The sequence below is a fragment of the Ruditapes philippinarum genome, unplaced genomic scaffold (assembly GCF_026571515.1).
Source record: "Ruditapes philippinarum isolate M1 unplaced genomic scaffold, ASM2657151v2 ctg1234_1_1_1_1, whole genome shotgun sequence".
NCBI lineage: Eukaryota > Metazoa > Mollusca > Bivalvia > Venerida > Veneridae > Ruditapes > Ruditapes philippinarum.
The window spans coordinates 50,625-122,713 of record NW_026866730.1 but is presented as its reverse complement, the minus strand read 5'-3'; the positions used below and the strand labels follow the sequence as shown (position 1 = coordinate 122,713).

Here is a 72,089-nt window from a genome sequence, read left to right as displayed (position 1 = left end):
CAAGAACATGTGTTTAAGCATAACTGACATAAAATTAAACCTCTTGTCAGATGTTTTATCACAAATGTATAGAAAAAAGTATCACAAAATATTTTTTTTCATTATCATTCTGATGTACTCCTGTACAACTCATACATGTACATTCATCATATACAGTATTTAGTTCTACCAAGGATATATAATGTATACTATAACTGTATATAATTAACACCCTGGTTCTACATGCAATGCATACAGAATTCTGTACAAGAGTACCTCATGCAGTGTTTAACTTCAAGGCTTGTCTGTTAAGGGAAACAACTCTTATATGAAAGAACTGTAAATAACTTTTTTTTTGTGACTATCCTTAAGTAAAAACATCCTAACTCTTTAAAATGATGCTTTCAGTATAATGCCAATTTTCTTATAACTGTGCCTTGCTATAATTTTCAAGTATTCAAAGTTTCATTTTGATAGCTTTGATAATTTTAAAATCATCCTACTTAAATAGCAATTTTGCAAAAAAAAATTTAGTTTAAAATGTACATAATTCCAAAAATATAACTCTCTGTATAATTCTTCTTGTCTTACAAGTGTGCCATGTCCTGATTAGCAAGTATTCCAAGTTTAATGTTGATAACCTTTTAAATGTTTGAATAATGGCCTATATGGAAGTTTTTACATGGCAATGACAATGCAGATATCATAATAGCTAAACTTTTTCTTTTATTCAGACGAGCTAAAATGCTGATATATGCCTATAAAAATAACAAAAAATCATAATACAATACAATATATAATGTAAAAAAAAAAATACATGACCATAACATGACATGTCAAAATTGAATTCCAATGATAAAATATACAAAAAATTCAACAACACCTGAATAAATGAATATTTTGATAGTCGTTGGACAGTCAATTCAGTGTAACAATTTTTACATAAAACAAACCAGTTTCAGTTACGTCCCTTGTTCTGTCTTGTATCAAAATAGCCTTTAACCCATAACCTGCTGAATTTATGTAGTGGATTTGTCCTGCTTTGTATGGATGAAGCTAAACTATGTTGTTTGACCTTTATTTTGAATATTCGTATCAACCTGTGCATTATAAATCCAAGGTGTATAAGGAATATTTTTAATTTGTGATATTAAACAGTGTGCTTTGCTGTAAGCCATTTTATAGGGAAGACCACACTGACACTAAAACCATGCATCTTCTATTTAGAAGTGGTGTGTCCATCATTAGCAACCATTAATCATGCAGAAAGCATAGTGATAGTTTAAAAGTATTTATATTTGAAAAAGTCTCTTTCATAATAAAGGGATTTCATTATAAAAATACAAATATTGAGTCATCAACAGTATTGAGCTAGGTCAGACTAAATGAATGTACAGACTAGCCTAGCTCTTTACTTGTGACAAAGGTTAATCACTTTTAGTTCCAGCAGGATAATGGTTAAGACTTTTGTAATAAGCAATATATAGAGACTGAACAAAATCATTCATCACTGTTAAGGAAATTTTTAAAATATGCACAAAAATATGCAAAATATGCACAGACTAAAAAGCAAAACAATAAGAATAAGATCATGGTCTGTACTGATTGCATGGGTACTATAAGTTACAGCCAGCAGGCTAATGGTTAAATGTTTTAACATTTAAAAATTAAAATTGAGCAACTATCAGTACATAGCCAGGTTTGTTGGAAGCTTCAGAGATTATAGTATCAAAATTATCCTGATATAATAAAGTCCTCTCAGAATGTTAAGACATGTAGACCTGGGTGGCACCATACGGGTAGTAAGTTGACAAAAGTTCCTATTATCATCGTTAGCTCTCAATGAATTACACACATCTGGTTGCCAAAATATTGCGTCTCTTCATAATGATTTTGTTAACTAATAATGTTAATCACATCTCTACAAATTATGTTACTAATACTGATAATCACATATTATGACAGTGTCGGTATATGATCTTTATCCGTCCAAACAGTCACATGATCAGTTGATGCTCCAGGAAGTTTTAAAGTATCTTCAATTCTACCATCATACAGTCCATATACACCACCTATAAACCAAAAGTTGAAGAACATGAGAGAAAAGAAACATTTTAATATACAAATATAACAATATAAATAAGTAAATTAATAAACTTTACTTGGATACTAGATTGCAGTAAAAAAGCCAAGGTTCACATTAACATATTATTTCAGGCTCAAGCAGATTATCTTCAGTCAGCTAGCTGAATACTTAAAACAAATAAAAACCCTTAACTTCAAGGCAAACAAGATTCAAATCTGCCACCTCCTCACATAAGCTTTTCAGCAAATAACTAATAATTATAATATTTTATCAAACTGTCCTCTCCAACAACATTGATAATAACCAAAAGCACCTGGGTACAATGTTAACCTGGCTGAAATCAGACAGACAGGTTCATTACCTTAAACAATCATTTATCTGCTTTGTTAGTTGTTAATCACTTTATCACCGTAATCTACAGTATGAAGATTTTCCTAGGGTATAACTGCACAAACTCAATTAGTCAGAAATCAAAGTCAGCTTTCCTCTGCTACTTGAAACCCAATATTTCAAATATGGTGCACTATGTAATAATAATTATTAAGTGTAAGTTTGGTAATAAAAGTTTGGTAAGATTACCCGTGTGAAGAAATAGGATACGTTGTCCTTTGAACATGTCTGGATTTTGGTGTAGTTCTTCTACAAGACCTTTTACAGCTTTACCTGTGTATACAGGATCCAACATTATTCCTGTTGATGAACTTATCTTTACAATAAAATCTGAAATAAAAATGGAACATGTCAAATACAAAATTTGGTAAAGAGACAACAGACAATGCAAATAATTTTAGATTAAAGGTCAGTGTGTTTATTGGATTATTGACTACACAATTAGTCTTTAAGGTTTATATAGAAAATATAACATCAACAACTGCAAGAAAAAGAAACATAAATACTCAAATCTGCTATCATCTACAACAAAAATGTCATCATTATAATTTTAAGTTTCATCGTCATCATCATTTATACTATCATAAGTATCAACAAAAACTTCAGCAAAAGTGAAAACAAAACATGAAATAATAATTATCATCATTATCAAACTTTTTAAATTATTTTCTACCAATGTCATCACCACACATATTGTCATAAAGCAATCTTTGTATACAAAGCTTCTTAAGCTGGGGTGGCCGAGTGGTCATTGACTTCAAACCATTTGCCCCTCACCGCTGTGGGTTCGAATCCTGACAGGGACTTTGGATTGTTTCATGTGAGGAAGCTATCCAGCTAGTTTACGGAACGTCGTTGGTTCTCCTCAGGTGCCTGTTGGAGCCTAAAATAATGAATGGAGGGCCACCTGAGGTCTTCCTCCACTAGTAAAGTTAGAACATCGCCATATGACCTATACTGTGTCGGTGTGACGTAAAACCCAATCAAACAAACAAACAAGCTTCTTAAGCTTATAAACTAGTTGCATATTTATGACAAGCTATCACATACAATGTCAATAAAAATTTCAACTTTAAATAACAATTTTTTAAAACAAAGTAATACCAAGTTCTTCTTGTGTAGATATACCATAACCTTGACCTTTATGACCTTCAATGATGTCAAGGATATCTTCTGACCTTGCTGACAACCCTACTGTTTGGATCATCTCGTTACAATGGTGGTGGAAGTATCGTGCATCGTCACTCACTGCAACACCATGGATTCTGTGTTATCAACATAATGTTGAAGATGAATTTCATTTAAAAAAGCATCATCATACTTCTTTGACATTAAAGCAGCAGGTTCTTTGAAAAATGTTAAATTTTACGAAAATTGTTTAAATTGTAAAAATGCTATCTCAAATCAAATTATTTAAACCTAGTCTCTGGCAATTACTTCCACAGTAGTTATCTTTAAACTGTCAAAATAAAGATTATGCAAGACTATAGTCCATAGCTTTTTCCCATTAAGTAACAGGGAAAAAATATGGTGAAAAAAAAAAATTAAATTCTATGACATTTCACATTAAACATTCAAACTGTTACACAGAATATTATATTGGTGTAGCTTTTTTACTAAATTTATTGAACTTGTTGAATAAAATATTATTATGCTCGCCAGAGGTTCCATAAATTGAAAATGGAACATTTACTCATTCAATGTACTCTACATTCTGTAGAATTCAAAGTCACTTTGACAATGACTAGTTGGGTTTTAATGATAGAAGATCATTAGAGTAATTCATTTGGCATGAGGAGTTTGACCCATTGTACAGATATTTTTTACTACTGCCAAACAGTAAAAGACATAGCTCATCAAAAATATCCTGATATCTCTTTGACAAATCAAAGTTATTGGACTAGAAGATCATGATGGTTTAACTTATAACTGATTTTTAACCAGCTTTATAGTTAATAAATTGATACAAAAACAATTTAAGGTAGCAAGATTAACAGTTTAATACTACCTTTAATAAAGAATAGTCTTAGTTTTCAAAGAATATAGCTGTGACATACCTTACTTTAGAACCTGTGAGAAAGTTTGCTATAGCAAGACCACCAGCAGTACCACCACTTCCACAGGCAAATACTATATCGTCAAACTTCTCATGTAGGCCTTGAGACAATAATTCTTCAAATACAGATATATATCCAAACAGACCTACAGAGTTCGAGCCACCCACTGGTATCTGATAACACTGCTCTCCAGTTGTCTTCCTTAAAAGGGATAAAAAAACATTACCTAAAACAAACATAGGTATGTACATGTGTATTTACAAATGGGTATGAAAAAAACAATACTTGTCCTGTCCCACTAATTGATAAGAAAAGTTATGGATGAAGTCTACTCAAAAAACATTTTCAAAGTCATAAAAGTTAAAGGTTTTAATTGCAGCTTTTTAAATTACTTAATATGAATTACAACATATATTGTATAAGTTCACTGATTGAAAAAATATTTGCATGCAGTTTTGTTTTACTTATGTATATACAGTTAGAATCAGAATTTTATATACATCTTACTCAATATGTTCTGCTAGTTTATCCATTCTTGGTTTAAGTTCAGTAAGGTAAGGTGATTTTCTTGGGGTAAGATAAAGTTTCGCTGCACACAATCTGTCTAGTAACAAGTTTCCCTGGCAACCAACATCTTTAGAATCCTATATGTAACACTAAACATAGTAAATGACACTTTATTAGAAAATTCTTTTTCAGGAAAAAACTTAATAATATACTGCCATTATATCTATGGTTCTTTTTTAGATTTAGTTTCATCAAATAAATATATTTCTATTACTTAATGCCTTTGCGCTAATATTTATTATTATTATTATTATTATCATCATTATCACTTCTGGCTCTATACTGTTGGCAATGGCTAATCACTTCTGTTTTTCCAGGGGTTTATAAAATGCATTCAAATCATTCAATGTTCATGAAAATATATGCACAAATTGCAATGTCTTGTTTTAGGTACCAGTAAAGTCTTGTAATGTAAATAATAACTAAGCCACTCTAAAATTTACAATTTACCTGAATATCTGTTCGTAGCAGTAAATGAGGAGTCATTCCTAGCTGGCGGGCACTCACGGCAACAGCACGGCAATGGTTAGATTGTAATCCTCCACAAGTGATTACATGCTTGCAGTTCTTAGATATCGCCTCCGCCATCAAAAATTCCAATTTCCTGACCTACCAATGGTAGAATTTCTAATATATGGATACTTTAGAATGACAGGTTTTAGTGGTCTAATATACACATACACACAAAATCTATTCTTATTTGTCAAAACAGGAAAAATATATTCTTATGAAAATTTAAAACTCAAAGCAGTCCCTACAGGCTTAGAGATAGTTATTTATCCTGCTACTGTCTATTTTATTAACTGGATAAAGCCTTGCCAGATAAACTTATCTATCTCCAGTCATTACATCACATGATGACATCACATTGGTTAGCAGCAAAACAAAATTATTAACAGATGCTGTTTTATCAGGTAAAAGTAAGAATGAAACCATTTAAATAATCTTAAAACATAATCAAAGTATACAAAAGCAGAATAAATCAAATACATGGTAGATGTCGGTTTGGAGAAGGTTTATCCGGTTCGCTGCAAAAGTGAATCATGGCTCGCTAAAGCTTGCCAAGATACTCTTTCATGCTCACTCGATCCCGACATCAACCATGTATTCTCTATGTAATGCTTTAAAAGAAACCTTTTTTGTAAGAAACTTAACGTTAGTTACAATATTATTGGATGATACCTTATTTCCTGACAGAGTGCTACCTGTCATGTCATCCCTTTTGATTGACAAAGTAAATTGTTCTGGTAATCCAGGAATGTCCCATTGGTGTATTGGTGTGTTCCCATTGGCAAGCTGTAATACAGTGAAAATAATCATACACGTTTTCATACTTTTATAAATTAAAGTAAAAAAAGCATTAAAGGATGCAATAAATGTATTTTTATAAGCATTTTCACAGCATGTTGGTGTCACCTCTATCATAGTAAGATTATTCAAGTAGAACAGTGCAACTTTTCTTTTTTATGGGAAGGAAGCAGGCCCGAGGGCCCCATACCCCTAGAGAGGGAAAACCTGTGACATGGAGAGAAAAAAAGGAAAATTCAGAAAAGCATATCCCACTTTAAATTGAACTGAAGTTTAAACCTGATCTAAAAAAAACAAACAAAAAACATTTTTTTTCTGCTGCACGGGGAATTTTTTTTTATAAAAAGGGGAAAACAAAAACTTTTTACAGAGAGGAATGGGGCTGAACTATGCTCCAAACTGGGCCTTAAATAGCACTGCAAAATTAATACTTTCTTATATTTCTTCATCAAATATAGGGGAGCCATGGCCGAGTGATTAAGGTCATTGACTTTAAACCACTTGCCCCTCAACGCTGTTGGTTCAAATCCAGGGACTTTGGATTCTTTCATATGAGGAAGCTATCCTGCTAGGTTATGGAATGTTGTTGATTCTACTCAGGTGCCCATTAGAGTTTGAATAATTATATGCTTGGAGGTGCACCTGAGGTCTTCCTCCACCAGTAAAGCTGGAAAGTTTCCGTATGACCTCTACTGTGTTGGTGAGACATGAAACTTAACAACTTTTTCATAGACCAGAGATGAAAGTTAAAAGTTATCAATTCATTTCTCTCTCATTTCTCACAGTTTAAATCATTTCCTTGCAAAAATAATATATATTCTGACAAACTAATTGGTCTTAACTGTCCAAGCTTTAGAGAGAGCAAAACATATCAAGAAGAATTGTTTAAATTAAAATACTTTAATATACAGTAAATTACAGAACAAATGAATAAAAAGACAATTCAACAGGACAACATCAAAATTCAAATATTTTAAAGAAAACCCAAGACAATTTTAATGACAGTTCTATTTCAGTTAAGAATAATCTATTCCCCAACATTTACAATATAAAATTGAAGAAAATAATCTAAAAAAAAGACAAATTTATAAAATACTGATTCTTATGTGCCATTCAGCCTCACCTGAATTTTTTCTTCAGGTATACTTTTTAAAGTCTTTGCCCATTCAGGAGGATGGTATTTACGAAGCATTTTAAACAATATTGAATTGTTTGTCTGTTGATGGCAATAATGCAAAACTGTGCTAAAAGGGTGATTCTTTGCAAGTTTTGAAAGTAACCTGGACTTTGACATTTGTTAATTTGTTTTCCAGTCCAATCTCTTTATCTTGGTCCTGCATACTCCTATGCAAAGAACAAAAGTATTCCAACTTTCTAGATAGTTTAAAAACCTGTACCGAATTACGGTAAAGGCATGAGCCCACTAAATCTCAATAATCTCCACGCAGTGATCTCCCCTTAATTCTTCGGCGCAATTCTGCCAAGGGAGGATTGAGGAGTTGGTCTCAAACCGGTCCGAACCCGTTGTAGAAAGTAGTTCTTTAAAATTTTGAAGTGGCCCAATATAAGTCATCTCTAGTTAGATTGGTCATAATTAAAGTGTATTTATTCGGTATAGATGGATACCGAAAATAAGTTATTTTCGCGAAAATAAGATCGCGGCTACGAAAATAAGATTTATTTTTTAGATAGTGCATTTATCTGTTGAAATAATTATATAAAATATATATTAATGCATTCATTGAATGATTTTACTACTACATGTACGAAAATAAGATCCAATTGATGATCTATACGAAAATAAGATCTGCAAACAATTAAAATCCGTATATATGAATTGATATTTGTACGAAAATTAGATCCAATTGAAAATATGATCTATGCCAAAATAAGATATATATAATCTGTATGGAAATTATGTTTTCGACTAAGATTTTTACAAATATTTTTATAAGATCTGTGAATATGAAATTTGCATGAAAATAAAATCCTTACAAAAATAAGATCTATACGAAAATAATACAAATGTATTAGTATGAACATAATATCTGTTTCAGAATGATACGAAAAAGAAATCAAAATCTGTAAACAATAAGATATTTATATGAAAATAAGATATCAATATGGAAATGTTTTTTACCAAATTATAAAACATAATTGAAAATACGTGTAGATTCTAATATGAAAATAATATCTATATTAAGTAAAAGAAAAGTATATAACTTTATTGCTTTAAGTGCTTTAATTAGATAATGCATAAACAAGATATTTCTATTTGAGGGAAGGAAAAAAATGACACAACGTATGACACGTGCACATGACTGTCGGCAGCAATCAATGCGCTAATACGATGATTGGATTATTGAATTTTCGCACTTATCGTAATTGACACACACTTATTAAAGCCCATCATTAAAGGTGTTTATTTGCGATTTATCATAGTCACCAATCATATCAAATTTTCATATAGATATCTTATATTTTTACAGATTTTTTTACAGATTTTGTTATCAAAAAAATATACTGTATATATATTTTTACACAGATCTTATTTTCGTTAAAGATCTTATTTTATAAATACATTATTTTCATATACAGATCTTTTTTCTTTCTATTTTTCGTAAAAATCTTAGTAGAAAACAGACATTATTTCATACAGATCTTATTTTCATATAAATCTTATATTTGTGCGTATTATTTTCTTACAGATCTTATTTTTTTCGTATGGATCGCATTTTTATAGGACCTTATTTTCATATATATAGTATTTTCATACAGCTAATATTTTTTTACATATATTATTTTCAAATGTATCTTATTCTCGTAAGGATATTATTTTCATGCAACTTTCATTTTCACAGATCTTACATTTGTAAAAAATCTAGTCGAATACAGACAATATTTTCATACAGATCTTATTTTTGCGTTTAAACGGTTGGCTGTAGAATATGGATGCTTTTACTATATTTCTTAGAGTTTTATTACTTAGACAAATAATTGCCAGTCCAAAAAGCGACAATTTTATGCGGGCCTCTTGCTAGCAGTTTCCTTGCAGTAGCTAATTCTTGAGCCTTCTATTACTGTGAAAAAGACCCTTTAGACCATCACCATCTCTTGATCATTCCACTTTTTTTCGTATATTTTGAATTGGATCTTTTTTTTTTTGTACATATAGTATTTCCATACAGATCATATTCTCAATTACTATTATTTTTGTACAAATATCAATTCATACAGGTTTTGACTTTTAATTTTTTACAGATCTTATTTTCGTACAGTCATGTAGTACTTTCATAAATATATAATATTTTCATACATGTATTAACTATTTACAGAAAGATCTTTAATTTTGGTACGTATGAACATTTTTTCATACAGCTTTTATTTCCTTACATATTTTATTTTCGTAGAGTACTGTTGTGATTTTATTTTCGTACGGTACATATTCTTATATAGATCTAGATTTTATTTTCGTAGTCGTTATTTCAGGTTATTTTTGCAATAGTTCTTTTTTATTTGGATACTTTTCACCACAAACATTTTTTGTCTTATAAGAGAACATTTCATTCTTAAAACTTATTTGGAAAAATCAGTGAAGTAAATACTATTTTAATATAAGTTATGAACCATGTAAATCATATATATATATTTTCGTAGATGCCCTCTTGTTCATGCGTTCTTACAATACCAAATTTGGAATATTTACCATATTTGCCGCACAAACGTCTAATATTTCATTACAAAACATTTTATTCTTTATTATTTCATTCAAACAAATTATTTAATAACAGCAAAAATAGTTTCTGATACATTATATTCAAAAATAAATCTTATTTTCGTAGACCCGATCGTATTTTCGATTTACACGGCAATTCAAGCTATTTTCATACGATAGTATTTTCGGTTCAAACTTCACTTTTTTAAATATATTTTTAGTTCTGAAATTTATTATTTCATTCATGCAAATCAATTATTTAGAAACAAAAAATACGTTTTTAATACATTATATCAAAAAGAAATCTTATTGTCGTAGACCCAATCTTATTTTCGCTTTACGCGGCAATTTGAGTTATTTTCGTTCGATATATAGTATTTTCGGCTCAAACTTCACTTTTTTAAATATTTCTTTTTATTCTGAAATTTTAATTTGCTGTAAAATCATTCAATGAATGCATTAATATATATTTTACATAATTATTTCAACAGATAAATGCACTATTTAAAAAATAAATCTTATTTTCGTAGCCGCGATCTTATTTTCGCTAAAATAGCTTATTTTCGGTATCCATCTATACCCGTATTTATTGCATGTGTGTAGTTTTTGTGTGTTATATGATGACTTTAAAAGTTGTTTTTTGTGTATTCTCCAGGAACTCATTTGTTGGCGGAAGGATTAAAGATGTACTACCCACCAGCTGTCTGGAGTTTTTAAAGTGGTGAATTTAAACAGTGTTACAACAGAATGAAGATTTCTGAAAAAAGTAGATGGCTTACCTGTTATATTTTGGGCCTCATTGGACTGAGATAGTGTTAATGTTAAATTTGAATTAAGACAGTACATAATTCATCAAGAACAGTGGAATGCAGAATTAAGCCTCAAATGTGACTGATTTACTATGGAACAAATACTACGAAAATTCACCGGGCCGAGTCCTATAGAGAAAGGTCGTTATTTTGGTATTGAAAAAATAGAACATGCTCACTTTGTAACCAGCAAGAAATAGGTGATTAATTTTACTATATTTTTAAATATAGTTATTTTACTCATGAAAGACACAAGTATATCAGTAATTATTACTCAAAGTTTCCTAGTATTTTAAATTTTCAGGCTCTAATTAATGTGTAGCGACAACAGAAATACTTTATGTAATCTAGCCATTTTTGTTAAAGCAATAATGCTGAAATTTCACCAATTCATCTTCCTTATTTACTTATTTACTTCTATGCCATGTTTGTATTATTATTTTTTGTATTGTTTGATTGTTCACTCTTATGCCCTTAAGGGCCATGAGTTTTTGTTTATAAATAAAATAAAATACAGATAAATATATTTTCTGTTTGATTTTTTTTTCATATTGTTGCATAAAAGAGTTAATCAATATTTAAAGCTACAATATAAACTAATAAAATAAAGGATGCATGAAAGACATTTTGCATGCCAACTACATCTGTAAGGCAAGCAATAGGCCAGAATCCATAATAAGGCTAAGTTTGAAACCAAATATGTGACTCCCTGAATTGTTGAGACGGGGGACTCAGCAATATGTAAAATACTGTAAATGTTTAAATTTCAACATAATTGCGTGACAATAAAACACATACTGGTCATTGCACATGTACCCCCAGATTCTGTATGGTCATTCAAACATTTTTATTTGTTACTTTAATTAGTCAGGAAACTATATGATTAGAGTCAGAAAACCCCAGAAAATGCATATACACAATGTATATATTTTCTTTCAGTTGTTATTTAACATTATTAATATAGTAGTTTAAGTGTTGCCTTTGAATGCTGATATAGCAATATTATATCCATAATTATGGTAACACTACGGTCACTAACAGACATGCCACAGTCTATGCATTCTGTTGGTCTGATTGAGATAACATACTGTTTTCTGTTCAGTTAATGTTGGTAAATCTCTTATACATGTATAATACTGCTGTTTAATTCAAATTTTGACATTCCCAATTCATAAATTCAGCAAGGAAAGATTAAGAAATATGGGTATAAATGTGAGCCTCCAACAAACCTAAGGCTGTCAGCAGACGTTAATTCAGAAATTGTCTCATGTTTGTTTTCTGGACTTACAGGTGCTGGGGTCATGCGTGGAAACTCAGGTTTGATCTCTGCAAGTTACATTACCACTTGACACTTATATTGGCATTTGACTTTGAATTTTTCAGATATTCGTGTATTGTTCCTTTTCTGCTTTAAGTCCTTAGTCACTACATAATGTGATACACCTAAGATTTTTGTTGTTTAGTTTTACATCATACTAACACTGTCAAGGTAATATGACAAATTTTAATCTTTTAATGGTGAGAGAGGATCACAGGCACCTAATTGTTTATTATTTCAGTCACAAGTGGATATCACAGTAGAACCATCAACATTCTGTTAGCTACCTCGATAGCTTCTCCACATGAAAGAATTTCCAATGCCTGAGGTGTGATTTGATGGTGAAGAGCTGAAGATTCAAAGTGAACAATGTTCCACAGAGATGCCACAAAATTTAATGTGCTATCAAGCAAAACTGTAAGTGACCAGATGCACAGGTTTGAACCAACCTCACCAGTCCTCTGAGTCCTTGTACACGTCACAGATAGATAGTTTTTGCATATTAAGTTGAAGAATTTTCACAACTTTATCAAATAAAAACAACTGGGGTTGATAGATACTCTCTTTTATTTCTACATAACCCTGTTTTTTACAGAAAAAACAGGAAAAGACGAATTTAAACATGAAATTTCTACAATATGAGATATAAAAGTCATACATACAAAACAAAAATATCAAAGAGTATTAAAACTCTTGATGTAGCTCCAAGCAAACATGCTGTCCTAGTGAAAAGTTACAGTACGTAAATAAACCACCTTAAGTAACTAAAACTAATTAAAAATGCTTTGAAAACATCTAGAGATTTTACTGATTATAAGAATAGGGATTTCTTAAAAAAATAATTTTGTATTCGTACACAAACTTTATTTTCACAAAGTTTCCTAATTCTAATATTTTTAATTTTTAATATTCATGATTCACTAGGTGATAGGACTGCAGCTTAACTCATGAATTAAATAACTTTTATGTTAATTTTTTTTCATTTTCTATTTGTTCATCTTCATATCAAAAACACATTCATGTTTACAATAGCAGTTATTTCATCTTCTTTTAGATTAAAACAAAATGATTTTTTTTCTTTTTTAAAAAACAAAAAATGGCACAGGTATAAATTAAATGTTAAATGTTAATTAACAGTTGCTCATTTGCTGCCAGGTGTATATATGGTGGTCAGTCAATTTAGAAATTACGGCAGTGCAAGAATTATCAGCTACAGATGAAGATGATGAAAACAAAAAAAAAAAAACGTATAAAAATATAAGCACTAAAATGACAATATCATTTAGAATTCCTGAAAGCAATTTTAATAAACTACAAGTTTAATGTATTTACACATGAGTTAATTCTGTGAGAGCAAATGAACAAGAAAAAAAAACAAGAAATTTCTTTTTCATTAATATAACCTTAACACTCTGCAGTATTAAAACCTCCCAATTAATTTATATGCTGAAATATAAAAAAAGATCTTAAAAAACGTATTATCTTGTAGCAATGAAATTAAAGAATATATAAAAGATCTTAAAAAAACGTATTATCCTATAGCAATGAATTTTTTATTAAAGATTATAACAAAACTGTTCTTACTTATAAAGTCTTGATCCTTAACAAAAATTAGTGACATATATCAAAATAATAGAAAGTGTTGGTAATAAATTGTGTGAATCTTTCTAAATTTATGATTAAAAAAAAAAATAGTCCATACTTATCAATGACTCATATGTAATACACTACGAAAGACCGAAAATGGACATACTATGAGAATTAATTCTTTTTTAAAAAGGGTTACCTTTCAAAATTACTGAAAATATTTTGCTTAAATAATCATCAATGCTAAAACAGTGCATTGGTTCCAGGATTTCATTCCAACCTGTTTGAATGGTAAAATTCCAAGTATCATGGTAATTAGTCGTCACCTGTCTATTTTTGGTTAATTCTTTTACTGGCTGACAGTTCTGACTGGACTTTTCTACATCAATCTACTAAGCTTCTTTCAAATGAAATGAAACCCGAGTGAGTGATCTTAAATGACAATAGGATAGGCTTTCCTGAACTTCACAGAAGTTTTTCCATGTATTGGTGGCATGATTCTACCCACCATTGTTTCAAAATAATTTATTTCAACTCAAAAATCTATCAATTTCATAAGATTTATACTAAAAATCTAGTGGATGTATCCCTTTTTAAATAAAAAAAAATAACAATGGACTATGTATGTTTATGATCATCAACAAGATATTAAAAGAGAGAGGGAGATTAAAGCTATAATATCTGTAACATATAAGGCGCTTCAACATTTGACAATAACAAGTGTGATTCTACAAAGCATTATATCACAGTCTGGGCTTTAACACAAGACACAAATTTGTGTACATGTAAATACAGCAGCACATTTAATAAAATCAACATAATTATAACGTATCACAATAAAAAATAAATGATGTAAAATTAACATCTGTATAAATAAAAAATTCTTCCACAAAATACAAAACAGACGGATATTCTATAAAAGACTGGAATAAAAACCTAAATCTACCTAGTATAGAATAAAATAAATATGAAATTAACAGCAGTGTAGAATAAAAATGTTTCGTTTAAAAAAATCATGGTTTTATATAGAAAATACAATAAAAATATTGGATTTTATTGATCTATTTACATTCATAAAATGTTTAATCATAATGTATATCTTAACTCCATTTTAAACAAAAATCTTTAAAAAATGTCCACAATTCATGTACACATATAAAACTTTATCTTAACATCTTCAAAATAAATATCTTTAACTTTAGCAAAAATTATTTGTAAAATCAGTTTGCTGTGCAATGATCCATAATAAAGAACACTAATTGACCGTTGTGGATTTCAGATTTAGATAAAATTTAAACTCATTATTCTTAAAAATAGCATGATAACAGTTACAATAAATTAACCAATCAGAGAGATGATATCTGATACTGGACATTTAGTCTAAAGAATCTCTAATCAGCAGTTCATCTTGCAGTATCATATTCATTTAATATCTTCATCTTTTTTTTCTTACTTCTAATTCATAAGAAATCATCAATTAAAGCCATTTGCTAAATAATAGCACAAAAACTTTTTCTTTTAATACTTCAGACTTGTATATTTATATAAAATTACTACTTTTGGCTATCATTGTAATACATTCGGGGAGCAGAGTCAAAATACTGGTTTTTATCACAGATAAATCCCGCTCAAAAATAAAAACTCTAATACCTTGTCAATTAATTTTGTTATAATGTTCATTATGACCTTAACCTTTGTAATACTATGTTTAAATTTCCTCATATTTGATAATTAATTTGGTAATTAATTAATCAATAAATTTGCAAACATGATATACAGTCATGAATTTCAAACTTGGCATTCAAAAAGTGCCTCAATTTACCCATGGTGATTACCAGTAAAAAAGTCATGAAAATAGGTCAAAGGTCAAAATAACCTTATACCATTTTGCTCTATAAACCAAAATATTATATCGACAACAACTTTGATGATAATTGCATAATAACAATATGAAACACTATTGAAAAATGATGAAGAATTGATATCGTTTCAACCCTCCAAGATCAAAGCAAATAAATCACCATCATTATCATTGTGAAATAAAATACTATTATTATAACAGCAGTGGATTTTTTGTTAAAGCAGTGTAACATAAAATGAGAAAAAAATATATTAAAATGATACTTAAGTCTCTTCCAACATATATATACATATATTCTCTTTCCAAACAATATACAATCATCTTTTAAACAATGAAGGGGAATAATCATATTAAATTGTGTTCCTACAAAATTTTTCTTGTGTTGATTTCTTCTTATTTATTAAATTTCCATCATTTGGCACTAAATATATCGGCAGGAATACCTCTAAGTCTATAAAATTGAGACTGGGAAACAGTAAAATGATAATGCCTTGCCATTGGCTAGTTTGAAGTTCTATGAACAGAAACAGCCAATCAGAAACCTTAACCTCTCTCTGGTTCCCGACCTCACTTTTATAACTCAAGACAAAGAATGATTTTTGAATTCTTTTAAGATTTAGTCATTCATAATAAAAGCTTTACAATTAATGTAATCAGTTTTGAACCAGTCTTTGAATTACAATTTAAATTATGCAACAGACATTCCAAGTCTTTGCTGGGATTGCATAGGGCTAGGGGCTTGTAGACGTTGTATGCTGGTGTGCACAGGTTCATATGTTTTATGCCCCCTGCTATCTAGCCCAGCAAATCTGTAGGTGGATGCAGGCTGGTCAATAATTGCAGCTGGACAAGGTTGTATTTCCTTCGGTACGTAATCTTGTCTGTACATGGTTCGATCCTCAAAGTGACCACCCTGGACTGCTTGGTATTCTGGACGGAAGGATTTGGTAGCCTGCACTGGGTGAGAGTGATAATGGCTACCGTATGTTGAAGCACCTACAAAAAATCAAATTAGAATTGTTAATAAATGAAACTATTTAATACACTGGTTTAACTGTTATGTAAAAGATAAAGTATTAGATTGTTGATATAAATTGGCATAACATCAAACATCATTTTCCATTTTCCAAAATGATATAAATGCTTGAAATTATGAAGAGGTTAGATTTCCTCAATTTTCTAAAGTAATTTTATAACATTTAGGAAATTATAATCAAAAATATTGTCAAGATTACATCTCTGTCAAAACATGCTACAATACAATCTCAATTTTCAAAAAACAATATTAACAGGTTCAAGCAGTCCTTAACATTTATACAACAGTTTCAATGTCGGTCAGTCAAGTTATGTCACCTGTGTTTAAATTTGTACCCATATTGAAATGATAGAAAGTCTTACATCAGTTTTTAGCTTTAGAAAACACATTAATTATAAGCAAAAGCAGTGCACGTTATTTTCAATTTCAAATAAAGTTGAAAAGCATTTTTTTGTTTCCAGAAAGAGGTCAGATATCGTGATAAAAAGTAAAAAATTTGGACTGATTGTGAATGGTCATGTTGATCTTTGTTAACTTAACCTTTAAATAACTGAATCTACTAATGCAAACAGTGCAGACCAAAATCAGCTGGCACATCAATGCTATCTGATCATGGTCTGCACTGTTCATCATTCATTCAGTATGAATTTTGCATTTTTTTCCTAAAAATGATGAATGGTGTTGTTAAAATTGAAAGATGGACAAGAATATTTCAAATATTTAGTGCAGTAAGGATTAACAAATCCAAATGTATGAAAATCATTGTGTAGTGAACATAGCATACATATTGTTTTATAAGCATAATTATATATATACATATATACATATATATAAAATTTCACATAATAATGTGGTAACAACCTCAGTTAAACATACAGGATCTTTAAGGAACTGTCTAAACGTTTCTTTTCATTTTTCTTGTAATTCGAAAAGTATGCATCTGAAATAACCTACAAAACATACATTTGAGATTCACCTAAAAATACTGCAAGAACGAATGGAAGTTGACATATGTTGAATAACCTTAAAGATAGAGACAACTCATAATACCACAGTAATTAGCACATCACACTTACCTTCAAATCTAGCATTATTTTGTACATATTCTGGCTGCTTGAGTGGTTGTGCTCTCTCCCCTATCTTCTTTGCATAGTCGGTCTTATACATTGTTGAACCATCAAATGGAGCACTTGCTTTTTGCGACTCTACTGGCCTCATTGCTGGAACTTTCGACAGAGGCATTGGTACATATGTTGCATTGTGGGTGGTCTTACCAGCGAACTCGCCTTCTGGTTTAACATACTGTTCCTGAGCATGTACATATGGTCTCTCCATTGGCCATTTCTTGTAACTGTCTCTCTGAGTGGTATGATCATCTAAAGGACTGTTGGACTGGAAAGCCTGTCCTGCCGGTTTAAAACTGTGTGTTGGCTCTCCTGGTTGACCGCGATAGTCTGCTTTAAATGTTGTAGAGCCATCAAACTGGACTCCAGGAGGTTTGTACTGTTCTCTCTCTTTTACGTACCTAGGTGGTATGGCATGTTGCTTGTAGTTTGCACGATGAATAGTATTATCATCAAACGGTGCATCAGACATGTGAGGACCGTTGTCCGGTTTAAAGCTGACACGAGGACCAATCTCTTTCCTGCGGAAATCATCTTGGAATGTTGTTGAACCTTGAAACCTGTCCTTAGGTGGTTCCCATGCAGCAGTCATACCATATGGCTGTTGTCTTCCAGCAGCATCCCATTTTCTATAGTCAGCTAAAAAATGAAATAGATAAGTTACAATGAAGCACATAAGTTAAAATAAATCAATTCAGAAATCGTTCATTAAAAATTATCAACAGTTACCATGTACCTAGGTATTTTATCCAGTTGTCAGACAAGTAATATTTGCATAAGCAACAGAAAAAGTCAGTCATTTTTATTACCTCAAGCTTTAACATTCAAAATTTTTCAGTAGAGATACTGCTAATTTTCAACACTTCTAAACCTAAATCATTCATTTTCTTAACAAGAGCATGAAGATATTAGGAAATATCAAATCCTTTCTCTATAATAACAAGTTTCTTATGACTTAAATGAATATACTTTTGAAATAAGATAAGGACACTGCCCTTTTTTTCTATTGCCATGATTTGACCAGTAATGTAATTTGTACATTAAAATGGACAACAATTAAATTACGATTTGTATTAATTTTTTTTGAGGCAATACCTACAAACTGAAAGGTAGAATGAAAACATTGAGTGATACTGACACCGAGGCCAAGGTGAGTAGGATAGCTCTCCCTATTATATAAAACAAGAATGATTAGTACATTTGTACTTACATTTGTATGTGGGTTCTCCTTCAAATCTTCCAGGGACTAATCTCTGACCATCATTTCTAATTGCCTTAGCAGGAACTCCTCGTTTCTCTGTAAGAAAATAATGAAGATTGAAGTAATTTTATTCAAATGTTTAATGAAAGAATGGCACTGAACTGTTGTTCTTTCAGAAGCTGCCTAATGAACCAATTCATCATTCAAAGGGTTTGCTATTTTTCAAAAGGGAAGCGCTAGTAAGAACTATAAAAATGTGCTTTAAAATATGTTTATTAAAAATACAATTTAATTATTAAAATCATTATTCATTATTATGATGTAAAAAATATATATTTTTTAATGATTTTACATTACAGGAGTTTCATTTAAATAAAAAGTATTTGATTTTTTTTCCCTCTACAAAATAGGTGTGGGGGTGGCGCTTATAAGAAGGGGGTGGGGGCATTAATTGGAAACAATACGGTACTTCCTTGCTTTCTGTAAATGATATAAAAATTTAGAAGGAGGTAATTTGACAGGATTTTTCTTTGACAAACTAATCATTTTGATACAATTTTTATGTAATATAGGCACAGAAAGTGGGAAAAACTGGCAAATTTTCCTGAGGTTATAACAGACACACATGTTTATTATTAAAATTTAAATGACATTAGGATTGAACCCTCAGTGCTTAAAGAACATTTTATATCTAATCACCGGTATTTTATTTCATATAATATCATTACATGCATTGTTTTTCTTCAAAAATATATTTAGTATTTTACCAAAAGCAACATGTGTTTTTCTTTTACCTACATTCCTTATGATTTTATTTATGTTTTTTTTTTTTTTTTTTTTTTTTTTTTTTTTTTGTTTGGGGGGGTAGGGGGGGGGTTGGTTAATGTTAAACCTACATGATTAACACCTCTTCAGGAGAACTTAAGGTTTTACTGACAAAATTTAATAAGCTATGATTCTATGACATAGCTCATGAGATCCATAGAGGAATAATTGACTTTTTAACAAACTTGACTAATTCTAAATTTCTCGAAGAAAACTCAGTCTTAGAAGTAAATACAAAGTTATTTAATATAAGTAAAGAATTTTGATTTTAAATGAAAAAAAACTTAAATGTTAAAATAATTCATGCAAGTGTTAATTAATCAAAAGAAAATTAATGCTTCCCCTGCATAACAACCGTTAAATTTTTCATTTCCCATCAATATTGATTGACAATCTATAGAATTTCAATGCTATAAATCGATTACTTTCCCCTTGTATAATTAAATATGAAATCAAATACACCCGTGAACCTGCAGCCTTAGAAACGGTAAATAGAAACCAATAAATATGTACGCACAATAGTCTATCAATGTAAACAATTTTTTCTCCCGGCTTTCATTTCCATATTGGTTAAACTTAAGAGACTCAATCTTTTATGTAAACTCTGGTCTTTTAATGCAGGCAGGTACAATAAACTAAATTCGTACAAAATCGTCTTCCACTTTATAATCATAGCAATCTATTGTGAGATATGCGATTAAGGTTACAAAATATTGTGTAAAATTAAATAGACGTAGATTTTTGTACCGCTTTATGAGATAAGAAAAAAATATGACACAATAAGTTTGGACAAATCTTTAATTTTATATTTTTGGGGTCTATCTGTCAAACTGACATTTAACAAAGCCCTGTAGATATGAAAATACTTATCTATCTACATTATCATCATTTTGTATTAAAAAAAGTAAAAATGATTTTGCATGAATGCTCTTCTATGTGCATATTTTTTCAATTTATCTAAGTTATGATAAAGTATACAAAAATAATTTTTTTCCAGCAGTAGGGGAACTCTGGCAAATGTTTTTTTGGAGCTAATGTTCTACAACTGGGGAAAAAATATAAAAACATTAAAGCAGTATATCTTTGATAATTATTTAGGTTTCTGATGAACTTGAGTAAAAAAAGCAATATAATTTTGTTCTTTAAGCATTAAGAACTACTGATGTTTCAGTTTGAATTCAATTTATTTCATTAATGTATTTGAAAGGGAGCTTCTGTCAGTCATGTCAGATCATAGTCTGCACTGTTTACTATTCCGTCAGTACATATCTTAAAATTTTACCTAAAAATGATGAATGGTTTAGTCCAGATTAAAAAATAAGACAATCCATTTCAGATATTTAGGGTGGTAAGGATTAAATTCAAACATAATTGACTAAAACATATATTCAATATCAATATTTTCAGGAAAACTTGGCCAATATAACCGTGGCTAATACAACATTGTGAATGTGGTGTTCATTTCAATCTTGACAAGGTTAAAGGCACAAATCTATTGATTTCACATTGTTAAATCGATTCTTTTGAAAGGAATACTGGGCTTTGAAATCTCAGATCATTTTTAATGTAAACCTGAATGCCCTTTTCATATTAAGAAACTCCTAAATGCAAAGACTGAAAGAATACGTGTTTTAATAGTTGAAGAGCTCACAGGATCACTTAACATTTTTTTTTTGCTTGTTATATTGGCAGCACATGGGCTTCTTTTCCTAAATGCCAAAATTGTTCAAAATTAAATCTAGAAATATCTCATATTATGATTTTTCGCAACCAGTTGGTTACTTTGAGGCTTTTGCAAATTATTAAGCATATATAGCTTTCAACAACAACTGCCCTTTAAGAATAGTGTTTTACTCTTTTAGAAATGGTTCCTTGTGAATTAAACTTAGACATTAATTATATTATTTAGGAACACCAAGTGAAAACAAAACATTGGCAAACAGAGGAACATGACATCATTTAAAGGCAAAAACAAGTATGAATTGGAATGTTACTAGAACTATTTAAAGAAAAATGAAGAAATCTTAAAAATTTATGAAATCTTAAGGTTGCCGTAAGTCCTGTTTATAGGGATTTGACCTGACATGATGTATGCAAAGATTTAAAATCTTACAAAAAATTTGATATTATCATGTATTTAATCTTTGCATTACATAAAACTGATATAAGATAGCATTTTAAAGAGGAATCAAAGTAAGATTTAACACTTATAAAAAGTATCTGGTTGGTAATGTTACATTATGAAACACAAGGATTATAGGAATTTTGGTAATACATTTATAGTATGAAATATATGCTTAAAACTAGTTTAAGTTTTTCATTTAATACATTACCTAGAAGGCTTAGCATCAAATATTATTTAGTAAATCAAGACCCACTAGAATGCAGCCCTGTTAACCTACCACCTGTTCTGATAAATGCTAGGTTTCAGCATAACTCTAACCCCTTATCCCAATGTATATCTTACATGGACAAGTCTAGCTTTCAGTTCATTACATGTCCATTACTGGTATCATGATTCAAGATATCAAGATCATATAAATCAGCAAGCAGTATAAAATACAAAAAACAAGATCAACAAGGAAGGGAAGCATTCAATGAACTCATCCCCCAAAACCGGACAACCAATAAGGATTCTAGCAGTACACCAAACAGGACAGGGCACACCGACAAAAAATGGATGGCACGTCATTATAAAACATTATAAACACTTGAAAGACAGACAGCATGTATTAATGTTCAATGACTCTTTACAGATTACCACCACTGTCTTCCAAAGATTAAACTAACTGATATACAGGACTGGTTTCAGCATGAAAAGAAGTGAAATATTCTCTGTATAAACTTAATAAAACTTCAATGACCAAAACATGCGACTATTTACCAGGCTGTTGTTCCATTTTTTTCCACTAAATTAGGCCTACCTTAAGACTATCAGACAAATTTCATTTACAGTAAATTAATTCACCCCATTGAAAGAAACAACCACAATTTAATTACACAGTATTTTGAAAGATTGGAAAAACTGCTTCCTTTTTGAATTATTATAGAAGTTTTTCTTGAAGAGCATTAATTCTGTATACTACAGAATGCTAAGCGTTAAATCTGAATTGGCTTAATTTTATTAAGCTATGCTTTAAAAATTGACAATTTTTGACACAAGTTGTGACAATAATTTTTCCATAATTTATTGGCCTATATAATCATCATTTAGATTCAAGAATATTTAACTAAGTCATCATAAAAGATTTTTTCTCTCTCATACTTACCAACAAATTCTGTATTGTAGGAAGTCCTGTCTGCAAATTCTCCCTGTGGCTTCACATACTGTTCATGCTGATGTTGAAATGGTCGCTCCAATGGATGGGGGTGGTAATCAACTCTGTAATTAGTTAAAGCCATATCATTCCACCCATTTTCAATTGGTGGCAGCGGATCATATTTGTTAAAACTCATAATGCTTTTTTCCTTCTTTAAAACAAAACCTTTATATTCAAATTCCAGTAATTTCTGATATTTCCGTGTGCAGTATTTCTAGCAAAATCTTGGACACTTAACTTTAAATCCAATATACAATACAAATTCTCTATCCTCAAATTTCCAAGAAACAACCTCAAATTTCCAAGAAACAATCTATTTATAACTAAATTGAGATATTAAAACAGTGCATTTTCTCCAAAAAAAAATTCGAATTTCACCACTGTATTTTCCCAATTTTTATGTCTGAATAAAACAAATCAAAACTAAAACATTTACACCCGGACTTATTCGAGCTGGTATCTAAGCAAACACAATAAACATCCCCTTGAAGACACTTTAAACCTATATATATCACAAAAACTTTGCAATAAATTTTTAATAGTAAAGTGTGTCAGTTGTAAAATATCTTATCAATCACAACTGATATAGCTGACTCTATCACTGCACGTTACAAATCAGAGACTTTAATGAAAAGGTATATACAAATTTTTATTGCGGCTTTTCATACATGTCATTGTTACAAAAGGACAAATTCTGAAAAGCCCACTAATCCTATTACTATCAAAAGGCAAAAAAAAAAAAATCAATCAAATCAATAAATAGGTAATCTTCTTAATCTATAATTAATACCATAAAATAGGCAATATTGGGTCAATTTGTTTTGGTTAAATATACTCTATTTTCTTGTCATTCTTTCACTTTTGATTAAATATAAGAGGACGATGACTGTTTCCCAGTGATCCATTGCTTAGAAAGGTCATGTAATTCTTCAATGCAGAAGTAATTAAGTCATTTAGTCACATTGGAGCTAGACAATCGGTCCATTTTTTACCCATGGACCATGTATTATATAATTTTTGTATATACCAAGTACCTAAGCTCTAGGCCAAGACCTATGTAAAATACGTGACCCCCAGGATTAGCCAATTTTGACCCTTGGACAATAATTCATTTAACTTTTGTACAGGGCAACAAGGTTTATTACGCTACATACAAGTTTCTTAGCTCTGAGCACTGTAGTTTCTGACAAGAAGATATTTAAATGTCTTTTTCCTAGGCAATGATGACTCATTTTACCCAAATGGCATAACATGTAAATTTTGTTGAAATCCGCATGGTTGTGTTTTTTCCAAAATATCTTATGTTCTAGAACATGACTATTGTAGTTTCTGTGAAAAAGATTTAAATCCATTTATTATATAAAATAGAGAAAAACAGAATCCCTAAAGAAAGCCCAACACGGCAAAATTGTAAAATGTTGCAGGCTCGGTTTGATTGAGCCTGTTCATGGACGGTACTGGAAAGTGCAAGTTACCGTCCACGCCCCCTAGCACCGGCTTAAGCAGAATTCAACATTTAAACACAAAAATGGTGAAATTTTGAATTTAGAAACATCCGCAGATGTGTTGATACGGCGGTTAGCATGGAACCTTTAATGTGACACAGTAGCGTCATTCCATGAAAAGCGGCGTATGGTCCCCAAGTAAAAGAATGTGTGTGCCCTAAACAAGAAAACAATGGGCGGAACTAAATACAAGAGCGATCAGTGATCACATGTGCCGCCTCATGATGGCCAATTTCATGTTGGGACAAGTTTTGTGACAGACGGAGAAGTGATCGGAGTAGTGGCGACATAAATTCCTGTAAAGTTAGGATGAAATTGCCCCAGTAGTTTAAGAGGAGTAGTGGGGACAAGTTTTGTGACAGACGGACAGACAGACAAACAGTGCACAACTTGACTCGGTACTGATCATTCCTGTAAAGTTTGGATAAAATTGCACGAGTAGTTTATGAGGAGTAGTCCGGACAAGCTTTTGTGTATCTGGCAACACACAGAAAAAAACACCTTTTTATCAAAGGGCCATAACTCGGCCAAAAATCATTCAACCGGAAAACCCGTGCAATATGCGCAAGGACTTGAGCTACAGATCAATCCTGTAAAGTTTCATTGAAATTGCATAAGTGGTATAAGAGAAGTAGTCCGGACAAACTTTAAAAATAAAAATTATTAAAGGGCCATAACTCTTACAAAAATCATTGAACCGGAAAATCCTGACAATATGCACAACTAGACTTGGTACTGATCATTCATGTAAAGTTTGGATGAAAGACAAGTTTTGTGATGGACGGACAGACAGACGGACGACGGAGAAGTGATCCCTATATGTCGCCACTACTCTGTAGAGGCGACACAAAAATGGAATTCTGAAAGGGGATCTGAGGTTAAATGTCTACCTAAACTAAACAATCCATGTAAGTATGCATGTATGTATGTATTCTAGGCTTAACAGCAGAAGGTCAATCTGCCCTTTCAGTCACTGAGAGTACAAACAGTCTAAATTATTCAGTAATAGCCACCATTATTCTGTAACAGTCGCCATTATTCTGTAACAGTCACAATTATTCTGTTACAGTCACAAATTCTGTAACAGTCGCCATTATTCTGTAACAGTCACAATTATTCTGTTACAGTCACAAATTCTGTAACAGTCAAAATTATTCTGTAACAGTCACAATTATTCTGCAACAGTCATAATTTTCTTGCAACAGTGACACAAATTCTATGACAGTCACAATTATTATGTGACAGTCAAAATCATTCTATAACAATACATAAATCAGTTCCAGTACTGCAAACTGGTATCATAATTGAGTCATCAGAGGATCAGAAAATACAAGTTATGCTATTTCTTACCAACTGAATGACCTTCAATTAAGAATAAACAAATGTAATCAAAAGATGATGTAGTCACCAACAAAATTTTGAAGTAATTTCTCCAAAACATGGTTAATTATACAGTCCTTGTCAGCAGTTATAATTGCTGCAACCCTTTTACCTTGACTTAATTCTATACTTCAAAGTCACAAAAAAGATGGTTTATTTAGGGATCATGTAAAATTTTACTACTAAGGTACCATATATCACACATGCAAAACTACCAGTTTAAAAATCAACAAATAAAAGATAATAAACATTAGTTAAATAATGTTATAGTATAAAACTTATAATAAATATACAGGTAGGTTGCTATGATCTCCAGTCCTAAAAGGAACAAGAGCCATGTCAACATGGCCATCCCTCGCCGAATGTGTTTGTTCATTGGAAGAATATATATGTAGTAGAGCAGAATAATTCAATTTTAAGAGGTCTTTTGGTAATGAAAACTGATGGCTGAAGTGATTACAGATTTGAAACCTAGCTATGTGAATACTGATAGCTGAAAATAACAAAGGCAATAACTGAAAAATAATGCAGGGTAAGTCATCATTCTTGTGTGCTGCACTCCTCCTCAATGAGACCTATCCACCTATGAAGTTTCAGGTTGATATCTCAAAGGCTTTTATAGTAATGCTCTGGACAAAAATTAAGCATGTAAATAACAAAGGGCAATAACTGAAAAATAATGCTGGGTGGAGTTATCATTCTTGTGTGCTGCACTCCTCCTCAATGAGATCTATCCACCTATGAAGTTTTAAGTTGATACCTCTAACACTTTTTGAGATAAGCTCCGGACAAAAAGTATGAAAAATAACAAAGGGCAATAACTCAAAAATTATAATGGGAAGAGTTATCGTTCTTGTGCACAGCATTCCTCCTCAATAAGATCTATCCACCTATGAAGTTTCATGTTGACATCTCAAAGACTCTGAGTTATGCTCCACTCAGGTGAAAAATTAAGTATGAAAAATAACAAAGGGCAATAACTCAAAAATTATGAAAGGTAGAGTTATCATTATTGTGCACTGCACACCTCCTGAGTGAGATCTATTCACCTATGAAGTTTCATGTTGATATCTCATAAGCATTTTGAGTTATGCTCTGGACAAAAATTAAGTTTGAAAAATAACAAAGGGCAATAACTGAAAAATTATGCTGGGTAGAGTTATCATTCTTATGCACTGCACTCCTCCTCAATATGATCTATCCACCTATGAAGTTTCAAGTTGATAACTCAAACACTTTTTAAGATATGCTCCGGACAAAAAGTATGAAAAATAACAAAGGGCATTAACTCAAAAATTATAATGGGAAGAGTTATCGTTCTTGTGCTCACCATTCCTCCTCAATATGATCTATCCGCCTATGAAGTTTCAAGTTGATACCTCAAATACTTTTTTAGATATGCTCCGGACAAAAATGTCGGACGGAAGGACGGACGGACAGACGGAGACTATTACTATATCCCCCGCCGCCTTTCGGCGAGGGATAATAATTTATTATATACCCTATCTAAACTCAGCTGATTTGTTTGTAGTATATGAAGTATTCAATCAATTATTACATGGCAGAATTGGTCAGTTTTTCGTTTAAAATTTTATTAAAAACTTAAGTATTTTTTTTTAATTTTTAAAGTATTTTTCTTTCACTTTTTTGGAAGTTTTTCCTTTGAAAATTTTTTTCCTTTAATTTTAATTAAAAATTTTAGTATTTGTTTCATTTTATTACATTTTAAAAATTCAGATCAATGAAAACATTGAGTATTTGGGAAAAGTTTTTCACACTTCAGTTTTTAAATGTAAATTTTTAAAACTTTTTTTTAAAGGGTCAATTTTTAACCCCTTGAAGTATTTGGGTAAATTGAAAGAAACCTTCCTTTAGTATTGGGCCCCTTTAAATTACATTTTTAGTGTTTTTTTCTTTAAAAACACTTTTAGGGGTTAGGTCCATTTTTTTACATTTTTTTACTGAAATTATCAGTTTTTAAACATTTAAAAAGTTTTAGGAAAATTTATTAAAATTTAGAAAAAAGGGTCAAATATTACTTTTAGTAATTAAAGGTCATAATTATACAGAAATATCTGGTCAATTATTAATATTATGCTTTAGTATTTTATATGGTTATTTTTATATTACACTTATGTATTAGGTCAATTGTTTCATTGAAGAATTTGCTCAATACTTGCATACTATTGCACCAGGTCATTTATTACACTTCAAAATAAAGTCAGTTGTAACACCTTAAGTATTTGGTCAATAATTACACTGAAGTATAGGGTCACCAAGTCTTGTTACACTTTAGTATTAGGTCAGTTGTTACACTAGAGTAAAAGGTCAAATGCAACACTAATGACAAAGACATATGTAATTTAGACAATTTAAAATCAGGTCAAGCCTTCTCTTATAATGTAACCTAAATTGTTACTGTATAGTAAAAGGGCAACATTGTAACATTTATATAAGAAGAACTGTTACCATTTTAAATCGGACTACCTGTCCTTTGCTTAATATGTCTTTACATGAACTGTAACATCTATTATATACTCAGTTTAATTTGCATTTGCAGTGTGACATCTGCATCATGTCAGTTTCAGTGAGTTTGTCCTGGGACTAGTGTCACATTTGCATCATGTCAATATGTTCTATATCAAGTATCACATCTGCATCATGTCAAAATGCCAATATGTCTTAAGTTTAGTATCACATCTGCATCATGTCAATATGTTCTATATCAAGTATCACATCTGCATCATGTCAAAATGCCAATATATCTTAGAGTCACATATGCATCGTGTCAATATGTCTTAAGTCCAGTATCACATCTGCATCATGTCATATATACTGCATCATGTTTAATTGTATTGAGTCCAGTGTTAAACATAAATATATTAATCTGTTAATTTTCTTTTTAGAACAAAGGAATAAATTCTTTTTTTTCAGTTTAAGTTTCAAATTTAACATTATGGGGAATAATGTCAATTTGGTCTGTTGGAATGTACAAGTTTATTCATAAACATTTTATAAGGTAAATAATGTCATTAAATGTCAGGATCATTTTTTTCAATCATATTTTATTATAGATAGATTTTCGTGTAATATTAATATCTATTTGCATAATGAGAATCTAATGTTACATTTCTTTTGTGTAACATAATCTGATCCCAATGTGACAGTATCAACTTTTATATTTGTAACCCCATAAAATTGTGGCAATTGTTTCCAATGTCAGTTGCTAAAGTATATAATTATGTCAACTGTTTATTTGTCCAAAAATGGAATTTGCCTAAAATATGTATAAATGTAGATTGGCAAAGGTATGTGTACCAAAAGTCAAATGTTACATTAGTAATAATACCATTATTTATCCATCTGTGTAGTTTGATCACTGAATTCTCCACCCTGCATTGGACGAGCATCTGGTTTGAAAGTTTCCCTTGGTCCCAGTGGGTGGGGTTTGTACACCTGAGTATATTCTGTAACTTTACAAGGGCCTTCACCACGCCCTAGATGATTGGTGGGATGGTGAGGACATCTGTGTCTCCTTAAAACATACAAAAAGATGACAATTAATAATCTATCAATCAATCAATCAATCAATTAATTAATTAATAATTGATTGATTGATTAATTAATTAATTAATTAATGACATTACACCATTCCTCTAGACATTTGATATATGAAACAGTAAGTTCATGTTGAATATAATCCTCTACTCATTTTGCAAAAAGATAACAACAAAACAAAAAGGAGATCATAAAGCCTAAAATCTTCTGTAAGTTTCGCTTCAAGTACATTTATACATATTTATTCACAGACATTTCATCATGGAGATTCTAACTTAAATTGGTACTGATATGGCTACCCTGTTGTTTTCACTTTTGTTCCTATATAGCCATACAAGAGAATGACTGCACCAAAAACTACAAGAGTATTTACTTTTACCAGTTGTTGCCATAACCAAATATCCATTAGTTAGCATCTGTACTCAACTTTTATCCCCCCTTTAACACATCTGCTAAAATTAATCATGCTGCAATTGTTTTGCAATGAGAAAAAAAATAATTGCGGAATAAAATGTTACTGCTTAGATAGGTATCATGATTTAAAAAAAACAGTTAATCTGTCAGCTTAAATTTAGCATCTTCCACAGCAATGCTTTCTTCGTACATGTTTTGTAATAGTGCTACTTCACAAAATATCACACCATTGGCAAATAGAAAAATGTTTTGGCAAAGAAATAAACAAGTAAAAAGTTTTTAATAACTGTATAAATTTTCAATGGGAAGGAGTGGTAACATTATAAAGCTCCTTGTATATTTATACAAGAAAGGTGGAGCTTAAGATTTCTTTTTATGTTATCTCGTCAGAGAAATTTTCAAATAATAATTCATATTGAATAAATTTGCATAGTTAAACGAGACCAAAATAAGCCATATAGACAGTAATAAGTGTTGTAAATTTATTGATTTAAAGGAATTGTCATATAAATGTTTGAAGTTCAAACTTCAGAATGATCAATCACCTTATTTATATTGGCCACTTAAGGCAAAGAATCTCGGGAAGAAAAAATTATCTCAAATTTTGGTTTTTAACCCTAAATAGGGCAAAATTGTAAGTGAGGGAAAGCAATTGTGGTAGAAGTAATTTTATGGGATGTGGGGCCTAATGGAATCTTTATCACATCATAATTGTGCTAGAAATTTATAAAATGATTTTTTTTTACAAAATTCAAACATCTGATGTTTATCTTTTAAGAATTTCAAGATATTGACTTTTTTCCCATAAATTATTAATCTTTTCGCTGAAAATGTCATTTTGAAGTGAGCATCAGATTTCGAGTTCGTTTGAAGATGTTAGTAGATAAAGAGGCATCTCTGGAGGATAATAGAACTCTTAGTAGACAAATCTATAACAAAGAAAATGAAAAAAAAAACAATTAAAATAATCTTAGAACATGTACCAAGTTTAAATTTTTTCAAAATCTTGTAATGGACCATTCCTTCTTCATAACAAAACCAGTTCCCTATACTTGTAATTTAAGCAATTTAGGAGTAACACAGCTATAATGTTTTCTCAATGCTGAACCATGTCAAAACTAAATTACAGTTGATTATTAATATAATACATACATTGTTTTTACAACTTTTTGTTTTTTTAAATAAAAAATATTTGTTTGTTTCTTTAAAGTAACTTCAAAAATGTGTTTAAATTTTTTAATTTATTTCTCAAGTTAATTTTCCCTTTTCAAGGGGAAAAGGGAAGTACTTTTGACTATTCATCTTTAAACTTACCCCTTCCCCAATTTGGGGCAGTAAATGTTAAAAAATGCATACAAAAATCCCACTCAATTTGGGGAAAAAATCCCCTATTTTACATAAAAACAAACAACATTGACTGGGCAGGGTTTTGGGGGGGAAACCAAAAAAGGCTCACAAAGAAGGGGTTTTTTTTCCCCTGGGTCAGTGTTAAACTGACCGATGAAATTTTTTCGTTCTCAATTATATTTTTGACAATTTGTAATAAAGAAATTTGTAATTGGTGCATTCAAATTATGAATGTATGACATACCTATTCTAAAGTTATGATAATGATGAGAAAATTGATATATTTGACATTATTGTAAACACGGAAAATCCTTAGCTACTGACTGGGTTTTGAACCAGAGAAACTTTGAATACTAGGCGGGCAATTTATTATTCAATCACCACTTGTCTTAAGGGTTAACCAAATGGCAAGAAAGTGGCCTATACCTGTAATCACTAACTGTGACTAACGAAATTAAAGCATCATTCAGGGGTAGCACTAGCATATCTATGAGCCAATTTTTATCACAGTGAACATTGTGTGCCAATATTTGATTTTTAAATTATGCAATATTATTGCAAGATATTAACCAGAATTCAATTGTCAGACTCATTCATTAGATTTCTTAGCATTTCATATACATGTTAATTGTTCGTTCTTTTATTTTAAACTGTTAAATAAATTAAAATTATAGTTTCAATGAACCAAGATCATTCTTCCTTAAACTTTGATTTCCTAGTGCTGTTTTACTTTGGCACCAATTATATACATGTCATATCATGTAATTTAAAACGACACTTTTACCTACAGAAATTGGCAATAAATTAACTTGATCTGCATTGATATTGTTAGAAAGATATTCTTTTTTTAGCATCATATGACTACTCCTATATCAAATATTTCATTTCTATTACACACATGATAAGTTAATAAAAAAAATCATTCTTATTTTGATAATAACATGAAATGAAACTTAAGCAGTAAATAAAATAACAAAAAAATCTTACCCGCAAGTGCATATTTCACAAACACAAGGCTTTTTCATCGTTCAAACTCTTATTATTTCGGAAAGATTTTCAATTGGATTGTTTATTTTATCCTGAGGCCTAAATCAGATAAACAGGTCCTGATTAAATCAAAAGTTTTGAAGGAGAAAACATGCGTTGTCAAGCACTTGGTTGAGATGTTTATCCAAGATGGAGGTGTATTACCGGAAGTAATTGGTGGTAGGGGTCAGCAATGGTACGGTCCAAAATGTGATGGATACTAATTTGCTTCTCTTATAAATATAACAAAAAAGTTATTTTCTAACAACTCATGAATAATGTATGTTTTGAAATACCTTTGTACAAGTATGTATTTGAAAAAATATGAAATTAATAGTCAATATGGAAACCCATTACAAAAATGTGTTCTTCCAGATTTTAGCAGGTGCTTTCAGGGGAGGCAACTTCAATATAAAAAAGACTATTGCCAATTAGCGGTTATTTTACGGACAGTGTTATTTCCCTTCATGCGCGCACGTGATTTTTGTTGCAATAAATTAAGGTAAAGGTAATTAATTAAACACATTTACAGGATTAATATAATAGGAACTTAAATTACAATAAATGTATATTGTATATAAATCGTATGTTGTGGGTTTCAAAAAGCATATTTATTTACAGCAGTATTTAGAGTATTTAGATCTATTTATTTGGGGTTTCTTTATGTTTAGTAAAATTATGGTTTACATTTTTTTTTGCGAAAAATATTGAATAAAGAAATATAATTAAATTTATATGTACTTTTTAATAAGTGTTAAGTGAGTGAAAAGATGGTAGTTTTTCTACTTAAAATACATATATTGAATTTATATTTTCCAAATCGGGATGGTAAACCTAAATTAGATAATTAATTATTATATGAATATATAACGATGCCCCAATTGAAAGGTGAAACATATGACCGGTTTTTAACCAACCCTCTTTCTGTTTTATTTGGGACCAAAAATATTATATTATATATTTTTGGTTCCAGGTTATATCCAATCTGACAGATACCGAATTCAATTTAACTCATTTTTTTCAGATATGTTTTTCTTTGGCTTTGTACTGAGATACCTTTGTTCCGTGTCAGAATCTCGTAACAAAGGACACACAAATATCTCAATCTGATTAAAATCAGTCCCTATAATTAACACTATGCATAAGCATGTGAGAAATAACTTAGGCAGATCTGAACTTTACTCAGATTAACAAGTACAATATCTCAACGTGTAATATCAACATATGCACAATAAGTTGGACTAATATTATAAGGTTCGTTCGTGAAAAAGTACATTTTTTTTAAAGACTGCATCAAAGGCATAAAATCACTTTTCGGTTGGCTTTAATAGCTCATTGCCTACGTGAACATTACCATGTTGTGTGCTATTTTTTTCTTTTATTATTATTATTTTTTTTTTTTTATGATTATTATTTTTGCTTCGGGTCCACAAATACATTTATCAAAAAAAAGCAAAACATACATATACGCACGCACGCAACACATACACACACACACACACACACATGGATAATATACGTTAAACGATTTTGGAAATTGAAGAAACTATATCAAATAGTTAAAATAGATAAAATACTCTTACTTTAAACGTACACTACCACTACAGTATTTATTTTTAGTGTCGTGATACCTTACCTTAGCAGTTATTATAATTGATCTGGTTCACCGACAATGAATGAAAGAAACAAACTGAGTTACAAGTAATTTTTCCCTTCACAAATTAGGTAAATATAACGTTTTCTTATACATAACTACTTATTTACCTGTTAGCAATAGTTTTCTAGCGGGCAATGCATTGTCTTAAATGGTTGAATACAGACAAGAAAGTTTATTACTAGAATAGTATTTGGATATAAATCTTTTTCGGATAATTCAGGGTCTTCCAAAGGAAACGCTCTGTAAATCCTTATTGCTATTATTCAACATGTCTCAGTATAACTCGGTGTAGTTTGCTATATGTAAATTATGTAAGTGTTCAGGGTAAGGACAGAAATTAAATACAGGATTAAAAATGAAAATTCTTACATGATGCTCTTTTAAAAAATCTTTAAACTTCTGAAAAAAAAACATATATATATTTCTTAAAATAATGTTTTTAAAACCATGATCTGTTGGATGTTATGTCTTCTACTAATCAACTCTAATTCATGATTATAAAGTTTATTCAACTGATCTGAATACATATAAGACAAAGATGACGTCGTCTCCCAGTGATGTCGTCGACGTCAAGTAAAGCTATAATTTAACTAGTAAAGCTAGCATTAATTTGTCAATATCACATGAAAAAACATAGATTGCTTGCTGACAAATGCACCTAATTAAACACCAAATATTTGTAAATAACATCATGAAATATTATAAAATCAATACATGATATAATAAAATTAATAAATAACAATTTTTCTTAGAAAAATCAATTTCTATTTTGTCAATGAACTAATATTTACGGCGAAGTTTTCACCTGACTTCGTCCTGAACGCAGTCCCTGTGACTATTGTCTATTTTCAGAGCTTCCTATACGTTGTATTTACATAGATTTACATTGACACCAGAAATCCAAATTTTCTATAAAATTCTTACTTTTTAAAGTAAAAACTGATAATCATAATGTAATGTAGCCAGGATTAGTTTTCAGTAAATTTTGATTGCTTTAACAAAACATTATCATATAATTCGATTTTTGAACAGTGATTGACGGTGATGTACTATGTCAATTCACGATCGGTTGATAACCTAATCAGGTGACTCAGCCGATACAACTTTTTTCATAAAATTGGCCCCACCCTGAAAAATTTAAACTAACAGTCTAACAGTGCATAGAAAAACAGAAAAATACTTGTCACTGCCGATAAAATTTGTATATTTCCAATAAAGCACAGAAGCAATTTATATTCAAGTGTTTTGGGGCTTTTATATGAACTCTTTATGTGTTAACAATCTTCTAGCCTATTTATAACAGCAATTGCTCATAACTCTGTCTAATATCCAGGCTCTTGTTCTCAGCTCAGGTAGTGAGAATTGCCTAGCAGCTGCAGTTTACCTATTTGTATCCTGTTTAAAATTTTGCTGTTATTGGCAATTCTTATTTTATTGCAATAGGGTATGTAAGTCTCGTCATGTGACTTGCGAGATTTCACGATATTTTGCACTTCCGGGTACAAACAAACATCAACAACATTGCTTATCTATAATGGGTAATATATTCTTGTATGCCGATGGGAAAGTAAAACTTACATGGAAAAGCAAATGATATGTGGAAATTGGCAGAGTTTTTTGTTTTGTAACGAAATGCAAATGGTTTCATCTTGTGAACAAGTATCAATGAAAGACAACTTCGTATAATCTTCAGGTAGGTGTGTCATTTCAAATTCAGTTTATCCCAATAAATGTTGTAATATTTTCATTTCCATGTAAATCTAATAAATTTGTTTTTTGATACAACATCATTCGCATCTGACACCAGACTGGTGAATTTGATTTTATCAATTTTCTATAGCGCTACCTGATTATCTCTCAGAAGTATATAATGTTTAGAAATTTCGGACGGCGCATATTTCGGATAAACGTTTCAATATGATTATCAGTGAGTTTTAGTTGAATATATTTTCTTCCAACTGAAAATATTATTTATTTATAATTATTATCTTTATAAAGCACAAACAGTCAATCTGTATATAACCAATTTAACCTTTTACCCCATGAGCATATTGCGAAAAATGGCCAATTTCACTGAAAAGCCTCCTGTAACAAGTTCAAACTGCTATGAAAGTATGAAAAATGCTTCAATACTAATGAAACTTGGCAAAAATGTTGACTACACCATAGCCTCTGTAACAGCATGCTCAATGGTAAGTTTTCTGTTACCATGGCAACGGGGGGACGTCTCAAAATTGCCCAAAATCACTATTTTGCATTGTTTTTTTCCATCAAAACTGAGTTCAAAGTGCTGCAACTTCTCAATGAATTGAGATAGAGTAAAAGGCTTTTCAGCGTCGGTTACTAGCTACCCTAAGATCGACCTGAGGCCATTTTTAGCCTGTCACATGTCCAAAATTTTCTTGGAGATGAGGGGGACTCCGCCCCCCTTCAAACCCCCCAAACAGAAGGGGGCACATCCCCCTTCTGGCAACCCCCTGATGTAATATTTGGATGGGGGACGGCGCCGAAAAAGTGGTCACTTTTTTGAACAACATTTCTCAAACGAAAAACAGTGTTTGGGGCCTAAATAGGGCATTTTTTCACTGTTTGAGGCCTCAAAAAGGGGGGGGGGGCAAAAAGCCGTCGAAACACGCTTATATAAGGGAAAAGGTTAAATTGTCATAAAATTCAATGAAATATTTTGCTCCTGTATTTAGACTGAGGACAGTGGTGAGATGAAAGACGTGAACTGGTATCCGATGTAAATACATGCTCTGCTGTAAAATCGTTTTGGTAAGAAATATATACTTAAAGCTACTTAAACTACATTAATGAAAAATAAATATTATTGTATTACATATAATGTTCTCGTTTTTGTAAATAATTACAGTGTAGCTAAATAAACAAACAGTATGGCATATGTAGTTAATTCATGTTAAATACTGTTTAAAGTATTTTTCTCAAGTGAGTGGGTCATATATTTTAGTTAAACTAGGACACCAAGAAGTGTTTCTTCCTTTTCAACATTATTTTCTATTCATGACAATATGAAAATGCTTGAAATTTATAGCTGACCAATTATTATTGCTTTCAACTCATGATAAATTTTCTTTATATACAGGTATGTGATTTCTTGGTTGGATCTTGAGTACTTGTCATGGCTCTTGATTTATTTTGGAGTGTTCACCATCAGATTAGAAGTCAAATAGGGATACCACCAGGCATAGTTGAAAGGAAATGTCCATACACAGTCTTGGAGTACATAGTGGTAGAGACATGGCAGTCCATTACAGATTTTGACTGAATTAAAGCTTCTTAAAGCTCCATGTCTTGTGTAAACTGTCTGACTGAATGTTTGTATTCTAATAAAAGCTAAGGTTGAAGACACTTCAAAGATATATGTCAGTGTAAAAATGTTAAACAAAATATCTGTCTTTGTTAGAAATAAATAACCTGTCTTTATTAGAAATAATTAACCTGTCATTTGTAACTTTGTATTAACTTAATTATTCAAAGATAATTTATCTTCTGCAAATGGCTGCCCAAAACAGTTTCAACCAGGCATCATGTAGTTTCAAAACAGTTAAGATAAATTTGTTATAAATAGACTTGTAAAGTAACAGGAATGGTAAAAAGATAAATGTTCAGCATAAAAATGTTTCTATCTTGATTGAGTTTCATTTCATATTATCACCATGATCACTGCAATTGTAAAAGTAATGTAATCTTTAACCATTATTCAAATATCATAAAAATCATCTCAAAGAAAAACTTGTTTCTGAGGCAAGATGTGTAAAATTCTTTCCAGTTATAGCCTTTCACTGCTCTTAGAAAAGCCATGATTTGCATTGTACATGGCAGGTAGTAATACCAGAGTAAACAATATTAATGCAATTCATCTGTGTTGAGTATTCTGTAGCAAAACACTAGCTTGCTAGCCCTTGTAAGCCCAAGTCTCTCTCTTAATTGGAGAAGACTTGCAATTCTGCATTCCTTGAAGATTTTAGTATCAGAGGGGTAGTTATTACTTACCATATACTTCTTTGGGTTTCAAATTACCTGTTTTATAATGTATTGAACCTGTTGACATTTGACCAAAAGTGAATTATCTATACAATACATGAACAACTTAGGGTTTGCACTTCATACAAAACTATTACATCACTGATACATTAATATACCCATTGGAACTGTTTCAAAATTGTCAATGTTTCAAAAAACAAACAAAAAAAACACCACACAATGCTTTTAACTTCTGTCCATGTACATATGTGTAAATGTAGTCATTGAAGAGCTGTCAAGAACTTTTCATCAATATTATTTAGATAGTGTCTGTTTCGATTTCAGGACAGACAAAATTCAAATGGCATGCATAGTATTTAATATAGTCAATGCTTGCATATTCAAGCAATCTAGCCATTGCTGTTAGAGAATTAAAGTACACAGTGACACTTATTTTGCAGATGAACTCTTATGATCAAGCACTGCTATAAATATATGCCAAATAGTAGAAACAAAAAACAGTTCATAAGTTTAATAAACTTTTATTTTTACACAATTTATAGTGCACTGCTTAGCATATATATCACACTGATTTTCCAGTGGAAGAAAAACTTCAGGAAAGCACTTGGATTTATTATTAGTTATTTGGACAATGTAACTTTACACTGTGAATGTCTACTGATACAAGAATAAGAATATTTCCTTTTACAAATGTAAAGACTTTGAAAATTAACATGAACAAATTATCATAGAGTTATAAATCATATTCTAATTGAAAAATGTTCAGCTTGATATCAAAGCTTTGAATGCAAATTTGTGAGCTTATCAATGATTACCTCACAATATTAGTAGTAGATGATATATAATATTTTTGCTAATCTTTACTTCATAGTCATTTAATGTCCATAATGTCATATGACTATACTGTGATTCCATGAAAAACCTTATCTCTGGTGTGTTATCAGCTTTGGTATATATAGAGTATCTAGTTTTAATACTTAAAACTGCAATGAAATGTGGATATTTTACTCTGTTTCTATCATTGTGACATTAACATGTTCATAGTGTCAAACACCATAAAATCATACTCTTTATACATTAAGATTTTTGTGCTGGATGTCATTCATCTTCTTCAGGAAAGTACATTTGACTATTCTCAGTGGCTTATATTAAACTAATATTTCACTGTAACTGTGTGTTCTCTGATATCATTCTCAAATTAAGGAACTGGAAGATGGTAGTTGCAATAAAGGTCTTCATGGACAAATCCTCCTTCATCTTTTCCCTTTTTATCTGCAGAATGAAAAATCAATAAATATGTTGTTACAAGTGTAAGACAATAGAAATGATATTTACATTACATTTAATAAGCTGGTCATGATTGACAGAAAAATTTCATATTTGAAGTAAATAAACATTAAAGATAAACAACAACACATAATATATAACAGTCAAAAATATTGATCTTCTTGAATTTGAAACATGACTATTTTTAATGTTTTATTTACTTATCAATTATCATGCAGTGAAATCCAAGTTATTAATATATTTGGATAATTGTTTATCTTTCCAATCTGAACTAAAAATTAATCAATTATTTTACATGTATTTACCTTTGATGTATAGATATTTCAGGATCATAGGCAGTGCAAACAGTTGATTAATAGTCCATATTGAACAACTGTATATTCTATACTTGTCATATACCTCCTTGTCTATACATCTGAAATGGTTTAATCAAATATAATATTTTTTAAATCAATCATAATTTGCTAGGTACCATATTAACATGTATATATAACTGAAAAAGGAACAAGAATAAAATGGAAGGGGAAAAATATCCGAATTACTGTGTGCAATGTCCCATTATTTATATAACTTTAATATACACTAGAATTAAAATGTTTCTCCATTGTTTATTTCAACAAGTTAAAATGGTTTGAATTAATTTCTCACATCAGTAGTTTTAAAACAATACTAAAAGCTAAACAACTAGAATTCACTACCTTGACAAAACATCCGAAACAATTGTCACTATCCGAAAATAAACTAGTTTTATTCAACTCTATAAATCCCTCGTTTTTCCGTCAGATAATTGACCTACCTGCATTTTTTGACCCGTGCTATCCATTCCTTCAAATCTGAAGAGGACCGAAACAAATTTAACTTCTATACCCCTCGAGTTCTTCGGGTTACCTATATGCGTAACGGTAAATAAGTCTGCCGATGTACCCGGAAGTGGTAAATCGAAAGTGAAAGTAAACGAGACTTACGGGCCCTATAAGTCATTGCTTGTTTTAATATCTTAATAAATGATCTTATCATTCCATACTTTCTTTGCACTAAACCTCTTCTCTTCAAACTTCAGGTTTTCTCGAAGTTTACCTTTATTCATTGGTACTAAACCTTTTTCAGAATTCATGTTATATATTTTAGAATAATGTTTTTATATTTTATCAGGTCTGATGTCACATGGAAGAATAATGAAAATGTCCCACAGTAGATCACCTTCTGATCCAGGACCACCTAAAATGTTACCAGGAATGGAAGGTTTGTTATTAATCTGACTTGTGTTTTTGTTGAATCAAGATTTGCTACAGTTTTTTTGCTACATTTTTATGGTTCAAGTTAACTGATTTATAGGTACAGGGTATTTGTACATTGTTAACTGATTTAACCCATTACTGCATGAGCAATTTTGTGAAAAATTGCTATTTTTATTGAAAATGCTCCTGTTATGCACCTGTTACAAGTTCAAATTGCTAGAAACTGTAAAAGATGCTTCAATATTCATCAGACTTAGAATTAATGTTGACTGGACCATAGCCTTTGTAACAGTATGCTCAATCTTAAATTTCCCGTTACAATGGCAACGAGGGGACATCTCAAAATTGCCAAAAATCACTATTTTGCGTTTCAAATTAATTTCAAAGTGCTGCAACTTCTTAATGGATAGAGATAGAGTCAAAGGCTTTTCTACATTGGTTACACATTACCTTCTGATCTGTTTTTGTTGAATCAGTTTTGAAAATACAAATCTTTTATATGGTTAAAGTTGACAGATTTGTAGGTACATGTATGTTATATATACATTCAGAGTTTCTTCCAAAGCACATTTTTGTCTTTCTTTCATTTTTAATAGCAAAGTCCCTTTCAGAAATATTCTATGTTGGAATATTTCTTAGCTGTTTATAAAAGGAAATATTAAAAATTTTTCAAACATGGCTTCCAGAAAAAATTCAAACATAGCTTCCAGAAAATTCAATCTTATAACAAGAATAATCAGTTATGAGAAAATACACTGTATAACTTTATTGTTTTAAACAACTACAAATTGTCTTTGTTTTCAGTTCCTATGGCATCATATAATGATTCAGAGAAACAGTTTCTGATTTGGTTACACTCAGTCAGTGTGAAGTTTCTGGGATTAACTGACACAAAGAGGATATGCTTCCTGGATTCAATAATCAGTCTTTGTGGATCAAAGGTATATATAGAAGTTTTCATTTCATACAGACTTACATTATTAGTTATAAAGATTTTTGACAGGTTATATGGTTCTACATAAACTGTTGTTTTCATATTGCAAACAGCCTTTTATAAATATCTGTCAAGAATCTTGATAACAAATGTATAATAAAGCAAACTTTCTTTTTAGAAAAAAAAAGATTTCTTCATAAATTGACAGCAGCCATGTATATATATCCAATGAAAAGCGACATTACAAACGTGCAGTATTGTAATAGTAAGTAAGTAAGTAAGTAACGACTTTATTTAATGAGGCTAACACATTCGGTTTTCCGATCTTCCATGCGGGCCTCAGCATATACATAGCATATACATAACAATATATACATTACACATTTTAAATAACATATATACACAAATAGAAAAAAAAAAACATTTTCATAACCTGGGCATGAAAAAAAAACAACAAAAAAACCCCAAGATACCACATTTTCATAACCTGGGCATGAAAAATACATCATTTTACAAGTAAGATTAGAACAATATTGTAAAAACAAAACATTATACATTCTATTCTTGTGTGGCATTATCATTACAACAAAATGTACACTCATTTAATTAGAAAATTACCACTTAATATATGTGGCTTAAAATTTCTTCAAAGTATCTGAATTTCGAATATAAATTGGGATGTCATTCCATATTTTAGGACCAGAATAGTCAAATGATTTCCTAAAGTACTCAGTTGTTGGTTTCGGTATGACTAGTTTCTCATTTTAAACAGATCTTAAGTTGAAGTTGTGTTTGTCATTTATCATTTGGAATTTATTTTTCATATAATTAGGAAAAGATGGCTCATTTATAGATTTATACATGAGAATAGCTTTTTTGTACATAATTCTTTGATCAAAGGACATCCAATTAAGCTCTTTAAATAGTTCATTTGATGGGGAATCAAAACTTTTATCCAAGATTATTCTAGCAGCTCTTTTTTGAAATTTGATAATTTGTGAAAGTAATTCACTACTACAGTTCCCCCATATAGTGCAACAGTAGTCTAAATGAGGCAGAATATATGCATTGAAAAAGAGTTTTTATAGAATGAAGATCAAGATATTGTTTAATTCTAAGAAGCAGGTAGAGTTGTGAATTGCACTTTCCAATAGTTTTTTGAATTTGAGTTTTCCATTTGAGATTGTTGTCAACATAGACACCTAGTACTTTTTCTGTGTCTGTAAATTCTATTTCTTTGTTATGAAGATACAGTGTAGGTGTAGCATTATTTTCTAATTTTGTATTCCTAATTGACAGAGTCATAGCTTTTGTTTTAAGTGCATTTAGTATCATTGAGTTTTGCATGCACCATGTGTTAACATTATCAATATCTGTTTGAAGATTTTCATTGACTTCTTGTACAGTATTTCCTATAGAAGTTAAGGAAGTGTCATCTGCAAAAATATTAGCATTAGATCTTTTTATATGCAGATGTATGTCAGTTATATATATTAAGAAAAGTAAGGGTCCCAGGACTGAGCCCTGGGGTACTCCTGAGACAACGTCAGCAGAATCAGATAATATAGACTAGTTCAGGAAATTTTCAAAAGCAAGACTGCGGCAAGCTGTATAACATTTTCTTGAGGAGTTTCATACCTGTACTATCAAATGAAAGTTTTTATTTCACATTATACATGTATCAGGAGGCAATTTTTATATTTTATATGTTAACAAGTACATGTATTACAACGCAATAAAGGATTTGAGAGTTCCAAAAAACCAACTCCAGGGTTAATATTATCTGGTTGTTTCCATCTAAAAAGACCTTCTTCAGGACAAAATATATTGAACAATATGATCAAGCGTGTACATAAATATGAACAATGTTACTATTTTTAGCATCAAGTTTGATGTAATAAAGAGAAGTAATGCTAAGTATTAATGTATATGTTAAACTCTAATGGACTGTACATGTACACATAATGAGATATATACTTTTGATAAAAAAAAATTATTATTTGAATTGACTTTCAGGAGTTAACTTACTTGACAGAGTTACTGCCAAATTTAGTGTATCGTGACTTCCTACGAATGCTACCAACAGAAGTGAGCGTGCGGATCTTGATGATGTTAGATGAGAAGAGCTTGTTGAATTGTTGTCTTGTGTCAAAGTATGTAACTAATTTGCTTATTCTGATTCTGTGGTTAAAGTTTGAATTATCAGAAATAGATTTAAATTGATGTGAGCAAAATTGTTTAAATGTTAGAATTTTAATGAAATTTTTTTTTAAATTTTTTTTATTGATTTGCTTGTTAATTCTAAGCTAGACGGATAACTTCCTCACATGAAAGAATCTAAAGTCCCTGTCGGGATTCGAACCCACAGCAGTGAGGGGCAAGTGGTTTGAAGTCAACAACCTTTAAGGAACGTCGGTGGTTCTACTCAGGTGCCTGAAATTAATGCACGGAAGGGCACCTGAGGTCTTCCTCAACCAGTAAAGCTAGAATGTTGCCATATTACCTAAACTGTGTTGGTGTGACATAAAACCCAATCAAATAAACAAAACAAAAAGAAACAAACAAAAGTTAATTCTAACTACATGTCAAATAGTATTTGGAATAGTAAATTCTGCCAGGGTAATTATTTTGCCATTTGTTACAACAGGAAATTCACCATATATTCAAACTGCACAATTTTAGCATTTGCATCTTACGCAATGTATGGCCTGTTTAGTATGCAGTATACAGGGAAGAAACCTTAAAGATTTATCATGAAGGGCAGACTTAAAGCCCTCCAATGTCTTGATGCAGATCAGACTACTGTACGCTTGAAACCAGTTCAATCCTGTTTTTGCTGATATTGTTTTATGAATTGTTCTGTATTTACATTGTTAAACTGTAACACTTTTGTCACAATTTTTATAGCTACATGTATAAATCTATACTACTTGAAGACTAATGGGGGCAACCATACTGCTGCGGCATCAAGTCACCTTAGAAAAATGCCAAGGTATCATCGGCAACAAAGCCAGAAATTTAAAATTGGTCATGAAGTAGAAATTTCAAATTGGTCATGAAGTGTAAAGCTAATGTATGTGAATGTTTTTATGTACTTGTGTTTTTATTGACAACTGGCAAAATAAATCGTGTCATTCCGAAGTAAATCATGCATCTTATTAAAAATCATATAAGACTGGACTGCTTTGCAGGAAAAAATCATTTGTTAAGCACTGTTATTTATATTTACAGATACTGGAATCATCTGATAAACAGTTTTAGGGAGGTTTGGATTCACATGGCTAAGAGAGTTGGTGCCAAAATACTCGCTGAGCCTTATGTCCCAATACACAAATACAAAAATCTGTTCATACATTCCACTTATCTTGTACAGCAGATGAAAAATAGGTCAGCTTTTGAGGTCATGACCTTGGAAGGTCACATGGGTAGGGTCATGGCACTAACACAAGGCCGTGACCTAGTTGCTACAGGTATGTGCAAACATCATTTTCATTTTGCATAAAATAGCTATCTATGACTGTTATTTGATGCTGAAAATAATTAATATTTTTAATTACACATGTATCTAATCACCTGGAAAAGTTAAACTATAAAGGTCTAATGCAAACCAGATTTTAATTGAATAAGAAAAACACTCTATGTATAAAACTCCTTAAAGTATGGACTACTTTTTAAGTCATCTTGAATTTAAATCCGAGATTATCTATTGGAATAAACCCTTACTTAGTAAATGTGTTTAATTTTGTCCAGGTTCTGATGACCACACAGTGAGATTCTGGGATATTCACTCAGGAGAATGTGTCAAGGTCATACACACACATAGTGTTTCAGCACTACAGTTTGATGACATATTTGTATACACAGCATCTTATGATAACACTGCTGTATGCTGGGATATTGACACAGGTCAGCTAATGTGGCGTTATGTCGGGCATATCTCGGCAGTTTTTAGTCTGGATGCAAGAAGAGACTTGAACTTGTTGGTTACCGGCTCGGCTGACAAGACTGTTAAAGTGTGGCAACTTGACTCAGGGATTTTATTGAACTCATTATCAGACTGGCATAATGATTGGATTACTCATGTAAAAATTCTGTCCTGCTCCCCACGTCAAGATGGTGCGGAAATAGATATATTACAAGGACGGACTTTACAGCTGGTGTCAGTTGACAGACAGGGCTGTTGTTTTTGGACGATATCAAATAACGAGAATATAGACGTTAGTGTAACACACACAGCTGATTGGTGTATTAATGTGCCTTCAGACAGACAAAACTCTGGAATAAGTGTTTGTACCTGGAACAAGAAGGACAGATGTCAGTCTATATCTATATATAAAACAGAAACTATAGATAATAAGTGTGTACCACGACACATAAAGTCACTGAGTTTGCCGACCGACTTGCCATCAAAACAGACTGTGTTAGGGATTGGACAGAAGTTTGCAGTATTCATGGTAGATGAAGGTTACAGTCGAGTGGTGATTGTAGATACACATTCGTGTAGAATAATGTGTTCAATCCCAGTACCACCATATAGGTAAGTGCAAGGTCTTTTTCTTATTTTGCAATAATGCATATTTTTTTAAATGGCCGCCTTTGGGTGGAGTTAAAGGCCATAGGATTGAAAGCCAAGAAATTGATTTTTCTTGTTTTTGTTTCAAAGTCTTAATAATTGTCTAGAAGGAAAATTAATCAGCCCTTCATAATCAAAGATGGAAGTTACTTGAGTCTTCACTCGGGTAAGAGATTAAAAGATTAGAGTGATAGTGTCAAAAGTTGTTGTTTTTATTGTGTCGCCTTGAAAAAGGCGACATATAGGGGTTACTTTTGTCGGCGGCGTCGTTGTCGGCGTCGTTGTCGGTGTCGTCGTCGGTGTCGTTGTCGGTGTCGGCGTCGGCGTCCCCTCAAGCTTGTCCGGAGCATAAGTCAGTCATTATAAGTCGGATTGACTTCAAACTTGGTATGCATGCTTCTCATAATTACCCGAAGTGCAGTGCACAAGAACCAGTACTCTGTACTCCTTATTTTTTGAGTTATTGCCCTTTGTTTATTTTCATACTTTATTTTTGTCCAGGCCATTTCTCCTTAAGTATAAAATCTATGGACTTGAAACTTCATAGGATGATAGATCTCATTAAGAAGAAGTGCAGTGCACAAGAACTGGTACTCTGCATTTCTTATTTTTTGAGTTATTGCCCTTTGTTAATTTTCATACTTTATTTTTGTCCAGGCCATTTCTCCTAAAGTATAAAAGCTATGGACTTGAAACTTCATAGGATGATAGATCTCATTAAGAAGAAGTGCAGTGCACAAGAACTGGTACTCTGCATTTCTTATTTTTTGAGTTATTGCCCTTTGTTAATTTTCATACTTTATTTTTGTCCAGGCCTTTTCTCCTAAAGTATAAAAGCTATGGACATGAAACTTCATAGGGTGATAGATCTCATTAAGAAGAAGTGCAGTGCACAAGAACTGGTACTCTGCATTTCTTATTTTTTGAGTTATTGCCCTTTGTTAGTTTTCATACTTTATTTTTGTCCAGGCCATTTCTCATAAATTATAAAAGCTTTAGACTTGAAACTTATTAGGATGATAGATCTTTTGATAAGAAGTGCAGTGCACAGAAACTGCTGATCTGCATTTCTTATTTTTTGAGTTATTGCCCTTTGTTAATTTTCATACTTTATTTTTGTCCAGGCCATTTCTCATAAATTATAAAAGCTTTAGACTTGAAACTTAATAGGATGACAGATTTTATTGATAAGAAGTGCAGTGCACAGAAACTGCTGATCTGCATTTCTTATTTTTTGAGTTATTGCCCTTTGTTGATTTTCAAATTTCATTTTTGTCTTTGCCATTTCTCTTAAACTATATTGTTCACAAGGCGACACATCCGACTCGCGGAGTTCTAGTAATAATTATATATAAATAGCTTGATCTTATCATTTTTTTTTCTATTAAATATTGTTAATTTAATTATTTATGGACCTTTTTTTATAGGCCCACCCAGAATGGTTCATCAGCAACATTAGGCAATCAAGATTGGCTTGATGGGTTTACAGAAGGCAACAGAACTGGACTGTTCCTAGCACTTTGTCTCAAAGATAACAATATCATGCTTCTAAAGTGGAAAGACCACCTGACATGAAGAGAGTGGTGGTCATTTTGTGTAGAAAGTGATTTATAACTTTATTTACAGATGCTGCAATATACTTTTCTCCAGTGAAAAGTCTTCCTTGAAAAATTTGAGGTCCTACATTTATAGGTCATCCTTGAAAATTAGAAAAGAAGCTACTATTGAGTTTTATATACTGTGCATCTTCCTTTGTTTCCAATTAAAAACATACAAAACCAAAAAAAAATGATATTTTTTAAGATTAGAGGAAGGAAATTTAAGACATGGTCTTAGAATAATTAAAAACGTGATCTTATTTTAGCTGAACATAGAACAGAGTTCACTTAGTATTGGAAAATTATTTTAAATTTGCAATATATTATTCTAAAATATTTTAGTAAGTTATTGTATCTGAACAGATTTAAATTTAAGAGTAATTTTTAGAAGCATGGTTACTTCTACATTTGTGAAGGTATAGGGGAGCTGTGTTTGTTTGATATTTTTTCTGCAAGGGCACAGTGTTCATATTGAATATATATTTTCAATAAGAGCAATTATTATGGTAGATTTATAGTATTTTATCATTAAAGATCCTGTATGTTGTGATCAAAAAAGTGGTAAACCACACTAAGTATGTATGTATAATTGTATGTATTCTAGGCTTAATGAGGGTCCATCCGCCCTTTCAGGCACTGAGAGTACGGACCCCGGACATGTCACCATTCATGTCCTTAAATGTTACTATCAACCAAAAGGTGACCTATAAATTTTGAATTCAGTAATTCACTGAATGATACTAAATATGTATGCAAGTCGATTTTTGTGATCATACAAATTTGATGCACGGGAGGCCAATGACACCATTATATGCATCATGGAGAAAAATAAAAATGAGCTTGACTGACCGATAAGATTATGCAACTCTGACTGATACCTGACAAATATTTTCCGTATTCAAGACCGACATGCAAGAGCATTCTTTCCAGGTTTTTTACAGGCAAATTTGGAATGAAATTAAAGCCAAACATTCGTTTCTTTTTCACTTTTGTATTTTAATAATAATTATGATGTGAATATCCCAAAACTGTTGAAATATTTTATACATTAAAACACATAATAAGATACAGCAAATGATATAGAACAGATCATTTTTATAGTTTTTGCCTTTTTATTGAGGGTAGCTTTATTCAAAAGGGGTCTTGACTCCATTCTATATCATTCTTCGCAGACAATATGAAGTTGGCTCATATGACTATATTTGTTGAGTTGTTGGCCAAGTATCGTTCATATTCCTAGGAATATGTCTCATATGGAGTTGTGATGTGAAAGGACTGTATTTATTTTGTTTTATGGCCTTGGCTTGTCCAACGTTTTGTTAAGTTGGCTCATATGGGACCTGAAGGACTTTATATGAATTGGTCTGTAGGCATACTTAAGGGCCTTAAAGTGTCCAACCTCATATTATCCGTTAGCTTCTTCTTACAAAATTGAAAGTAAACTTTAAATTACAAAAAGCATGTTATCATGGGTTGTAGATGTTTTCATCTAAAGAGTAAATTACATATACTTATTACGAGTGATAAACTAGACTAACACAGTATCATGCTATAAAATAGGAAAACAACAAGCTACTGAATGAATATGTACAAAACTCATGATCCCGTGTCAGTTTTTACACCAAAATGACTATTATCTCTGCCTGTTAGCCGTCCTGGTGCAAATCCTAAGTGAAATTATATATACATTTGTATGTACATAATTATGCAAATAAAACAATTTTCAAACATCAAAGAATATGTAAAATATGTACTGCAAATATTTGTGCATATTATATGTAATCATTAAAATATATGCATTCATTTCTTATTGTAAAATTTGACTTAAACTTTAATGAAAATATAAAATTTTTACCTCCCTTAATTTACATGAAATGATAAATTCGGTAATATCTTTATAAATAATGTAGTTTGGAACCTATTATATTGATAAATCTTAATTTGAGCATTATATTTATGATTTAAGACCATAAAAAATTGTGTTACAGGAGCTTTAAGGAGAGGACATAACTTGATATGGTGAATTTATATTTTCAATTGGAAAATAATTTAATATGATGGAAATACAATGTTGTTTTTTAGCTCACCTGTCACAAAGTGACAGGGTGAGCTTTTGTGATCGCTTTTCGTCCGGCGTCCGTCCGTCCGTCCGTCCGTCCGTAAACTTTTGCTTTAAATGACATCTCCTCATAAACCACTGAGCCAATTTCATCCAAACTTCACAGGAATGTTCCTTTGGTGGTCACCTTTAAAAATTGTTCAAAGAATTTTAATTCCATGCAGAACTCTGGTTGCCATGGCAACCGAAAGAAAAAACTTTAAATATCTTCTTTTAAAAAACCATAAGAGCTAGAGCTTAGATATTTGGCATGAAACATCTTCTAGTGAGTGTCTACCAAGTTTGTTCAAATAAAAGCCCTGGGGTCAAAATTGGCCCCGCCCCTGGGGGTCATTGATTTTCCCTATATGCATATAGTAAAAACTTAAAAAATCTTCTTTTAAAGAACCGTAAGAGCTAGAGCTTAGATATTTGGCATGAAACATCTTCTAGTGAGTGTCTACCAAGTTTGTTCAAATAAAAGCCCTGGGGTCAAAATTGGCCCCGCCCCGGGGGGTCATTGATTTTTCCCTATATGCATATAGTAAAAACTTAAGAAATCTTCTTTTAAAGAACCGTAAGAGCTAGAGCTTAGATATTTAGCATGAAACATCTTCTAGTGAATGTCTACCAAGTTTGTTCAAATAAAAGCCCTGGGGTCAAAATTGGCCCCGCCCCAGGGGGTCATTGATTTTCCCTATATGCATATAGTAAAAACTTAAAAAATCTTCTTTTAAAGAACCCAAAGAGCTAGAGCTAAGATATTAAGCATGAAACATCTTCTAGTGAGTGTCTACCAAGTTTGTTCAAATTAAAGCCCTGGGGTCAAAATTGGCCCCGCCCGGGGGTCATTGATTTTCCCTATATGCATATAGTAAAAACTTAAAAAATCTTCTTTTAAAGAACCATAAGAGCTAGAGCTTAGATATTTGGCATGAAACATCTTCTAGTGAATGTCTACCAAGTTTGTTCAAATAAAAGCCCTGGGGTCAAAATTGACCCCGCCCCAGGGGGTCATAGATTTTCCCTATATGCATATAGTAAAAACTTTAAAAAATTTGTTTTAAAGAACCCAAAGAGCTAGAGCTAAGATATTAAGCATGAAACATCTTCTAGTGAGTGTCTACCAAGTTTGTTCAAATTAAAGCCCTGGGGTCAAAATTGGTTTTCCTTATATGTGTAAAGCAAAAACTTAAAAATATCTTCTTTGAAAAAACCCAAATAGCTAGAGTTTAGATATTAAGCATGAAACATCTTTAAGTAAATATCTACAAAGTTTGTTCAAATAAAAGCCCAGGGGTCAAAACTGGCCCTGCCCGAGGGGTGTCATTGTTTTTACTATATGTGTATAGTAAAAACTTAAAAAATCTTCTTTTAAAAAACCCAATGAGCTAGAACTTAGATGTTTTGCATGAAACAACTTCCTATGGGTGTCTACCAAGTCTGTTCAAATAAAAGCCTTTGGGTAAAAATTGGGCCGGGGGGGGGGGGGGGGGCTCTATACAGGTGAGCGACCTCAGGGCCATCATGGCCCTCTTGTTTATAATGAGGGACATGATTTTATATTTTCATTTAGTACATAATTTGATATGGTGAATCTTTACACAATTTAATAGAGTGAATTAATTTTCTTTTAAGACATAATTTGATATGGAGGATCTGTACATGATTTGATAAAGTGAATTAATTTTCTTTTTAGACATGATTTGATATGCTGAATCTATACATGATATGATAGAGCAAATTTATTTTCTTTTAAGACATGATTTGATACCCATGGTCACTGTATACAATCATATATATGATTTGATAGAGTGAAATAAATGTCTTTTTGGGCATGATTTGATATTGTGAATTTATACATGATTTGATAGAGTGAATTAAATTTCTTTTTAAACGTAATTTGGTATGGTTAACTGTCATTTTCATTAAGGAAAAAATTGATTTGTTATTTAGGGGATGTTGTTATGTATATGTAAATTTCCATGATTTTATTTGATATGGTTTATTATGTGTTGAATTGGGTAATTATGTTATGATGTCCTTGTTGAACATACATTGTACTATTGTTTAGTCCCCGGCTGATTTCATTGGAGGGGTTTACACTTTGTCTGGGATTGCTGCATTGACTATAATACTGGTAGAGGACTGCTGCATTGACCATGAAAGCTCTTGCTTCTTTTATTTTTTGTTATAAAAACACATAGATTAGTTGATTAATTGATAACCTGTAGCTTCATAGTACTAAAAACAAAATCACACATTTTTAATCACACTAAATATTCAGTTTAAATTAAACAACATTTTATTCATTATCTTTTCATTAACATACACATGGGCATCATAAGGGTGTCCATGAGCGAGTGGTGAAGGCGTTTCAATTTAATCAACTTGGGTTGCAATCCTCAACAGGGACTTCGGATTTTTTCATGTGAGAATGTTTTCCAGCTAGCTTACGGAACCTTGGTGGTTCTTCTCAGGTGTCTGAAATAATGCACGGAAGAGCACCTTAATTAGGTCTTCAGCCACCAGCAAAGCTGGAAAGTGGCCATATGACCTATACTGTGTTGTTGCAATGTAAAACCCAACCAAACAAACATTATAATATTATACAAATTGTATTATTTTACATAAAAAAAAGATTTTACAGATTGTGCAATCTTCAAAAGCTTTAAAAAAAAAGCAACAACAAAAGTTCAGTAATCAGTATTTTACTTATTATTTAAAATGGTAAATCCAACTAGCAGAGATATATGGCTTAGCACTGGTCTTATACATTATACAAGTACATGTATGTGTTCTAAGCTACCTTATACAATTACTGTTAGCTATCTTATACTAGTCTTATACAAATATTCTATGCTATCCTTTACAAATATTCTAAACTATCTTATACAAGTATTCTAAGCTATCTTATACACAAATATACTAAACAATCTTATACAGGTACTGTAAGGTATCCTTTACAAGTATTCTAAGCTATCTTATACAAGTACTGAAAACTGTCCAATACAAATACCCTAAGGTAAATGTAAGCTATCTTATACATGTACTATATGCTATCCTATACATATACTTTAAGGTATCTTAAACAAGTACATGTGCTACATTATACAAGTATTCTAAGCTACATTATACAAGTATTCTCAGCTACATTATACAAGTATTCTAAGCTACATTATACAAGTATTCTAAGCTACATTATACAAGTATTCTAAGCTGCATTATACAAGTATTCTAAGCTACATTATACAAGTATTCTAAGCTATCCTTTACAAGTATTCTAAGCTACATTATACAAGTATTCTAAGCTACATTATACAAGTCTTCTAAGCTACATTATACAAGTATTCTAAGCTACATTATACAAGTATTCTAAGCTATCCTTTACAAGTATTCTAAGCTACATTATACAAGTATTCTAAGCTACATTATACAAGTATTCTAAGCTACATTATACAAGTATTCTAAGCTACATTATACAAGTATTCTTAGCTACATTATACAAGTATTCTTAGCTATCCTTTACAAGTATTCTAAGCTACATTATACAAGTATTCTAAGGTACATTATACAAGTACACTGTATTCTTAGCTACATTATACAAGTATTCTTAGCTACATTATACAAGTATTCTAAGCTACATTACACAAATATTCTAAGCTACATTATACAAATATTCAAAGATACATTATTTGACATTTGCCAGCCCACCACAAGAATGCAGTAAGTTTGTTTAGAAACCATTTTGTTGATTAATATGTATTTTAAAATGACACTAAATTATCATCGGCCAATAACTGTGCTTGTTAGAACATATCAAACACTTGAAAATATTGTTTTATTGTAATGCAAAATTATACTGAATGTTATTATTATCGTTAGATATAAACAATCTCATTGTTTTCACTTTACGTTTTGAGTTATCATTTAATTTGCCAGAATGTTTTCAATATATAACCATGGTAGGACTGTCTGAAATATCTTTTTGTTGCCCAAAGTATCAAGGTGAGGTGACCTCTCCATAACAATGGGGTTGTGTTGCTTGCTATATTCTGTAAAATGTAGTATGTCTCCATAGCAATTAGTACTGTGTTGATATATTCTGTAAAAATGTAGTAAACCTCTATAGGCTCCATAGGAACGAGCTCTGTGTTGTGCCATATTCTTTAAAAATGTAGTACATCTCCATAGCAATGTGGTCTGTGTTGCTATATTCTGTAAAATTGAAGTATGTCTTCATAGCAACAAGGTCTGTGTTGCTATATTCTGTAAAAATGTTGTTGTCTCCATAGTAATGAGGTTTGTGTTGCTATATTCTGTAACAATGTAGTACGTCTCCATAGCAACAAGGTTTGTGTTGCTATATTCTGTAAAAATGTAGTTGTCTCCAAAGTAATTAGGTCTGTGTTGCTATATTCTGTAACAATGTAGTACGTCTCCATAGCAACATGGTCTGTGTTGCTACATTCTGTAAAAATGTAGTACGTCACCATAGCAATGAGGTCTGTGTTGTTATATCTTGTAAAAATGTAGTTCATCTCCATAGCAACAAGCTGTGTTGCTATATCCCGTAATTAAAAATGTCTATCTCCATAGCAATGAGGTCTGTGTTGCTATATCCTGTAAAATGTAGTGCATCTCCATAGCAGTGTGGTCTGTGTTGCTATATCCTGTAATTAAAAATGTATATCTCCATAGCAATGAGGTCTGTGTTACTTTATCCTGTAAAAATATAGTACATCTCCATAGCAGTGTGGTCTGTGTTGCTTTATCGTGAAAAATGTAGTACATCTCCATAGCAATGAGGTCTGTGTCGCTATATCCTGTAATTTAAAATGTATATCTCCATAGCAATGAGGTATGTGTTGCTATATCCTGTAAAATGTAGTGCATCTCCATAGCAGTGAGGTCTGTGTTGCTATATCCTGTAAAAATGTAGTACATCTCCATAGCAATGAGGTCTGTGTCGCTATATCCTGTAATTTAAAATGTATATCTCCATAGCAATGAGGTATGTGTTACTTTATCCTGTAAAAATATAGTACATCTCCATAGCAGTGTGGTCTGTGTTGCTTTATCGTGAAAAATGTAGTACATCTCCATAGCAATGAGCTGTGTTGCTATATCCTGTAAAAATGTACATCTTCATAGTAATGAGGTCTGTGTTGCTATATCCTGTAAAAATGTACATCTTCATAGTAATGAGGTCTGTGTTGCTATATTCTGTAAAAATGTATTACATCTCCATAGCAATGAGGTCTGTATTGCTATATTCTGTAATTTAAAATGTATATCTCCATAGCAATGAGGTCTGTGTTACTTTATCCTGTAAAAATATAGTACATCTCCATAGCAGTGTGGTCTGTGTTGCTTTATCGTGAAAAATGTAGTACATCTCCATAGCAATGAGGTCTGTGTCGCTATATCCTGTAATTTAAAATGTATATCTCCATAGCAATGAGGTATGTGTTGCTATATCCTGTAAAATGTAGTGCATCTCCCATAGCAGTGAGGTCTGTGTTGCTATATCCTGTAAAAATGTAGTACATCTCCATAGCAATGAGGTCTGTGTCGCTATATCCTGTAATTTAAAATGTATATCTCCATAGCAATGAGGTATGTGTCGCTATATCCTGTAAAATGTAGTGCATCTCCATAGCAGTGTGGTCTGTGTTGCTATATCCTGTAAAAATGTAGTACATCTCCATAGCAATGAGGTATGTGTCGCTATATCCTGTAAAATGTAGTGCATCTGCATAGCAGTGAGGTATGTGTTGCTATATCATGTAAAATGTAGTGCATCTCCATAGCAATGAGGTCTGTGTTGCTTTATCGTGAAAAATGTAGTGCATCTCCATAGCAGTGTGGTCTGTGTTGCTATATCCTGTAATTAAAGATGTATATCTCCATAGCAATGAGGTCTGTGTTACTTTATCGTGAAAAATGTAGTGCATCTCCATAGCAGTGTGGTCTGTGTTGCTATATCCTGTAATTAAAAATGTATATCTCCATAGCAGTGTGGTCTGTGTTGCTTTATCGTGAAAAATGTAGTACATCTCCATAGCAATGAGGTCTGTGTCGCTATATCCTGTAATTAAAAATGTATATCTGCATAGCAGTGTGGTCTGTGTTGCTTTATCGTGAAAAATGTAGTACATCTCCATAGCAATGAGGTCTGTGTTGCTATATCCTGTAAAAAAAGGAATTACATCTCCATAGCAATGAGTGTTGTGTTGCTATATTCTGTAAAAACGTACATCTCCATAGCAACAAGGTCTATGTTGGTATATCCTGTTAAAATGTACATCCCTATAGCAACATGGTCTGATTTGCTATTTTCTGTAAAAATGTACATCTCCATAGCAACGTTGTTTGTGTTGCTATATTCTGTAAAAATTTAATCCATGTCCATAGCAACGAGCATTGTTGCTGTATTCTGTAAAAATGTAGTATGACTCCGTTCCAAAGACGATTTTGTTGTTGCTATAAAGTGTAAAACATCTCCATGACAACAACGAATGTGATGCTGTTTCTGTTTACGTGTAGTAACCATAGTAACGACGGTTGTGTTGTAATATTTGATGGATAAAAATACCGAGCCTTTTTTTACAATTATATCCGAGTTGAGAAACAAGACTATGTATTTCTAGTTAGAAAGTATTTCTGAAAATTCCCAAGTCTGCATGAACCTGCAATTTTCTCCTAAATGTTCGCGGCACATTTGTTTGAAAATATTGAATATACTAGAAAACCTCGGCTACTTGGTCTTCTGACCGTTGATAGTATATGAGGCACTGTATGATGTCGTATTTTAATCGGTGGCAACAACTCAATTTAACCATGGTTTGCATATAATATACCGTTGAAAAGATTATTGATTTTTCTAACCAACAGTCTATTTTCGCACGACTTGCACGTGCAATAAAATTTAAGCAGGTGAGGTCATTTAAATACACATGGTAATGTATACTGGTTGTAAACTGAGTTGCATTGTGATTTGAGAGATGCAGAATTCGTGGATTTTTTGGACAAATGTGCGACGGATCTAGATGTAGTTTTTGGAGAAAATGCCTTTGGATATCGTAGAATTGCCAGGTAAAAAAGGTAGATGTTAAGGATGATTCCCGCCTTGGTCGACCAATTTCCGCTACCTCTTAAAAATACATCAGCATTGTCAAAGCCATAGTTGATGAAGATGCAAGATATACCGTAGAGTAGATAAGGGACATATTGGACATTAGTGCGTCATATGTGTTTTTCATCTTGAAAGAAAATCTAAAGTGAAGGGAAGTGTGCGCGATGGATCCCGCATTAAACTAAATTTGCTAGCTTTTTACTAGAAAAGGAAGAGCGTTGAAAAAGCCTCGGCCTTATAGACTAGGTTCAAAGTTGGAGTCCCTAGACGCCTGAGGGAAGTTGTCACAGGGGATGAAACGAGGATTTATTTATTTTAGCCCGACAACAAAATGTAGGTAGGTGAAAACAGCCATCGTTTCTGATGTAGCAGGAGCGTAAAAAGAGTTAAGAACGCTCTATTTTTGACAGTGATTGAATAGTGGCCCGTGTCGCTGGGTCTGAGAGGTGTATTGACACTGGAACATATTACCGTGACCATGTTCTCACTGCTGTAGTTAATTACTACATTACAAAGAACCTAAGGTCCTGGGTGCGCATGATTAAATTATTCAATGATAATGCACCTTCGCACCAATCAGTCTTGGTTCAAGCTTACTTAGAGGAGCAGAGAATTGAGGTTTTGCTACACCCCGCTTATGGTCCTGACATCTGTCCTTGCGGCTTTTTGTACAATCCATACATCAGATCTTGCCTTCGGGGTCGCCAGTTCGAAATCTGAATTATTGTCTGAAGCGCCCTCTACCAGTGTATAAAGAACAGTTCAAAATTGCTTTTTCGGAATTTATTCTGAGGCTGGAAAAGTGTGTAGAGGTCAATGGTGAATACTTGAAGGACTCTACTGATCATTGTTCGCAGGTATGACTTATTTATAAAAACGCGCTGCCGTTGCACTTATTAAAATGTGCTCCTAGTACTGCCCGTCGTTTCCAAGAAATGAAAAACCCACTGCATTGCAATTTCTGGCGTTATAATATGTCGGTTTAATGTTTTTAAAGTGAATTGGTCTTTAATGTAAGGTCTGTCATACAATGAATAATTACGTTGATAGTATTTTGTATCACACATAACAAAAAACCATGAAAGAATTATACATAGATGTTGTTGGTAAGTCTGAGATACATGATTTGATATTGCACAATAATATTTAAAGCAGATAATAATTTTTTCCAGAACAAAATATTATTATTAATCATAAAAATGTTCATACTAAATCACTTAGAACTTTATCAACTTTTTTTCATAAGATTATCCAAATGTTACGATTCTATTGTTTTTTTATGAATATTTTAGAAAATGTGCATATTGTAGACTAATTTACTTTAATTATCCACGGATATTAATTTATTTTCGATTTTATTATCTATCAAAAGAACAAAATCATAAATTACGGGTGCAAGTGAAATATGTACGTTGAGAAGTTTGTATAAGAACTTACATGTGTTTATATAAACCAGTTTTTCTATGTTTGATATAGCCCGTTATTATACAAGATTTCAAGAGGTGCTTTACTTCATTCAAAAACAGCTTTGCAAATACGTGAAATAACGCTTGCCGGTGTATGTCACTACAAATGTTACTTCAAAAAGGAAAAAAACGTAAACAATTTACAAACCTACCACTTAAAGTGACGTTTTAATCTTTTTGGCATAGTCCCTGTGAAATTGAAATGTTGAATGTTTATTTTTTGCTGTTGACAGGCATATTGTAAACATATGCTAGGTGCCCTTAAACTATGGTCATTATTTGCTGAAATGTTTAGCTCGTGAAAATGTAGCTCTTGAAAATATTACGTACTATATTTAGTTAACAAAGTGATTTTGCGAAAACCTTATTCTGTTTATAAACAGACTCTTGATGATAGAATACATTATATTACAGATAAAGAATTATTAAAGAATAAGGGCCAGTTACTCCTTAACTTCTTGTACGTTCGAGCCAATTCAATAGCCAACTGATATCGCATGTTGATGTAAGGGTCGGAAACTAAAACTTGTAATTTACCCCTTTTTTCTTGCTTTGTTAAAAACGGTGTTTGCTTTTGGGTGACTTCCATGTCTAAAACGATTTTCCGAAAACAAAATTTATCTCCATATATCAGACGTTTATTAATTAAGATTGAAACAAACATTAAAGAGTGCAGGCAGGTGATCTTCAAAGTTGCCATAATGAAAAACCAGGACTGCCTTGTTTAATTTGACAAGGTAGTTAGACTTTCTTCAAGCGTTGATATAGGGAATGGCAAACGACTGATAAAATGTTAAAATAAATATGAAAGATAAATATGTATAATATACAATTTGAAGAGTACTACCGTCAATGCAAATGTATTATATAATAAATCAGTGAATGACATCAACTCCCTGTTTAATCATCTTCAAAATGATTTCACTAATTGATCCACTTATAGTTTGAGAAACCTTCAAATGCAGTTTGCGGGTGGTTTATTTGAATATATTCATGAACTTTAATTCATAAGTACATAGTTCTTGTACCCAATTAAACTCTCCCGATTAGGTGAATCGAAGAGTGGTCCTTTATTATCCCCAATTTATGTAGTTCTATGACATTTCATAGGCCTATGCCCGAAGAAACTCTGGGCGTATTTTGGTATTGCGTTGTCGGCACGAACTAGAGTGGCATTTATCATGATTACGGACTAAGGGATGAATATCCGTGTTCGATCCGTAGAGACTGTACTTGCGGGAAAAACGATTGCTTATGTGTTATTTCAATGATTTTAGAGATCAAATCAAAGGAATAACCCCACATCGAGGTTGAACTCTGTCGGTCTGTCCGTAGGATAGCTTTTGATGGATTTCATGGATTGTGCTTATATTTGGCATATGTAAGTATGTTATATCAAAGTACAAGTTGAAACTGAATTTTGAAGCAATCATCACCTATATGCCCTTTTTAAGGCAAATTTTCAGTGAAATTCTTGGTTCTTGCAGCATAACTTTTGAAGGATTTCAGTGATGATGTGTCTACTCTCACTTTTATTTCTGATTAATTTTAATAAAACTGCACCAAACATAATTAAATCAAACGATCTCTTGTTATATCATAAAGTTATATTTGCTAAATGCGAAACCGTTTATTGTTTTCTAGTTTACTGAACAATGTTGTAATTTTCTTTGTTTACTGATGGGTTTACCTTGCGGGAGGTGGTATTTTGTGTTTGTCGAAAAAATATCTACCTGATTGCGGATAAGTAAATATGCTTTGAGTTCTGATGTACGCATGAATAAGTGCACAATTTCTATGAAAGGTAGGTTCTGTCAAATACAATTTTAGGTCGCGTAGATCAAACAGAATATGCAATAAAGATAAAAGCTATCTTGAAACAAATTATGTTTTCCCGGCGTTCCATAGAATCGCAATACGTGAACAAGTGCGCCAACTGAACACCTCGTTGTACTAAATTTCATAAAAGCCGTGTCACGACAAAACCAACATAATGGTTTTGCGACCAGCATGGATCCAGACCAGCCTGCGCATCCGCGTAGTCTGATCAGGATCCATGCTGTTCGCTTACACACCCTATTACAAGTAGAGAAACTGATAGCGAACAGCATGGATCCTGATAAGACTGCGCGGATGCGCAGGCTGGTCTGGATCCATGCTGGTCGCAAACCCACTATGTTGGTTTTGTCATGACACGGCTCATTATTATCAATTTTTCAATCAATACTGATCTCACAATAATCCCTCATATCAAGTAGCATCAACATTTTATACAAAAGTGCGAAAAAACCGATCAATTTTCTTTATCAAATTTGACACTGAGTACGCCAAATTCCTCGTGACTTGTTGGCGTACTAAATTCTTATCGTGTTGAAATTGAATTTCAGCGGTTCGGATTTATTGTTCGAGGGCATTAAATTCTTGAAACATGATGTATTGTCCAGGAAACTTCCGAATAAATCCGAATTGCTGTCCTTATCTATTGGAACCATGCTGCCATGCTTCTGAATCGCCCGAATGTGACAATTTTTTTTGTATACATACCTACTTTGCATTATGATACCGAACGGACGGGATATGTGATAAGTAATGTTTATATCGATATACTTATTTGACTTGTTTATGGGATGCTTTTAGTCTGATATTATCAACCAAATAAATAGCACGTTTTCCGCGAATCTCTCAGTCATCTGAAATGTTGACATATTTGTCAATGTAACAGTCATGCACTTCTTTTTCTTTGTCTTGTTTCCAGCACGTGCTTACACCTGCACGTGCAATTATTTAGTAAGCAGAAGACTTAAGCCAAATCACTTCTATATCCTCAAAATATCGTAGCAGATAAGACTGTGTACTTCAAAATATATTTATTGGAATTCAGACATTAGGTCACAATGATCCCGCTTCATGAAAATCTTGACAATAATATTTGTTAAGTTAAATCCATCTCCTGTACAGGATAGGCCCTGGATCAGAACAAATCCGTATGTAAACATATTCCTGATTGCAACATCTGCCATTTCAAAACTGAAAAACTGAAAACAGAGCGGTGCGTTTTTGTCATTACTTGGATAGTATGCGTACGCTTTTCGATGTATATCATTTAATTTTCATATTCATTTTGATACTATGTGTGATTTGTTTTAAGACAAAGTCACAATTTACGGTAGGAATATAATATTACATTTTGTTGGATTCCGACTTCCCGGAGTTGGTAAGTCAGTTACATTGAGATGCTTTATACATGTTATTTATATTTGATATCGTTAGAACGTCGGCAAGAATGATAAGGTTACGTCCTATCTTTTTTAATGCATTTTATTTCATTTGATTTATTTAAGATATTTAATTTTATTCTACAATTAAATTAGAAATTTAAAGATCGTTAAAGCTTATGCAGGTGTGTTCCTGGTTAAGTTTTTGCTGACTATTCGAAGAATAGCTATTGTACTCACCACGGCGTCGGTGTCATGCAGCGTCGCACTTTAGTAAAAGTTTTTTCTATTAATCCTGCATTAAGAAAAACTTGAATTTTCTGTTTATTTTATGTTTTATTGACCATACGGTTCGAAAAACTTCCTCTTTAGTCTTGTGTATTGGCTAAATTTGGAAGAAAATAGTCCAGCAAGACATCAGTAAAAATACGGAAAATATATTTCACTGCATGAAAATAAAATTGTGCCTTTAGAAAATACGGAAAAAAATGCAATTATTTCAACAATATTTCATTGATAAGTATAAAAATCGATTAATTGAGTGTATAAAAGAAAGTCACTGTCAAAGGCCTATAACTCTAACATGGGTTTTGACAGAATTATGACCCTTATTGAACTTATTCTACTTTTTTCAATATTTAGCACTGAGAATAGTCGAGCACACTGTCCTACTAACATCTCTTGTTTGTAAAGGGTAAATTTCGTTACAACACCATATTGTAGATTAAACGATTACATCAATATAATGCTAGAAGTAAATTTCAAAAGATATCATTATTTAATATCAATTTTAATCGTTATATTTTTTCCATAATATACATTGTATATAATGTTTGTGAATTCAATATATTATATAAGATGTGATGCATGATTAACGAAATTTTTACACTCATTTCCCTCCGTGTTTTCTTACTTTCAGATTTATCGCTATTTCATTTATACTTTACATATTTCTTTTTCTTTTCTATTTTACTTACTAAAGAATTATTGTAAAATAATTTTTGTACAATAAGAAAAGTATAAGCTCGATTTCATGATAATAATTATTAATACAATCGATGATCGATTATCTTTATTACCAGTTTCACTATATATCTGGCCAATCAAATACCCGAATGATTTTTTTCTGTTGATATATTTAAGATCATTTTAAGAATTACAATCAAGAGTTGTTTGTTCCGAGTTTATGGATTTTCCATAGATCTTTTCATAACTGCACTAAAAAACTCGTTCATTAGATATCTTGAGAATACCTAACAAACGGTTACCGGTCATACTGGCGGCATGTTTAGATGTAAATAATGAAAATCAATTCCGTAATCACGAATTGTTTTCCCCTCTGTATAACCTGTCTTTCTTTATAAGCTTGATTTACGAACGTGAGACTGACATTTTATTGGTAAGACTTTTTTTCAATCAAGTATTTAAGTCTTGTGAAACAAAATCATTTCGTTTAATAGCATCAATCGAGTTTTTGTTGTTGTTTTTAGAAATATGGAAATATACATATGGTTATGAATAACATTCGGGCGATTCTAAAATGCTCATGGGAATAATTCAACCGAGTGTTTTTAATTGAACTGGTTAATAAATCATGTAAATAGTAAGATAGTAAGTAATAGAGGTTATCATAATGATATGTATAATGATGAATGATAGTGATGCTTACTGTTCCATGATGATCGTAATTGTTAAGATAACCAAAATATAGACAACTCTGGTGATGATGATGATGATGATGCTGGCGGTGGTGATGATGATGATACGGTTATAATAAAATTCATGCCAGCGGCAGCGGCAAAAATGATAATAATGAAGACGAAGAAGATGATAATAATAATTATAATGACGACGACGACGAAGATGATAATGATTATTTTGACGATGATAATAATTATAATGACGACGACAAAGAAAATAATAAAATGACGACGACGACGAAAATAATGATAGTAATTACAACGACGACCACAACGACGACGGTGATGATGATGATTAAAACGTCGGTGCTAATAATGATGATAGTGATGATGATGAGGACGACAATAATGATATAATGCTTGTGGTAATAGTGACGATGGTGATGACGATTTTAGTGATAATTATGGAAATAACGCCGATGATGATACTGATAATGATGTAAAAAAATACGGGAAGAAGTTTGGGCATCTTCTCTCTAATAGTTGATGATTGGAAAGAATTATTTAATTTATTTTTATCAACTGCTAACTCGTACTTGTGTTTAGTTTGAGCATACATTTTTTTATTACTTTTAAGTAGCCGCACTTTGCGTCAAAGTTGATAAAAGATCGCACTTAACGCGCTGCAAATAATGCACGTTTAAGATACTTGTTTTACGGAATATTGAAAACATAAGTAAATATTGTAAATCTTAAAAGCCAATCAACTTGTATAAAATAATACCGGTGCGTGATTTATGTTTTTAAACTGTGATTTCAAGGAGGCCGAAGTACCATTTTATGGATAAACGTTTATTTGAAGAAAACTTTTGGTATTTGTGTTCATATTTTTCATATGCTTTGTTAAAAGACGGACTTTAAAGTGGCCGAGCGTAATAAAATATAATAATTATATGTTTCTTTGTTATTATAAGTAAACAGTTTTTAAACATTTAAAAAAAAAAGATTTTCAACAGAATTTTTTTATTGGTTGAGGTAAGAAAGGTTCTTTCTCTATTGTTGTAATCTTTCTTTACTTTAAAATCTAAATTGAATACATGGGGCAATATTTTTCTACAGAAGTTAATTGTTTATTTATTTTTGTATGCATGTCTTTCATTTATGAATGAAAAATTAAATAAAATAAACCTAATTGATTTTCTTTTACAAAAGACATATTTAGAACAGGAACTTTTTTCAAATATAGATCATTAAATAAATATGAACTTATAACAAAATGTAATATAAATGAAAACAAAATGTTTATCGCATGAAAGTGAACTTTGATAGGGGGTTAGGAGAATGCCACGTATTTCAGTTTTCACGACATGAATCAAAGTTTGTTGAAACAATGCTCACATTTTCACAGTTTTTATACATACTTCTACAAACAAAATCGTATCAAATTATTATTTATATAAAAGCTGTTTTTCACAATATTGTTATGTTTGAAATTGTGACTATATAAAAATGGATTCTTAAGGATCATTGTTAACAAAATAGTCTATTGGCGTTTTAACGTAACGTATTGAAATGAAATGTAAGAAAACGAACAATGTTTTATTAAAGATTTGACCATTTGTCAAGTAGTTACTTTACTTATCAAGTTAATGAACCGGTGGCTATCATTTTTATTTTAAGCTTAAAATCAAACAGTGCATTCAGTGTCTCAAAGTTCAAATAACATTTTCTTGATAAAATCTGTAAATTTAACTTGCATATTTGACTTCTGGACTAATATTTGATTTATGATTTATCTTTTCAGCACTGTACAAACTACAAAAGCAGACGACACCAAAATGCATTGGATATTTGCCGTTAAATTGTTCATAATGTTGTGAATTAATACCGTTTCGCTAAGTTATATGCAAATATCATCAAATTAGGAGAGTAAAATTACAGTTAAGTAAAAATATAGGAAATTAAAAATAAAATTACAGGAAAGTAAAATTACGGTACGTCACTTTCATACGTCATAAGCATGTCTCAGAATACAACATGTGCTTGATATCGGACAAGAATAATATATGTAAAAGTTACGGAAAGAAAATTTATATGAAATAAAATTAGCAATTGTGATAAAAGCTTTAATCACCATATACCGGAAGTGTTAATTTCAAAATTGGAAGTGGGTTTTTATTTGCTAGCTATTGTAAAGACAAGATGTTGAGGACAAGGATGCAGGGAGATGATAATATGTTTAGATGGGCACGGACTGAAATGAAAAGGGTAAGATATATCCTTGAAATTCATCATATATAGTTTTGATATATGAGTTTACGAGTATATTACGATTATATTTTTTTCCTTTCGGAGGCACTTTATGCCTCAAAAATCCGTGTTTTTAATTCTTTATACAAAGTATAGTACTTTGACTTTCATATATACACAATACTAATTCACTATGGTAATACTATTTGCAAACAAAACATGAGACAAAAAATAGTTCATGTTTTTACCAAAATAAAATAAATAAATAAATGAACAGTTTTTGAGAAATACAAATGATAGCATTCTAAGGCATAATGGACCTTTAAATAAACTGTACATTTATGAATTGTAAAGTAAAACCATCAACTCATTTTTTAAAGATATCACATTAATATTAACATAAAATACAAGTATAATTATGAAGAATATAAATTATATTTAACTGTTTAAAAAATGACTTTTATTTCATACTGTTTCCTATATATTTTATCATATTAGGAGTTGGTGATGTCACAGTCATCTTATGCCAAGGTTGCCGGACTGCAAAGTGAAATTGGTCGAGTAGTTATCACGCGGGTAGCCGGAAGTGAACTCGAGTATAAAAGAACGCTGAATATGTACCGGAAGGACATTGCATGTACTGTAAACAATATTAGAAGGGAGCAAATAAAAATGAAAATGAAGCTTGGAAGATATGTGAGAAAACTGAAACAGACACGGATTGAACATGTAAAACTGATAAAGGAACAACAACGCCACGACAAGGAAAGAGCACTCTTGGAAGAACTTCACCTAAGATTAAAATCCGAAGCTACGGCTAGAACACCGGAACCAGTAACATATCCAGTCGGTGATCACTATCTAGAAAACAAACTCGAAGAAGACCAAAGTTTTCACGAAGACGAGGAAACTTATGAACGCAAGCAACCGCCACAGATTGATTTCAAGAGCGGTTCAATGTTTCTTCAAACAGGAATAACAGACGTCCATCCAGGAGAGAATGACTCAAATGATGGCGACGGTCAACAAGCCGGAAACACGCGAAACAGAAAAGTGAGCCGGGCATTTGAACCAATGCTTCCAATGATAGATGAAGATGCTGAAAAAGAATGCGACGAATCGAATGAAAAGCCAGCATGTACAAAAGATGAATCAGAACCGGATAGATTTGATCTAAAAGTTTGGGATGAGGAGATGTCGGTATCGTCATATGGTGGTCGATTAAAGAAGAAAAACGATGTGTCATTCTCCGATATTATCAAACTGAAATACACAGGGACAAAGAATCTGTTTGATGTGGTTCATAAATTAGCAAGGAAACACGGTATCCCTGATGTTGTAGAAAAAGTCCCTGATCCACGAGACAATATTGTTCATCGCGGTTCTACTAATGACTCACTTAAACTTCAAGCAGCCATTTTATATCCGATAAAATATGGATATAGTCCGGAAGAGGAAACAAACGAGCCTGAAGTCGATAGACTAGCTGCAAGCAACAGTAAATCTCCTGTAGTGACGGAAAGTGAAAATGACGCGATGTCAGATTATAGAGACAGTGTTTCTTCGACAGAACAGAAGTCAAGAAGAGTTCGGCGTCTGTCATTACGTCATTCTAGGTCAGTTGATGAAAGCGAGGATTATGACATTTACTTAGATGTGCCGGACAAATCGAGACAATTAAAGTCAAGAGATCTAAGCATGCCCGATTTAGTCGATAGAGTTCGAAAAATCAAATTTGAACAAGTTGATAGATTATCTTCTAGTCAAAGGTTAGAAAATGAAATGATATCGTCATATAATCTGTTATCTCCTTCGCCATCATATAAGCCGTCTTCGTCACGTTCATCTAGGTCACTTCCGGCACTTTCTAAGAGTTCTGAGAAAGATGACAAGAACAACGTCAGCTGGACGCAAGCGTTTGGATTACTCAGAGCTATTCATAGTCTTGAAGACGTTTCAGCATAGAGTACAGAAGCCGCAAATATTTAAAGCGATATCATATATAATTATACATAATGGTTCTAAAAACACAGTTTTCATTTGTGATCTGACCTTCACTTATTTATTTGTGTTCACGTTGATTGATACTTTTTAATAGAGATCACGGTGAAGAACTATAACTAATTCAATGTTTATACTGAATGAATTATAATCAAATTACCCTAAGTTGTACATAATGATATTGAATGCATTCTATTATAAGCTATATAAGTTAATACGTCACAAGACATTGGAAATGTATCACATGTAATCAAATTTGTCGAAATAAATTTCACTTTATTGCACAGTTTTAATCTATTTTGATAATGGTTTCACTTTTTTCAGGCAATGCGTTAAAAGAAAATATATTATGAGGACCAAGATTCTTCCATTTAGAGCTTAAAAAACGTCCTAGATCTGTTTAGATAAATATCATATATTTCAGTGATCATAATTTACTACATGCATGCACTTCAATGAAACTTTAAGATAATAACAAAAAAATATGTAGATGGTCTTTAACAGCTTTTTTACTGTTCTCATGGATTAACTTTTTTTGATGGCATAATGTCTGTCGTGCGTCGCTATCCACAATGTCTTTAAACAATCCTCCCCCTTAATTACCACAAGGTGGTTTTTGCTTTCCTTTGGTGATCTTCGAAATGTGTCCAAAATAAAAATACATACAGTCTGATGTTTAAGTAGGTTACAGGAGTTAACACAGACCCTAATGAAAATATTATTATGTCTTCTTAGAAACTACAGCGCCCAATCCTTAGATACTTTGTATGTAACATTTCCTTGTGTTCTCTATACAAAATTGTATAAACCATGCCCCTGGTGAAGAAATTTGGTCGCTCTTTGGAATGCACTTCTATTTATTTCATACACTTATACATGAATAGGTAAACAAATATTTAAATCTTCTGGATATTCGGTATGGCTGCCCTTGTACGCATTTACAAAAGTTATATGAATTTTACCCCCTGGGGTCTAAAATGGCTCTGCTAGTTGTCATTAATACATATATTTATCTTCATGCGTTCAGAGTATTTATTGTATTTATAGATTGTGATTAATTTCTAAGTAAAACCATTTTATTTGATCTTTATTTAGAACGAATATACAAGTTGTTCATTGTTTGAGCGTGTACTCATCATTTCTGGAAATCACGATCCGATTTTAGTTAAAAATCCTATAACGAACAATGAATTGTAGATCCGGCTAGATAACTGATTTAATAACGCCTTTCTTACACGTAAATTGCTTGTATATAGTCTTCATATTTATTTTCATAACGTCTAACAACACAGTAATTATCTTTGTTCTGTACTTCAGAATATTTGTGTCCTTTTCATGATTTTTTAATGGTCACTGAAGACTTGATAACAAACCAATGTAATTAAGAGATCATAATTTCAAATGGTACCAATTCTAATATATGTGTACAGTGCTCTATAGTACTATCTAAGCTGTCATACGCCAAGACTTGGAAACGTGTAATGTAAATTTCGAATATCTTCACATTTATTCTTGCACGAGTGTTATCATTTATAATACGTTTCACTGCTTTTTGGCAAGTTAAACAAATGAATAACTTATACAGTCTTCATTTGTAAAACATGAATTCATAAGATCCCGTGGATATAAACTATATTCGTGCATATAATTTTACTTTGCGTATAAAAACTAAGTAATGCAAGGTAATCCTATTCATAACCAATTTTTCCCTTCGGTGTTCAAAAAACACCTTATTTTTTAGATCTTGTTGAAATAATGCTAGAAAGTAAATTTTACAGTGTCTTAATTTGCTTTAAGCACTTGATGCGGGGTGCGCTGTTGTTTTTTTATTTGGGTTAATTTATTACCACTCCTTTTCAAATAATAATTTTTAAATTGATAATTGAAATCAGAACAAAATTTAGAATTTTTTAAAATTTCCCTTTTATTTATAAGATGAAATTTGATAACATTAATTTTATTTGTTTTTTGATTTTATATTATGTTTGCTTATACACTGCTAATAGACCGATGTAGACAATTTGGTGTCAAGCAAATTAAAATTCTTAAGCCCCCCGTCAATTTGTAACTTTCCAGTCTCAATTGGGGTTGATTCATTTACTTTTGTTATTATGAATGTCTGTGTTTTTTCAAATGCTATTGACATTGATCACAGCAATGTCACAGCGGTTACAACACCAACAAACGAATTACAAATATGCTGAAGAAAAAATAAACATTTTATTTTGTTTATTTGCACAGGGTGTTTCAAATAAAAGAAATGTAAGGCATAGCTCATCAATTTATTCATTGTCACGTTCTTTAAATCCACCATATTTATTATTCCATATCTTGACCTTAGAGACAATTTACAGTATTTTGAAGTGATCAGGGTGGTTTTAACCTTGATGTAATGGCATGTTGACCGATTTTTTAAAAGAAATAATATATATATCATAATTTCTTGATAGTGATAACTAATATCTTCATTTTTATTGTTTTTAACGTCAAAGCAACACAGTAAAGGTATTATGGCAACTTTCCAGCATAAATGTGGTAGAGGCAGACCTCATGTGGCCTTTCATGCATTATTTCAGGAACGGGTGCTTGAGTAGGACCACAACCGATGTTCCGTAAGCACAATAAGAGATCAAAATTGTCAAAGTGGTTTAAGATCAACAATCTAAATCACTCGGTCACAGGAGCCTTATAGTCCTATTCTAATCGTATAGCACCAAAATCTCTGAAGAACTCGTATGATGTAATGTAAATTCTGAATATCATTCTTTTTTATTTAAACATATTACATTTCTGTGCACGAGTGTTTCGATATATAATATAACGTTTCACATGCAATGGCAATAAACTAAACAAATGCAATAAAACTTAACTACACGTCTTCATTTGTTTTTGTGTAAAACAATAAATTCATTTATCACATACCCGTGCCGATTTTGCGACTCCGTAAAAACGGTATTGCACGGTCGTGCATATATTTTTGACGTGACGTCATTTGCGTTATAAAAACCTAGTGTAATGACGCACTAAATGTTAGCGTTAAATTAAATGCGAGTCATTGAAAAAATGATTCTTTTTCATTTTAAACTCTCTTTATTTGGAGTATTTGGATAAATAGAATATTATATTCGTATAAGTTCAATACTGAATTTATTGAACTCGTTGTTTAAAATAATATAATGCTCGCCTGAGGCTCGCATAAATATAACTTTATACAACTCGTTCAGTATTTAACTTACACTCATTCAATATCCTCTAATTATGACATTTGCTGGTCGGATTCGGTTCTTTCACGATGCCGTCTGCTACCGCAAGGTGCTTTAAATCTATTGTCTTTATACCATCTTTCGCATTCCTCGAGTGTCTGAGGGAGTTCGTACTGATTTGTTTCTGGTACCCATAACATTGTCACGGAAACAATAGCGCACATAATGCCGAACACTAAGCCTGGTGCCCAGACTGCCACTTCCGCCTGCAGGAAATGAGTATAAATTAATGATAACGTTAAGAGAAAAGAAAACCAATTAATTTGTGGGCACAAAATCAACAAAATCACAAATCAAAGTGCAGAGTACAAAAAGGCTGGCTATCTGCTACTGCTGCTGTAGTACATTTAATAGCGTTTTATATATGTCTTTAACCTGTCTAATAATCACAGACAGATATACAGTTTGGACTGCTTTTAAATGAAACGTTGCTATGGAAAAGACAAATAGTACACTGCATGATTTCGCAAAAATGGTTACTATGGTTAAGCGATAAATCGCCAACCCAAAAAAATCAGGCCAGACTTAAAGCATGGTAGACATAAACAACGTTACATACCAGATTCCGCGAGAATGGCGCCAACATTCCACCTATCCTTGCTGCGGCAGACGACATGCCAATGCCTAGATTTCTGAAACAAAGGATATCTTAGGACAACATCTTAAATGTCAGTAGACTCAGTACTAACATAACATTAGTATCTTTAGTAGCAATCGTCAAATATGAAATAACTAGTAAAATACAACACGGTAACAGTACTTATTGCAGTTCTAACTTTTAACATTCAAACGTCATATTACCCAACATAACTTCAATCAATAAAGTTCTTTTCCAAAGCATATTTATGGCATTTTTTTACTTTATCCTTTTATTTCTTTAAGAACATGTACTACAATAATATTTAAACGAACAATAATTGTTATTCTTCGCCGCATGTACTTAATGTACTCATCACTTTTGGTAGTTCATAGATGTAAAAGATATTTCATTTCTCCGACTCCGAAGTGTAATATATTTACAACACACACGCACTTCTTTAGCAAGTTAGATGCTATACAAACCACATTTACAGTCCAACCTCGATTATTCGAATTGCTGAGAACTGAAAATTTACTTCGAATAATCGATGGGTTCGAATAATCGAAATCCGAATAGAGTTATAGACATGTTTAATATGCGAACAATATTTTATGACGGTCATTTGAAGTGACCTATTAAATGAATAAATTTTTCAAGTTTTATTTATTTATTTATCTATAATAAACAAACTTACCTCATATTGGTTGGGTACAATTCCGGAGTGTACAGAAAT

The 72,089-nt window shown here is 31.6% G+C and overlaps 5 protein-coding genes and 1 long non-coding RNA gene across 7 annotated transcripts in view; 2 read left to right on the top strand and 4 right to left on the bottom strand.

Moving 5' to 3' along the window:
* Positions 1-1,376: 1,376 nt before the first annotated feature.
* Positions 1,377-7,736, bottom strand: LOC132733530 (uncharacterized). The gene is made up of 8 exons (XM_060720190.1): positions 7,511-7,736; positions 6,262-6,375; positions 5,530-5,688; positions 5,020-5,156; positions 4,513-4,713; positions 3,560-3,720; positions 2,645-2,785; positions 1,377-2,051 (listed from the first exon to the last, which is right to left on the bottom strand). The coding sequence occupies exons 1-8, from the start codon at positions 7,679-7,681 to the stop codon at positions 1,936-1,938; spliced, it is 1,200 nt and encodes a 399-aa protein (XP_060576173.1). The 5' UTR covers positions 7,682-7,736; the 3' UTR covers positions 1,377-1,935.
* Positions 7,737-14,420: 6,684 nt separating this feature from the next.
* Positions 14,421-34,458, bottom strand: LOC132733528 (stabilizer of axonemal microtubules 1-like). 2 transcript variants are annotated; one of them, XM_060720189.1, is made up of 6 exons: positions 34,440-34,458; positions 29,432-29,603; positions 23,133-23,247; positions 19,048-19,134; positions 17,790-18,476; positions 14,421-16,673 (listed from the first exon to the last, which is right to left on the bottom strand). In XM_060720189.1, coding segments are annotated over exons 1-6 (1,371 nt in total). In that variant the 5' UTR covers positions 34,442-34,458; the 3' UTR covers positions 14,421-16,365. The 2 variants fall into 2 exon arrangements, with proteins under 2 accessions (XP_060576172.1, XP_060576171.1); XM_060720188.1 differs by lacking the exon at positions 34,440-34,458 and adding an exon at positions 32,375-32,575.
* On the top strand, positions 34,058-48,561 carry LOC132733527 (F-box/WD repeat-containing protein 2-like). The gene is made up of 7 exons (XM_060720186.1): positions 34,058-34,138; positions 40,515-40,604; positions 41,405-41,541; positions 43,551-43,687; positions 44,766-45,004; positions 45,285-46,071; positions 47,535-48,561. The coding sequence occupies exons 2-7, from the start codon at positions 40,520-40,522 to the stop codon at positions 47,680-47,682; spliced, it is 1,533 nt and encodes a 510-aa protein (XP_060576169.1). The 5' UTR covers positions 34,058-34,138; positions 40,515-40,519; the 3' UTR covers positions 47,683-48,561.
* Positions 38,581-40,342, bottom strand: LOC132733529 (uncharacterized). Its single transcript, XR_009626174.1, has 3 exons — positions 40,159-40,342; positions 39,668-39,777; positions 38,581-39,347 (listed from the first exon to the last, which is right to left on the bottom strand). It is a non-coding gene; the product is annotated as an uncharacterized LOC132733529 (long non-coding RNA).
* A 16,483-nt stretch (positions 48,562-65,044) lies between the features above and the next one.
* LOC132733526 (uncharacterized) lies at positions 65,045-67,795 on the top strand. Its single transcript, XM_060720185.1, has 2 exons — positions 65,045-65,530; positions 66,011-67,795. Exons 1-2 carry the CDS (start codon positions 65,465-65,467, stop codon positions 67,475-67,477), a joined length of 1,533 nt encoding a protein of 510 aa, XP_060576168.1. The 5' UTR covers positions 65,045-65,464; the 3' UTR covers positions 67,478-67,795.
* A 2,628-nt stretch (positions 67,796-70,423) lies between these two features.
* LOC132733531 (organic cation transporter protein-like) overlaps positions 70,424-72,089 on the bottom strand; it is an 8,424-nt gene continuing 6,758 nt past the window's right edge. The window contains exons 9-11 of the mRNA XM_060720191.1: positions 72,051-72,089; positions 71,336-71,408; positions 70,424-70,982 (exon numbers count right to left, since the gene is read on the bottom strand). The exon at positions 72,051-72,089 is cut by the window's right edge and continues 82 nt beyond it. Coding sequence (XP_060576174.1) covers positions 70,770-70,982; positions 71,336-71,408; positions 72,051-72,089 — 325 coding nt within the window. The 3' untranslated portion in view covers positions 70,424-70,769. The remainder of the gene's footprint in view (positions 70,983-71,335; positions 71,409-72,050) is intronic.

Bases quoted from the DNA above. Each gene is read 5' to 3' on its own strand.
- LOC132733530 (XM_060720190.1), bottom strand. From the start codon at position 7,681: ATGTCAAAGTCCAGGTTACTTTCAAAACTTGCAAAGAATCACCCTTTT. The intron at 5,157-5,529 runs GTAAATTGTAAA...TGTTACATATAG, and splicing joins TGCTACGAACAGATATTCAG to GATTCTAAAGATGTTGGTTG. The intron at 2,786-3,559 runs GTATTACTTTGT...TTTTTATTTCAG, and splicing joins ATCTACACAAGAAGAACTTG to ATTTTATTGTAAAGATAAGT.
- LOC132733528 (XM_060720188.1), bottom strand. From the start codon at position 32,412: ATGAAAAAGCCTTGTGTTTGTGAAATATGCACTTGCGG. The intron at 18,477-19,047 runs GTAAGTACAAAT...TTCATTTTTTAG, and splicing joins AGGAGAACCCACATACAAAT to CTGACTATAGAAAATGGGAT. The intron at 16,674-17,789 runs GTAAGTGTGATG...GATTTTTTGTAG, and splicing joins AAATAATGCTAGATTTGAAG to GTGCTTCAACATACGGTAGC.
- LOC132733527 (XM_060720186.1), top strand. From the start codon at position 40,520: ATGTCACATGGAAGAATAATGAAAATGTCCCACAGTAGATCACCTTCT. The intron at 40,605-41,404 runs GTTTGTTATTAA...CTTTGTTTTCAG, and splicing joins AATGTTACCAGGAATGGAAG to TTCCTATGGCATCATATAAT. The intron at 41,542-43,550 runs GTATATATAGAA...ATTGACTTTCAG, and splicing joins TCAGTCTTTGTGGATCAAAG to GAGTTAACTTACTTGACAGA.
- LOC132733526 (XM_060720185.1), top strand. From the start codon at position 65,465: ATGTTGAGGACAAGGATGCAGGGAGATGATAATATGTTTAGATGGGCA. The intron at 65,531-66,010 runs GTAAGATATATC...TTATCATATTAG, and splicing joins CACGGACTGAAATGAAAAGG to GAGTTGGTGATGTCACAGTC.